Here is a 71,367-nt window from a genome sequence, read left to right on the forward strand (position 1 = left end):
AACAATACTGCACTTTTAGTAGCAGGTGTGTACTCTTATTCTGATAAGTCTATATGACACTATCTTGGTAACTCAAATGTTCAAATCCTGACAATTTACGAACCATTGACACCATAACTCCAGCCACATATGCATTCTTTACCAATTATGGGCTATACAATTCTTTTTGGTCTTCTTTTTACATGTTATGATGATTTGTTGTGCCGGGGTACTGATCCACGGGCACCTATGGGACCGGCGGACCGGGTCCCTTTCGGTTCGGCGGGGGTGGAGGTCGCGCAAAGAGCAAATCGAGGCGATGCACGCGAGCGATTTACCCAGGTTCGGGCCGCACGGATGCGTAAAACCCTACTCCTGCTTTGTGGTTTGTATTGATTTCTTGTTCGAGAGCATGGAGTGCTACAGTACACACCAGCAGCTAGCGAGGCCGAGCGTGAGTGTGTTTCGAACCCCCCTCTACGTTGCACACGGGCCTCCTTTTATATGCTCAAGGGGTCACCGACAGGAGGCAACGGAGGCAAAGGGTAAAAATGGAAAGGTGCTGTGGTAGGTACAGCTACCTGCTACAGTGTATCGTACCTAACCCTGACGGCAGGGGACAAGGGCTTTAAATGCCCGTTTGTGTTGCCTAAACAGTGTAAAAGGGACCGTCAAGGACGCCACCGCTCGCCACGATAGCAAACTTGTCAGCGCCGCTTGCCACCGCACGCCCCTGGCTGCACAACCTTCTGCCACGTGCGCCTGGAAGGGCCCCAGAGCGACACGTTGGTGGATGTGCTGGAGCGCGGGCCCAGAGAGGTGGTTTGCCGCGGCAAGCGTCTTGCCGTTGTCGTTGTCTTGTCGCGTCCGGGAGCTTGTCGCTCACCGGGCCTTGCCGGGACGCGTGGTGCGCCGCGGCAAGTTCCTTGAAATGCCTTGGGTGGCCTTCCCGGCAAGCTCCTCTTGCCGGGGTCTTGGGATGCTTTTGTTAGCCTTCCTGGCAAGCTCCTCTTGCCGGGGTCTTGTCTTCTTGGCCTGGACACTTTGTTCTTGAATGGCTCCAGAGGAACCACGGAGGATCTTGGCGGTCACCTGGCAAGCCTTGCCGCGGGATGCTGCGACTGCCCGTGCACAAGTTCGGGATACTAGGGTACCCCTACTCTAGTACACCGACAGGAGCCCCCGGGCCTGGGCCATACACGGTGCCGAGCGCTGTTGGGCCAGGCCCAAAACAGGGTACGGGCACGCGCGGCCTAGGTTACGCCGTATCTCACTCCGTATCTACCGCGCCCTCCCTGAACGGCACGCGTTGAATGCGGCGTCGTGGGAGAGATCGTGGGTGGTTTCTTTATTCAGAAATGCGGAACGTCCGCTCCCTCCCTCTTTATAAGCAGGGGAAATAGGGGCAGTTCGCCCACTTGCCCGTTGCCATTCCAATCTCAGAAATCTCCGCCGCTCCCTCGCCTTCCCAAAGCTGAGAGAGAGAGAGAGAGCAGCGCTCCGCCCCCCATCGCCACCAGCACCACCAGCGCCGTCAACCTCCTCCACTGCTTCCGCCATGGCTCCGAAAGCCGACAAGGGGAAGGCCGTGAAGTCGACCGAGGCGCAGCGGCTCGCGGCGCTACGAAAGGAGCGGTCCGTCTTCCCCCCCAAGCTTGGCGCAAAGGAGCTGAGGGAGAACTATTACCTGTTCTGGTCGGCGGAGACGCGCGCGCATCCGCGCACAAAGGTACTCCCCGCCGCCGCTTGGAAGAAGGCTCCGAATGGATACCCCTTTTTTGCTTTGTTCTTCTACTGCGGGCTCTGCCCGCCTTTCTCTGATTTCTTCTGCGACATCATAAACACCTACGGATTCCACCTCCTTGACTTCACCCCCAATGCTGTCCTGACAATGGCAGTTTTTGCACATCTCTGCGAAAACTTTGTCAGAGTCCTTCCCAACGTAGCCCTCTTCCGCCACTTCTTCATCCCCCGAGTAGAGAGATGAGAGGCTCTATCCGGCGGAATCGCCTGGATCTCAAGGGCCGGCAAGAAGGAAACCTATCTGGAGGGAGAATTCCGCAGCAAGTGGGAGGAGTGGAGAGCTGATTGGTGCTGGATTGACGAGGAGAGCCCGCAGCCATTCACCACCCGGCGCCGAACCCCAGTAACCCGCGGCAGCGATTGGAGTGACGTGGCCCCGGAGGACGACAAGCTGAAGATTGCTGTCACCAGGATCTTGCGCCTGAGGCTTGCCGGGCTTACTGTTGGCGCAGACTTCCTTCGCCGCCGCATCGCCCCCCTGCAGGAACGGGGGAGGCCCACTTGGGAGTTCAAGAACGCGGCAGATATCATGAGACTGCGGCCGGGCCTCAACTACAACTTCACAGTCCTGGAGCTCAACGCGATGCTGCAGGAACTGTTCAAGTATGACCCCCAACATCCCGAGGTGTTCAGGTTGCCGGGGGGCGTCGTGCCGTTGTGCAACAATTCCGCGCTCGACCGCATCCGTGCAATGATGCCGGAGTGCGACTTGCACGGGATTGTGCCAACTTGGCAGGAGCCTGCGGACGAGGTCGTGCAGCAGTTCTTCGACGACTTGGTGGAAGTGCCGATCCGCGCCGACGAGAAGGACGGCCTCACCCGCGATACCACGGATGCGGAGATGGCGCTCATCGCCACTAGGCTGGAGGAGGCAGCGGCAGCCGCAGCTGCAGGTGAATTTGGGTTCACTATGGAGGAAGCAGATGCAGCGGAGGCGGCAAGCCGTGCCGAGCGAGGGGAACCCGCCGGCAAGAAGGAGCTTGCCGGGCGTGGCGCCGAGCCGAGCGAGCCCGCCAAGGACACGAGCGGCTCATTGGAAATCAACTCCTCTTCCACCTCGTCTTCAGACAGCCCACCGCAAGCAGAGCCTCCATCCCCACCAAGAAGGCGTCTCCGCAAGGTCGGTGACGTGGCGGAGCGGCAAGCGGGTCAACAGTCGCCACGCCGCGTGACACGCTCCACCGCGGCAAACACCGTTGCCGCGGGAGCGCCTCATGCTGCGACGGCAACTGGAGCGGAGTCTAGCCGGACCACCGCTTTAGTTCCTGCCATTGCTCATGCCGCGCCGACAGCCGGAGCGGGGTCATCTCAGACCGACGCCACTGCTCCCGCCAAGCGGCCAAGGGAAGCTTCTTCTCCGCCTCCTCACGCCGGGCACGCGCCGGGCTTCGACTTCTCCACGTTAAGCTCCGACGAGGAAGAGGAAGAAGAGTAAGCTTCTCTTGCTGTACTTGTAGTTCTTCAATTCTTGCTGTTGGTCTTGTTTCTCACTTGCTTTTGTTCTGAACTTGTTCCTCTTTAGGACTCTGGCCCAGAGAGCGGCAAAGAGAGCCAAGGTCCCGGTGATCGTCATCGAGGACGAGCCTACTGCGACAGCAGGTGGCGCGCCCGAGACAACCTTGCAGGACCCGGCGACTTTTCTCCAGGGCAGCCCCCAGCGTAAGTGTTTGATTTGCTTTCCGCTGCGAGGCGCGCATGGGTACTTGTCTTTGCTGATATCTGCTTGTTGACTTGTGTAGGAGCCGAGCAGCCCCACCAGGAGCCAAGGGAGAATTCCCCGACAAGGGAGAACTCTCCGGCAAGGGAGGGCTTCCCGGTAAGGGAGAAGTCTCCGGCAAGGGAGGGTTCTCCGGCAAGGGACAGCACCAGCGGCCCCCCGACGGCGGAGACCACTACTGCAGAGCCTGGTGCAGGTACTCCTCTTGCTTCAAAACTTCCCTTGGGTTCTTCTTCTTTTGATCTTCTTGAGTTTTTGCTGGATTTTGCTTGACTCTTCTCCCCTTCCCGGCTGTCAGACCCATCTGCTGCGGAGCGGATGGAGACAGAGGTCGCCGCCGAGGACGTAGCCGGCGCGGGTGATCCCGCCGGCGCCGAGGCCGCCAAGGCTGGCGCCACGACGACTGGCGAGGGATCTGGCGATCGTACTGACGGCCCAGAGGCCGCAGGAGCGCCAGGCGCTACACCGACCGCCAACCCGTCCGCCGAAGCCGCAGCGCCAAGCACCGAGGAGCCCCTGCCGGGCGTTTACTTGAAGGCCGGCGAAGGCGTCTTCATCAACCTCCCCTGGGCGTCAAGCTCCAGGGTGCCGGTCGAGGGGGAGATCTTCGACGGAGAAGTGCTTGCCTCCGCGGGGTTGAAGCTGGTCGACGCGCCAAGCAGCAGCAGCAACGAGCCCGAAGAAGAGCGGCTGCTGCGGAAGTTGATGTCGCTCTACCGCGCGCGGCAAGCCAAGCTGGAATCCCGCGAGGCGCTTGTCGCGAAGGCGGGAGCAGACATTGAAAAACGCGCGGAAGAGCTCGGGGGTTTCCACCGGGAAGCAGTCCGATCCCTAGCGGAGGAGCGGGAGCAGCTCGCTGAAGCGCAGAAGGCCTTCCTCCTTGAGAAGGCCGAAGTCGAAGAGCGGCAGCGACTTGCCGCTGCGAATCTAGCCGCGGAGGAGGGCGAGCTGGCGCAGCGGAAGGTCAATCTCGACTCCCACGAGGAGGAGCTTGCCGCGCGTGAGGGAAAGCTCGGTGAAGCCCTCAAACAAGCAGAGGCCGCCGCCGCCGCCGCCGAGGCCGCCAAGGAGGAGTTGAAGACGAGGGTGGCGCAGCTAGAAGCCGATCTCGCCGAGAAGGGCAGAGAGCTCAGCGTCACCAAGGTCTCCAACGTGGATCTTGAGTTAAAGCTAACCACTTTGACCAAGACTCTGGACAGCGCCAAGAAGCGAGAGGCGGCCTTGAAGGAGGAAATCAAGGCCGACAAGGCGCTGCTGGAGAGTGCTGCCGCCGCCCAGAACGCCTTCAGGGAGACTGTGACGCACTGGACGGAGAGTCTGGTGAACGCCGCCACAGATATCGACAAGGAGCTGGCGCAGCTGGGGATGGAGGATCTTGGGTATCCCTCCGATGACAACCTCCAACCCAGCGCCAAGCTCGTCCTGTTCTTCAAGGGCGTGGCGACGGCCCTCCAGCGACTCCGGGAGAGGATCCTCAAGTAGCTGGCCGACGAATCACGCAAGATCTGCGCAGGAGCCCTCCAGAAGGTGTTGATGAAGGTGGCCTTCCGCAATCCGGGCCTCCGCCTCACCAATATCCTCAGAACCTTGCCGCCGGAGGCTGATCTAGAGGAGCTCAAGGCCCTTGTCGCACCCATTGTGGACAAGGTGAGCGGGATCAAGCGGGTCGAAGGCGATCGCGTAGATTAGGCCGCCCATTTCTTCTTCCCTTGTCGCTGTTTATCATGTCATGAAAACAATCAGTTAGAGCTACGACAAGCTATCTTTGTAATATAACTTGGTTCTATGGAATGATTGCAATGTTATTCCCTTTACTTGATTCCTTCCTTTGTATGTTTTTGCCCTACGCTTTTAGGGAACTTGCTGGTGCAGGCACCTGAGCCGCGAGCACTGAGTGCGGAACGTCGGCAGCCTGCTGGCGGTGCCGCTACCGGCAAGAAACCTTGTCGCAACTAGTTGCAGCTCACTTAAGTTGCCGAGCGGACTCGAAACAAAGTAAGGGCGCTAGCGGCTCACTTAAGTTGTTGAGCGGACTCGAAACAAAGTAAGGGCGCAACTAGCTACGAGTTGGTTCCTCCGCGCACAGGTTTTCCATACAAAGTGCGGTCGTTCAAGGGAGATAACTTAAAAATTCTAAAAAATTTGATTGCTCAAACTTTGGCAACTTAGCTTTTTCTGTTGTTTGCTTCCCGGCAAGGCGAAACTCTTGAATGGCGCCTGGTCCATACCATCGTCTTCTCCTTTCCTCCCCGGCAAACTTGTGGGCGAGGGGAACCTTGCTTTCAAAAGAAAGAAGAGACAATACAGATATGCGCCTTTACGGCTCGTTATTGCTTACCGGGGTTTAGGTGCTGCACAAAGTGTCAGATCATATATGCCAGAAAATAGAAAGCATAAAATCGACAAAATGTGCGGAGCACATGAGCTTTACTTATGCACGGGGTCTGCGCCCGGCTTTGTACAAAGGATTACATGCAACAGCGGCAAGACTCGTACAAAAGGTGGTTGCCGGAACAGGTTCCGACAACCGCGCCTTACGGGTAAAACTTACGAAGATGCTCAATGTTCCAGGAGTTGCTCACCGGAATGCCATCTTCGGTTTCAAGGCGGACAGCGCCAGGCCTAGTGACTCGTTTCACCCGGTAAGGGCCTTCCCACTTCGACGTCAACTTGTTGGAATTCTTGGCGGACTGAACTCGCCGAAGAACAAGGTCGCCTTCCTCGAGACTTCTGGCGTTAACTTTGCGGCTATGGTAGCGGCGCAAAGCTTGCTGGTAGCGAGCAGCTCGCACAGCAGCCTGAAGACGATCTTCCTCAAGGAGCAGCGCGTCATCTTGTCGCAGCTGCTCTTGCTCAAGCTCATCATAAGCGAGCACTCGAGGTGACCCGTATACGAGTTCCGTGGGGATAACTGCCTCTGCTCCATAGACTAGAGCGAAAGGTGTCTGTCCAGTGGCTCGATTTGGCGTCGTTCTGATCGACCAAAGAACCATCGGCAGCTCCTCGATCCAGTTTCTTCCGCACTTGTGCAGCCTGTCGAAAGTTCTGGTCTTGAGTCCGCGCAGCACTTCAGCATTTGCCCTCTCCGCTTAACCGTTGCTTCTCGGGTGAGCAACAGAAGCGAAGCAAACCTTGGCGCCAAGATCTTGAACGTATTGCATGAAGGTGCGGCTCGTAAATTGTGTACCGTTGTCGGTGATTATCCTGTTAGGGATCCCGAAGCGGCAAACAATCGACCTGAAGAACTTGACTGCTGACTGTGCTGTCACCTTCCTCACCGGTTCCACTTCCGGCCACTTTGTGAACTTGTCGATTGCAACGTACAAGTACTCAAAGCCCCCGGCAGCTCGGGGGAAGGGGCCCAGGATGTCGAGCCCCTAGACCGAAAATGGCCAGGATAAAGGGATCGTCTGGAGAGCTTGAGCTGGCTGGTGTATCTGCTTGGAATGGAACTGGCACGCTTCACACTTGGTTACTTGTGCAGTTGCATCCTGGAGGGCTGTTGGCCAGAAGAAACCTTACCGGAATGCTTTGCCGACAAGTGCTCTTGCGCCAATGTGGTGACCACATATGCCTCCATGTATCTCTGCCAACAGCTTTTGTCCATCTTCCCGGTGAATACACTTCAATTTCACGCCGTTGAGTCTTCTTCTGTACAGTGTCTTATCGACAAACTGGTACATACTTGACTGCCGGGCTACTCTTTCCGCTTCTTCTTGCTCTTCGGGAAGCTCTCCTGTCTGAAGGAAACGGACAATCTGCTGCGCCCATGCTGGAGCTTGTGGCTCGACAACAAGGACTAAAGGCAAATCTGCGGCTGCAGGAACGTCCGCTTCTACGGCAAGAACCCGCGGGTCTGCCGGAGCTTGACGTTCCCCGGCAAGCTTGCCGGAGCAAAACTTGCCGAGAGCTTCTGCTTCAACGGAACAAACTCTAGGGTTTGCCGGAGCAGACTGCTCCTCAGCGCTCTTGGTGTTGATCTTGGGGACTGCTGCGGGAACATCCGCTTCTACGGCAAAAACCTGCGGCTCTGCCGGAGCGTGACGTTCCGCGGCAAACTTGCCGGAGCAAAACTTGCCGGGAGCTTCTGCTTCAACGGAACAAACCCTAGGGCTTGCTAGAGCAGACTGCTCCGCAGCGCTCTTGGTGTTGATCTTGGGGACCTTCTTGGCGGCGGCTTCGGGAAGGTCTGCCGGCAAATAGTCACCAGAAACCAACTTCCTCTTCTTGCTCTGTCCTGTTGATGGTGTCACGGACGGTTGAGTCAGCTTGAGCACAAAGATCCCTGGTTCCACAGGTAACTTAAGTGCGGCGCACTTTGACAGGCCATCTGCAATGGCGTTCTGAGCTCTTGGAACATGCTCCATCTGCAGGCCGTCAAAGTGCTCTTCTAGCTTTCTCACTTCGTCGACGTAAGCTTCCATCAACGGACTCTGATAATTCTTGTTTACTTGGCGAACGACAAGCTGTGAGTCACCCCTGACAACGAGCTTCTTAATCCCAAGGTCTGCCGCGATCCGGAGACCGGCAAGCAAGCCTTCGTACTCTACAGTATTGTTTGTCGCTTGCTCCTTAGGAAAGTGCATCTGGACTACGTACTTGAGGTGCTCTCCGGTGGGTGCGACAAGCAGCACACCAGCGCCGGCGCCTTGCAGCGAAAAGGCACCATCAAAGTACATCAGCCACTCTTTGCTTGCTTCCTTGTCGGGGATGCTCGTTTCTGGAATTTCTTCATCTGGCATTGGCGTCCATTCTGCTATGAATTCTGCCAATGCTCTGCTCTAGATAGTTGAAGTGCTCTCAAACTTGAGGCCAAAGCTTGACAGTTCCAGTGCCCACTCAACAATCCTGCCTGTCGCTTCTGGATTCTGCAGTATCCTCTTCAGCGGAAAGCGAGTGACAATTGTGATCTCATGTGCTTGGAAGTAATGGCGCAGCTTTCTCGAGGCCATGAGAAGGCCGAAAAGCAATTTCTGCACGCCAGAGTACCTTGACCTAGCCCCCTGCAGAAGGGAACTGACAAAGTAAATTGGGCGCTGCACCATCTTCTTCTGTATCTCGTCATGCATCTGCGCAGATCCATATTTGTCGGGACCAGAGCTTGTCGGGGAAGCCTCCTGCTTGTCGCTGGATGCGCTTGTCGTGGTTGCTGGCTCATCATCTGCCTCCCTCTCTGCTACTAACACAGCACTAACCACTTGATTGGTTGCCGCTATGTACAACAGCAACTTCTCTTGTGGCTTAGGTGCGACAAGTATTGGAGGGGAGGACAGGTATCTCTTCAAGTCTTGCAGCGCAGCCTCCGCTTCCGGAGTCCATTTCATTGGACCTGCCTTTTTCAATAATTTGAAAAATGGCAGGGCGCGCTCAGCAGACCTAGAGATAAACCTGCTGAGAGCAGCCACGCAACCGGCAAGTCTTTGTACATCCTTGACGCGCTTGGGTGCTTCAATCTGCTCAATGGCCTTGATCTTGTCGGGATTGGCTTCAATTCCCCGCTGAGACACGAAGAACCCGAGAAGCTTGCCGGAGGGAACTCCAAACGCACACTTCTCTGGGTTGAGCTTGAGGCTGATCTTGCGCAGATTTGCAAAGGTCTCGTCTAAATCTTGTATCAGGGTTGCTCTGTCCTTGCTCTTGACCACTATATCATCCATGTATGCTTCCACATTTCTGTGTATTTGTGGCTCAAGAGCGACATGGACTACTCTTGCAAATGTTGAACCAGCATTTTTTAATCCGAAAGGCATCCGTATAAAGCAATACGTGCCACATGGAGTAATAAATGCGGTCTTCTCCTCATCTTCTTCTGCCATGAAGATCTGATGATATCCTGAATATGCGTCAAGAAATGAAAGCAAATCACATCCGGCTGTGGAGTCAACAATCTGGTCAATGCGCGGCAAAGGAAATGGGTCTTCGGGACAAGCTTTGTTAACATCGGTAAAATCGATACAAAGTCTCCATTTCCCGTTTGCCTTGCGCACGACTACAGGATTGGCCAGCCACGTGGGATGGAGCACTCCTCTGACAAGGCCTGCTGCTTCCAGCTTCTTGATCTCTTCTGCCATGAACTCTTGGCGCTCCACTGCCTGCTTCCTGACCTTCTGATTGACGGGCCGTGCATGAGGACAAACGGCAAGGTGGTGCTCAATTACTTTCCTGGGAACACCGAGGATGTCAGACGGTTGCCATGCGAACACGTCGACATTCGTCCGCAGGAAAGCAACGAGCGCGCTTTCCTATTTAGGGTCGAGAGTGGCACTGATGGTGAAGGTACCACCAGTGTCGTCCTCCTTGGCGGACACCTTTTTTGTCTCTGGCGGAGCTGCCATCGTCTTCTTGCACTTGCAGGTGGAGCTCGATGGTGCGTCCTCGATGGCAGCGCAGCACTCCGAAGAGGTGCGCTTGCCGGAGTGGGCATCAAAGCTCTTGCCGGACTTGGTCTTCTTCCCCCCGGGAGCTTCAGCGGCAAGTAACTTGTGATCTGCTGCGGCTGCTGCTTCCCGGTAGATCTTGTCGGCGCAGATAAGAGCATCCTTCTTGTCGCCAGGGACAGAGATGACGCTTATCGAGCCTGGCATCTTCAGCATATTATATGCGTAATGAGAGGCTACCATGAACTTGGCGAGCGCTGGACGGCCAAGTACCCCATTGTAAGGTAATGGAATATCGGCAACGTCAAATGTGACCCTCTCAGTCCTGAAGTTCAGCTTGCTGCCAAATGTTACTGGCAGCGTGACTTTCCCCTTCGGCTTGCTCCTTCCCGGGTTGATTCCTTGGAATGTGCCGGTCTCTTCGAGCTCGCTGTCAGGGATTTGGAATTTCTGGAGTACAGCGGAGGAGATCAGGTTCAAGCCGGCCCCGCCGTCAACTAGCATCTTGGTGACCTTGAGGTTGCGGATAGTTGGTGAAACCAACATCGGCAAACACCCGACCGCAGTTGTGCGATCAGGGTGGTCCTCAATGTCAAAGATAATAGGCGTGCTGGACCACTTCAGAAGTTTGCGCGATTCGATGGGTGGTTCTGCTGCATTGACTTCCCGCACCCACTGTTTGAGTTGGCGGTGCGAAGCATGCAGAGAAGCACCACCGTCAACGCACAAGACCTCTGTGGCTTTCTAAAACTCCTGCTCACTGGTCTCAACATCATCCATGTCTTCGTCGCCATCGTCGTCTTCATCGTTGTCGCGGCCGCGGGGAGGTCTATCTCCTTGCCGCTGCTTGGCCTTGCCGCGGCGTCCTCCCCGGCCGGCGCGTTTCTTGCCAGATTCTGCAGCGCCACCTTGGGCTCTCTCCTTGTCTCGCCGCTCGTACTCAGCCTTTTGCTGCTGGACGAGCTGCTCGACCTTCTTGCAGCTCTGGAGGTCATGACCCTTGGTGCGGTGAATCTTGCAATATTGTTTGTCGGATCCGTCCTGCTTGTCGGCGACCGCCACAGCCTGACAGTTGGTGCACGCGGCAACCTCCTTGCCGGAGCTATCAACTTTGGCCTTCTTGACGCCACCTTCATTGCCGGACTGCTCAACGACTAGCACCTCTTTGCCTTTCTTCTTCCTGTTGCGCCGCCGGTTTTTCTTTGCCGGGGCGGCATCCTCACTGTCAGATCCTTCTGCTCCTGCATTCTCTCTGGGGAGTCTCCTCCCTTCCTCAGCGCGTGCACATTTGTCGGCCAGGGCGTACAGCTCACTGACGTCTCTGATCCTGCACATCGCCATCTCCTCCCGCATCCTGCGGTTACGCACGTTCTGATGGAAGGCGCTGATGACCGCGGCGGGGTGGACGTCTGGGATGTTATACTGTACACGGCTGAACCTCTGAATGTACTTGCGCAGGGGCTCTCCTTCCTTCTGGGCGAGCAGATGAAGGTCGCTCTCTTGGCCATGGGGTTTGTGGCCGCCTGTAAAGGCACCGACAAACTGATGGCATAGATCAGCCCAGGAGGATATGGAGTTGTCTGGCAAGTGCATGAGCCAGGACCTGACATTCGGCTTGAGCACCAACGGGAAGTAGTTGGCAAGGATCTTGTCGTCTCGCCCCCCGGCAGCCTGCACCGCGATGGTGTAGATGCTGAGGAACTCCGACGGATGCGTCTTGCCGTCGTACTTCTCTGGTACATCTGGTTTGAAATTCTTCGTACTGGGCCACTGGACTTGCCGCAGCTCACGAGTGAACGCAGGGCAACCTACCGCGTACGGCAAGTCACCTGGTTCCCCTGGCGCATGCATGTCAACAGAGGGCCCAGCGCGTTGGCCTGATTGACGTCGCGCTTCTCTTCGGCGCTCGATGCGAGTACGAGTGTCTTCTTGTTGTCGTTCTTGGAGAACTTGGCGCTGATCGCGACGAGCTCGCGGATCTGACGACGTGGTGGAGTCGCTGTCGAGGTGGATCCGGCGAGTCGGCGATCTTGGCCTTCGGGGCGGAGAGTGCACAGTAGTTGCACCCCCACCAGTCTTGTTGTCTCCGGCTCGTGCCTGGCTGGCTTGCCGCGGCTGCGACGTGCTCGGCTGCCGTGGCATGTCGCCGTTGGCGAAGCCGATGAGACTCTGGATGGTGGCCCTTCAATCGTCGATCTTGTCCGCCGTTGGAGGGTAGTCTAGGAGCAGCTGAGCTCGCGCCAAAGCTTCTGCTGCAGTGGCGGGTGGCGGTGGCGAACGGTGCGAGGAGCGGGATATGCTCGGACTTCTAACCACGTTAGAAGGAGCAGTATCCCGTCCAGGTGACCGTGTCTCGCTCGTGCCAGCATGTTGACGTGCATGGTGGTCTTGAGCGCTCCGAGATCCACCAGCTCGATCTTGGTCTAGCAAACGCATGGTACTGTGAGTACCATGACGCTGCCGGTCCCGCGCCTCCTGAGACGGGCGCGGTGCATGTACGGACGCCGAGGTCTTGGAGTGCGCCCGGTCGTTGTGGGAGCCGGCTACGCCGCTGATGGGCAGCGCAGCCTTGTCCTTGGACCTGGCAGCACCGTGAGCTCCCTCGTCGACGCCCGTTCTTCCGCCGTCGCCCGCCCCACCAACCGTTTGCTCCGGCGTTGGTTGGCTCGGCGCGGACGGAGCAGCTGCTTCCGAAACCTTCTTCTTCGGTGGCATGTTGATGCAGATGATGAAGATCTAGCTCGCGAGAACGCCGGATCTGGTTCACACAACCTCTACGCCCCCTACCTGGCGCGCCAAAGATGCCGGGGTACTGATCCACGGGCACCTATGGGACCGGCGGACCGGGTCCCTTTCGGTTCGGCGGGGGTGGAGGTCGCGCAAAGAGCAAATCGAGGCGATGCACGCGAGCGATTTACCCAGGGTCGGGCCGCACGGATGCGTAAAACCCTACTCCTGCTTTGTGGTTTGTATTGATTTCTTGCTCGGGAGCGTGGAGTGCTACAGTACACACCAGCAGCTAGCGAGGCCGAGCGTGAGTGTGTTTCGAACCCCCCTCTACGTTGCACACGGGCCTCCTTTTATATGCTCAAGGGGTCACCGACAGGTGGCAACGGAGGCAAAGGGTAAAAATGGAAAGGTGTTGTGGTAGGTACAGCTACCTGCTACAGTGTATCGTGCCTAACCCTGACGGCAGGGGACAAGGGCTTTAAATGCCCATTTGTGTCGCCTAAACAGTGTAAAAGGGACCGTCAGGGACGCCACCGCTCGCCACGATGGCAAACTTGTCAGCGCCGCTTGACACCGCACGCCCCTGGCTGCACAGCCTTCCGCCACGTGCGCCTGGAAGGGCCCCAGAGCGACACGTTGGTGGATGTGCTGGAGCGCGGGCCCAGAGAGGTGGTTTGCCGCGGCAAGCGTCTTGCCGTTGTCGTTGTCTTGTCGCGTCCGGGAGCTTGTCGCTCACCGGGCCTTGCTGGGACGCGTGGTGCGCCGCGGCAAGTTCCTTGAAATGCCTTGGGTGGCCTTCCCGGCAAGCTCCTCTTGCCGGGGTCTTGGGATGCTTTTGTTAGCCTTCCCGGCAAGCTCCTCTTGCCGGGGTCTTGTCTTCTTGACCTGGACACTTTGTTCTTGAATGGCTCCAGAGGAACCACGGAGGATCTTGGCGGTCACCCGGCAAGCCTTGCCGCGGGATGCTGCGACTGCCCGTGCACAAGTTCGGGATACTAGGGTACCCCTACTCTAGTACACCGACATGTTGATATCACAGTTGTTCCTCGTTGTGCACCAATGATATCTAATTTGTTCCTTAAAAGGCCCATACATGTGTGCTGGTAATCCACATTGAAATTACCTGGTACCTTCTATATTGTGTTCCTGATAACTTTGTGTATCTTGTCTCAATTTTCAATACTTGTTTTTTTGCAACAATTTATCTTGTTTATCACTACTGTTCATGTCCTCATCGCTCTTTTTTTATTTAAGTAACACCGGAAGCTGGTCGTGTGCAAGTGTATGATGTTGAGATTGACGATGATGAGGTTCTCATGTGGTGGGAAGAATTTGAGCATGACAATCCAGCATTAAAAGGGAAATCTAATGTTCAAATAGGTGTTTTTTTCTGCTCCATGAACATTGCAACCCTTGCACAAACCCCTTTCTTTGTTTTTCAACTATGGACCACCACTTGATAATCAAAACATGTGGCAGTTGATAAGCTTTGACCCATCACTTGATAATTCCTTGCCCCATCTGCTGATAACTCATGTTTTTCATTGTTTTTTTTACTTTTTGTTTTAGTCATGTGCTTGTTACATTATACAGCTTAGTTATGTTTTTTCTGTTTTTACCAGACAACCCTCAAAGTCCAACATTTGTTACACCAGAGTTACCACCTCACACAGAGCATTTAGTACGCAATTCAACCCCCAAATCCTTTATTCGGAAAGTTAGGGTCACCCACCCGTCCAAATACCTGCTCCCGCCTTTTGCCACCCTCACACCGAGCGAGGAGGAAGAGTATGTTTACAATGAAGTTATCAAGCATACTACTGATTCCAACTCTAAGATTAAAGAGTATGTTTCCATCCTTTTTCTCATTTTTTTAACATAAATCATTACTTGTGTGCCATTTTTTGAAATGTATTTTTTTAAATCTTTTTTTTGTTTTTTGTAGTGTTAGGGTTATCGACATTGATGGTAGGTGGGTCCCCGTCGGTGAGCTTGCCAATTGTGTGAAGGGAGTTGGGCAACTATCAACCAGCACTGCCGAGTTACATGTTCGCATTCTCCAGTATAAGGAAACGCCAAACAGGCTCATCTTCCCTTGGCTGCTATCTGTGTATCTGTCGATAGGAGACTTCAAATCTAAGTGTGTATTGAAGTATTTTCGATGGAACAAGTCTTAGATTCTTAGTCACCAGGATCAGGTATATTATGTTTGCTGGATCTGGTAACTTTACAGTTAGTGTCTTTGTAACTTCTTGTTAATATCATGTAACTTATTGTTATCTGGGGATATTGTTTTGTTCTTCATGTCATGATAACCTCTTTCATGCACACTGGCAACTTTGACCTTTCTGCCCTGATAATTTCTTTTTCTAGTTGCCTCCCATGTGAATTTCATGACCATTTGTTATCTTGGTAATTTTGTTTCTTTTCCAACTCCTTCTATGCTTACTGCCTTTTAATTTTTTGCAGCTGCTATTCCCTGCTTTGCAAAAGTTGGGCCTCGGTCCAGATGACGGGCATTGGTATGTGTTGTCACTAATCTTAGGGCGAGGCGGTTTGAAGTTCTAGATTCATTGCGTGAACAAGATAGTCCTTCTCTTCTCGAGCATGCGACAAAATACATGAACGCTATAAAGAAGGCTTGGTTGATAAATTACAAGGACTCGCATAAGCAGATTCAGGACTATGAACTTGTGTACATTGATGTGTTCAAACAGGATAATGGGTTAGTTGTGTATTATTCACTCTCTTTTTAACACCCCACTATATGTTTCTCATCCCTGTTTATTGACCTGGTCGCAAACTCCAATTAAACTGATTTTGTGTTGTTTTTTATCACAAATGTTTCAGCATTGATTGCGGATTTTTTGCCTGCACGTACCTTGAGGTATGGGATGGCAAAAATGTTCCAGCCTTAACTCAGGAACAAATTCCAGCTCTCCGAAAAATTATGACATTCAGGTGGTTAGATCATTATCAAAACAAATGCAAACCGTGGCGTTATCATCTGTTCGGCAGCGGGTGATGAGGTGATATTTTTTTACTACTGTGTGATAACTTCTACCAAAATGTGTTGATAACTTTTTTATATGAATCTGTCATCGACAATGCCATGGAGCAAAGGGTGATGAGGTGATATTTTTTCACTACTGTGTGATAACTTCTACCAAAATGTGTTGATAACTTTTTTATATGAATCTGTCATCGACAATGCCATGGAGCAAAGTGTTGACATGCTGTTTTACTATAGTATACACAGTCTGAAGTCACTGACTATATGATAAATTCACTACTGTGATTATATTTTGTTAATAAGCAATTTTTAGAAGTGCAAGCAGGCCTAATTTTTTGTTCATAAGTAATACAATGCAGTGCTGGTAGCCTTCAAAAAACGTAGATATAAAAATATTGGATTTACAAATCCATGTCAATTTCATCATACATTGCTGGTAACTGGCATAATAGGGTACTGATAGCTTGCTTAAATTATAGATATACACTTTTTGCATTACAAAGCAATTATAAATCCATGATACAATGCTGATAACTGGAATGTTATTGGGGCTTGTAGCTTGCACATTATGGTCCATGAAAAAATTGTAGCCACCATCTTTCCTTTTAATAGCACCTTCTTCATTTTTATCTTGCTAGGGGAGATTTGCATGTGCGTTTGTCATGTTCCAGACTCCCGCACACACCACATTTCCTTTTTGGCTTGGGTTTTGCAATCTCAAAACCTGTCTGCTTTCTTTTTGACTTTGGCCGCCCCTTTGTTGTAGTCTTGGGAGGGTCTAGTATCAACTTTGTGTTTGAGGACGGAGCTGCATCAGGATGTGGGGGCTGGATGACAAAAGCATGATTGTTTTTGCTAGCATGTATCGTCACACACACACTTTCTTGCTGTGTGGCAGGGTTACCCTCTCGCTGCACATTAGTAGCACTTTCTTGTTGTGTGGCGGGGTTCTCCTGTCGCTGCACATTAGTGGCACTTGTTTGTTGTGTGGCTGGTTTCTCTGGATGTCTTGCATGGGGGCGTTTTGGTGCTGTGTGACGGGGTTGTCTTCATTCATCCACCCCACAGGTATCGAGCAGGGATCTGGCTGTCCTTGAAACGATCCTTTTGCTTCTTCCTTTTCCTTTCTTGCTTTTTAAAGTTGATTGTTCTTCAGGGTTTCAAGCTCCTCCTTGAAATTATACAGGTGTTTTCTTGCCAATCTGGTCCCGTCATCTGTTAGGCAAGCGTCTTTGGCCGATGCCTTAAATTCTTTAAGAATTGACGTGTATCGCATGACGCTTTTCCCCTCCTCTGGCATCGACTTCTTAACTGTTGGCTGTTCGAAATCAGGTTGAATAAGATCCTCCTCTGGATCCCAGGTCCACCTCTTTAGGATGTACTTTTCAGGTATCTTGTATACCCCAATTTGGTCCATAACTCGTAGTACGTGCGCGCACAGTAGACCGTCATGATCAAACTTGCAGCAACTACACGAGTATGTCTCTTCAACCATGTTTGCTTGCACCTGGTAGTCCCTGTCTGAGCTGACCTTGAAAGTACCATCATCCAATGCATCGCATCTGTATGCTGATTCCACCTTCATCTCCACCTGGAACTTGCAAAACAAGTTATGTGTGTACATCCCTCGCACCTGCATCTCCAGCGGGTTCATCGAGTACATTTCGGTTTCTTTGTACACTGTTTCCAATTGCTCTTTTGACACGCTAGCCATCACCTTATCCTGTATCGCAGTGTACTGTTGTGCGAATTCGACCAGTGAGTTGTTTGGGTTGACATACTTCTTGAGCACAGAGTTAAAACCCTCGCTTCTTGCCGTGGTCTGCAAGAATGGGAAAAAAATCGTGCATATAGTATACCGGGACCCAACACTTCTTGTTCTCCCACAACCATTGGAAATGCTCGTTGTCGGTCTGGCATACGCTTCCATCATCACCCACCACTTGTGTTCAAACTCCTCAACTGCATTCATAACATAAACATAGTAACATCAAGTATTTGAAGGATGGTAACATTGGTTCAAACATATTTGGTAACTAGGGAACACCACTGTTGTTGATAATTCTGTCACACACACCTGGTTACTTTAGTTCAAGCATCATGGTAAGTACTTTGCACACAGGATAAGTTTTTTTTCCAAAGCGATTACCACTCTGTGTGTGTAGTAGAAGCATCATTTTTAACTAGCAACAAAAAGATACTCATATCAATCAGCACTAGCTGGTGATTGAAAAGTTTTTGTTGTAAGTAGTGGGGTGAACAACTGAAATGTGTACATCAAACATGAACATGATAGGGGTAGTACAGAAAGCAATTAATGTAGGTAATTTTGCTATAATCCTCTGGTAACTTGTCACCTTGTTAGATGGTAACTGTTGTTATCATGCATCTAAACCCATTTTCTATGTGCCCATTTTTCTGTGTTTTAAGTTAGTGAGGGGTGGGAAGTAAAATACCAGCCAGGCTGTTGTCAACACAATCCTTGAATGCATTGTTTAGCGGCTCATTGTCAGCCATCAGCTTTCCAAGCTTCTCTTGTGCTTTTTTCATTATATGCCAGCGGCAATTCCTGTGTACTATCCTGATGAACACCTCATCAATAGCACTCCTCATTGCAAAATCTTGATCTGTTATTATGTTCTTTGGCGCAATTCCACCCATTGCATGCAAGAATGCATTAAACAGCCACACAAAGTTACCAGATAGTTCGTTTTGAACAAACCCACAACCAAATTGGATTGACTGCCCATGGTTATTAATGCCAATGAAGGGCGCACAGGGCATTTTGTACATGTTGTCATGTATGTTGTGTCAAATGAGATGACATCATTGTATCTAGCATATGCCCTGCGCGACGCACCATCTATCCAGAATAAATTTTCCACTATGTCCTCATCGTCAAGCTTTATTCTCCAATAGAAATCTGGATCTTGTGCCTTCATATCTTGGAAGTACGAGATTGTGCTCCCCACATCAGCATTGCGGTACTCCATCCGGAATTTAGCTCGCTGGTTTGCGATGTCCTTTGTTGTGTATGGTACATCTTTAGGATTCCGTAGAACCATTGCATTAGTTACATCTGTCTTGCTGTCTCTATGTTGCATCCGTGCAATATCTTCAAGAAGTCCTGCTCATCTTTTGGAATGTTCCTACGTGTTGATAGGAACTTTGTCAAGGACGGCTTTCTTATTAGAGGGTGGTTGTGGTCATCGTTGAAGCGTTTGACTCTCCACCACGCATCCGTGTGGGTGATGTAAAGGTGGGCCGGACATCCCGACCTCACAACCTTCCCTCTTTTCCTCTTCTTCACGATGCCTTTTGGGTCCTGCACATCCTCTGTCTCCTCCTTGTTTGTTTTTGGCTTGCCGTATTTCCCACAAACCAAGAGGACTTTGCTTGCAGTATTGTCTTTAATTGTTTTTCTATATTCCAGTCTCATTCCAAACCCATGTCTCAGTGCATATTGCATGTAGTGTTCATAAGCTTCCTCAAAAGTATCAAACTTCATCGTTTCATCAGGAGGTTTTGGTGTGGAGTATGCCTTGGTATTTTTGTCTCCTTGTTCAGCATTCTCTCCTCCTATTTCTGGACTCGCCGGCTCGCTGACTGAATGATCAAAGAAGCTTTCTCTCCCCCCTATGCTGCTAGTAGTCGGTTCTTTGCTTGTCTCTCGAACCACCGGGTTGCTTCTAGATGTAGCACCTGTAATGTGATTGAAAGCTGTTAATTTGTGTTATATTTTCTGCACGCCAAAACTAGTGGTATCTTGTACTCCAGTTGCTTGGTAAAGTTTGCATGCATTAAGATGTTTTTTGTAGCTATAAAGTGAAAGCATGTAATTCCGATTGCAATACAGATTGCATGATAATTCGTATGCAGTAAGTGTGGTAATTGTACCTAAATTCATGGTAACCTGTGCGCATCAAGCTACGTGATTGATGAACTGTTTCATGGTGAATGTGATAGTTGTAAATAACATAGGGTGGTAGTTGCAATTCAAGTACGATGGTAACAAGTTTGTGTACAAAAATGTGGTGGCATGGTAAATATTTTACCTTCATCTGTTTTGGCAGAACCAAAGCTTGCCGTGTGTGCATATTCACACTGTTGGTTTGTCCCCACACCACCCATAATGATATCCACATTATCTCTGTTGTCATGCGCCATTTTCTTGTGTTGCAGCACCTGCTAGCACATATGATTGCATCCTTTAATTTTCCACACTTACAAGCAATTTTGATTATTTTTTCACAACAACTATATTTTTTTCCTTTTACTGCACTCATTACTTCTTTTTATAACAGGTATCGTTTTGGCAGTAACCAGCATATGGGAGTATGACAGCAATAGTTTCTACCAACCTCATTTCATGAACATCATTTCTTATCAAAAAAGTCTGGTGGCAACAATGTAAATCAACACATGGTATTCTTGTAGTGTTTTTAGCACCTTTGGTTCTGAGTTTTCCTGGTAATTTGTAATGAATTAGCATGGTAACTTGTTCTGACATGGGTTTGTTCAATATAAAAAGGAAGAAAAGGATCTTTTTTTTATGTTGAATAAATCTTAAAGGATGCTGATTACTCAATGCACACATTATGGTAATCTATATTCATTCGAGATGGTATGTCAGTTTTAATGAGAAAATTCATACATGTATTTCTAACATGCTCCAAAAAAGATAGCTTGACAGATTGATGATGATAACCTATATGTGTTTATGTTGGTAACTTAATGATGAGGTAAATCAATGATGTAATCTGTAGGTAGGAACATGGACCAATTTTACCAACTTTTTGGTTGTAAAAGAGGAAAATTTAGTCAATCTTTTTGTTTGGTAACCTGACTGAATTTGAGTGGTAACTCAAATTACAACCGAGGAATTTGATTTTATTGGTATGAAATGCAAATGCAGCAGGTGTATAGAGGTTGAATCACTTACCTCCTTTCTTTTTTGCCTGATTATGACGAGATTGAGACGAACTGATGTAACCCCTGTGATGTTGTTGTGGTAAACCGGGGCCCTCCCTCAAATCCTTGTGTTTTGGTGATGTTTTTCGCGGTTTCCTTTTTTTGGTGGATTAGATCTGGGGCGGAGGTCGCCAGCGATGGAGGCGCGTCGGGGAGAGAGGAGAGAACTGATCGGGGCAGGTGGATGTTTCTTGCGATGGAGGTAAGAAACTAGGTTTTGGGGGGGGGGGTAAGTCACGTGCAGGAGGGGGGAGGTGGGCCAAAGGGGCTGTGTTAACAGTCTTGGGCCTTAATGCGTTGCGCGCGGTGGGCCTCGCGAGAGAATGCTGGGTCGTGGGTGGCGCTGCCGAAGTGGGTCACGCGCGGGGAGGGACGCAGGTTTTCGATCGTGCGGATTTGTCGCTAACCACCAGTCGACTGGTGGTTAGTTGCATCCATTTATTATTACAGTTCACATATTTTTTTTGGAAAAGGAGATTGAACCCCGGACCTCTACATTCAAGGATGCACATAATCATCTTTATTATATTACTATATAATTATCTGTGTTACAACAGGAGCATAAACATTCTAATAGATTGACATGTGACTGCAGATCTATTATTACTTTGATGCGCTAAAATCTTATCAAGTTTTTTTATGCAATCATCATGATTGACTTGCAAGAAACATATTTTGGTAACTCAATAAGACGTAGGACAATTAAGTTGCTTTTAGTGGAAAGTGTGGGAGAAAAAAAGTCATAAAAAGAAAGGGGCATATATAGAGAGGTTGGACGAAGGAAAGGGTGAAACGAGAACCATATGCTCTTTTGAAGTAAAATAAAATAGACATTTTTTTGAGTTGTTTGTATTGCTTACCACATGTGTCACGTGATAAAATAGACATCTAGTAGAGCCTAACAAAACAAATACATTGATCAATCCAAAGCCTCTTTGCTGGCGACCTCTATCGCTACAACTATAAACTTGATGATGTGGCATGACCTCGCACCAATATACACCATCTAAATCGGTGGTCTCGTCAAGTCGCCCCAGAGCGAGTGGATAACACCAACCGATCTAGCAAACACTCGCACACACACTGCATGTGCACGCTCTAGAATCCGCCATCACCATCTTTCGTCCTCCCATCTTTTGGAGGGCTCAACGCATTGACCTTATCAGGCCCAACTGTCGTCGACGTCAAATAGCGCCACCACCCCGCGTGCGTCCATCCACACACGTCCATCAACGAGACACCATTGCACCACGCCACCGAGACCCGCCGTCATTGTTGTGGTAGATGCAACGCCGCTCCACCTCTTGGCCCTTCCAGCTGGCACCGGCTCCAAAATAGTGTCCTTAGGAGGGCGAACGACACCAAAGGCGCCGACATCATCAAATCCAGAAGACCAAAATGTAGGGTTTCCATCGGAGCAACCCCAGTGTTGTGACACAGACTACAACGACGATGCCTCGACAAGAAAATGTCGTCAAAGATGCCACCATCGTCTGCCATGACCGAAGTCAACACGACTTTCACCAGAACTCGCGCCACCCCGACTCCACAACTGACTAGATTCGCGAGACTGCGTTGTGAAGATGCACGCAACCGCCTGTGACCTCCAGCCACCCCTCATTGACCCCTCCACTTGCCGCCAGCCAGCCAAGGGCCACACCACAACCGATCTGAACAGGGATCAGATGCACGACCGCCGCCACCATTCATCGCCTGAGAGCACGCCAGAGGCCGACCTCCACTGACCCTTTGGCCATGGAGGCGATCACCGCCACCGCCTGACCAGGGAACTCCGCCCTGGGCGCCGCGCTCGGTGGTTCAACGACCGCCACCCGCCTCCCCAGAGAGGATTCCCCGTTGATGGCCCAAGAGACCGTTGGGGATCAGATCCCCGCCGCCCCATCGCGGGCACCGCTCGCCCTTGTTCGACAGTGGCCTCCGGGAGAGGTGAGGAGAGAGCGAGAGATAGGGAGGAGGAGGGTTGCGGGAGCAGAAGGAGATCAGGACGGTGACAACAGTCGGTTAGGGTCGCGGGAAGAGGAGGGTTGCGGGAGCAAAAGGAGATCAGGACGGTGACAACGGTCGGTTAGGGTCGCGGGAGGAGGAGGGTTGCGGGAGGAACTCAGACTAAGTTGCCACAGTTCATAGATGACCACGCATTTTGCTAAATAATGGGCGCATAGATTGCCGTGTATAGCCATACAATAGCCACTGCAAGAATATATGCTATATACCCGTACTGGTGTGCACCTACGATTGATCTACTGAAAATGATTTCCCGAAGAGAAAATTGCACAAACCACCAATGGTGTTGATTTTGCACATAACACCTACCATACGACTTTGTTGCATAGAACATCATATATTGGTGCCTATTCACTGCAGATAGGTCTAATCTAGTGTGTAGATACATTGATGTGATTTCTGACATGTGGGTTCCATCGGTAAGTGCACGCGTGGTGCAGAAAACCACAGTAGTCGGTCAACTAATATGCCAATATCTCCAAAACCTTTGGTCCAACTGAGATGAATTTTCCTGGATTAGTATCGAGTACGTGTACGGTTTACTTTTTTAAAATGTTTTAGAAAATCATAAAATTTCAAACAAAAAATTGAATGAACGAACTAAAATTGTCAATATCTTCTAAACTTTTACTCCAATGAGTTCAGATTTTTCCCGATCAATGTCACATACATTTATGGTTTACTATACCTATAGGTTTTTTTTTCTAGAAAAGATGAATTTGAACCAAAATTTGAATTAAACAACTAAAACTCTCAATATCTTCCAAACTTCTACTCCCAATGAGTTGAGATTTCCCAGATCAACGTTGGATACATTTATGGTTTACTAGTTATAGTTTCTTTTCAAAATGTTGAATTTTGAACCAAAATTTTAATTAAACAACTAAAACTTTCAATATCTTCCAAACCTTTGGTCCGAATGAGCTAGATTTTTTCAAGAATAATACTGGGTATATGTTTGTGTTACTAGAATTTTATTTTGTAAGAAAATGTTGAATTTTGTGTTAGTTTTTTGAATAGGCCAATTAAAACTGCAATCGGAAGTCCTCGGTTTTGACCCATGTGCCCAGATTTCTTCGCCACACATGCACTTATGGGTGGGACCCACCCGTCAAAAATCACATCAATCTATCTAAACACCGGATTTGACCTATTTGCAACGAATGGCATCAACATGTGGTGTTTTGTGCAACAAAACGGTAAAGTAAGTATTATGTGCAAAATTGACACCAACTTTGATGGTTTGTGCAATTTCCTCGTTTTCCCAAAATACACGGTGCGGTCAAAACGTGGGCGCGCACGTGTTTTGCTAGACTTGATTAGGCCCAACTGTCATTTGGTTTTTGCTAGGCTTGATTGGGCCCAACTAAGTGCATACGACTAAAAATAGTAGTATACTATCTAGGCCCGACCCGTTTCCTGGCAGCCCATTTCTGGCCTTGAAAAATTTCCGCTTTGGATGCTGCTGCATTCGGCACGATCCATGGGCCCCCATCATCCAAGCCAGAAGACAAGACAGACCCCCGGTAAACACGGTGCCCCCGAGCGACAGAAAAATTACAGGAACGCGTATAGCAGCGTGCTTTGCTCAAAACAATAACAACAAGAAGAAGCATATACTACACCGCCCGTACATCGAACGGTGAGTAGATCTGCTTTTCATTTGCCATGATTCCACGGCACGCCTCTCTGTACTGCACAACGTAGTTTCTCTATTCCGACCGTCTCGAAATCTACACGGGAAGCACAAGGTCGGAGTTTAGGCATTGGTCCGAGTGAGCGGCTAACTGGCTTAAATATAAGTGTTTTTAGATATTTTAATACGGATCATATCCGGAGCAAAATAAGTGAATTTATACTTTAAAATATGCCTATGTACATCCGTATGTAGTTAATATCAAGGGTGTAAGTGGGTGTTTCGTTATACTCTAAAATATGTCTTATACTCTAAAATATGCCTATATACTTAGTGTAAGTGGGTGTTTGGTTAGGGACGAATACAAACCGGGCTCCGAATCAGGCAGGATATACTAGCAATACTAGTACACTGTATAAACTAGGTCACAACGTCTATGTGGTTCTTACTTTTTACTAGTACAGTACAGTATACCGTTGTTTCGCTCTTATACTACACTATACCAAGGATAGGAGAGAGGAGGAAGAGGTTAGCGCTCAAATCACATGATGAACCTGCAAAGCCATAGTGGAAACTGCCAAACCCACAGAGCCCGAGCCTGCCACCGACATTGTACGTAAACATATGCATGGCACTAGATTCCAAGAACCCGGCCTCTGGCCCCTTCTCTCAATCATGTGGCGTTGTCTGTCGGGTGGGGCCTCGGCTTTCAGAGGTGCGCTGGGCCCCACCGTCAGGGTCTGGGCCTCATAGCAGCACCCGACTTTCCGATTATAAGTTGGGCGTAAGCACGCGGGCGTAGGAGATGAACGGCGTGCATGACACGTCCCTCTCACGAGAGCGCGCTGTTCAAACGGTGGATCTCATCATTTACATTAGCGGCGGCCGGCATGCAGCTTTATATTATCACGGAATCGGTCTAAAAATAATCCATCGACCTGCAGCCGTCAGTGTTAACCGGCCCGTAACACGTCGCGTTCACATCACAGCCAGAAGTAGAACCACTGTTTTACTACGCCGGGCAAGGCAGGAATCTCACGGAGGAGTGAGTTCAGATTGACAGATCACTGTGAAGTGCTTAGGCCTCTAAAGGAATTTCATAGAAATTCTAGAGGATAGGATTCTTATAGAATTTTTTCCTTTAAAACCTTTTGGTTCATAAGAATGGATTTCTATTCCTACATAGGATTGGTTTTTATCCTCCACATTTCGTAGAAAAATAAAAAAGAGCCTAGACTCAATGAAAAAATTTCTTTGATGTCAACCAAATGATATCTTGTTTTCTATTCCTATTCATAGGATTTGAGATATATGCCATCTCATTTTTTACAAGATTCCTATTCCTACGATAATTCTATTCTATCCTATGAACCAAAAAAGGCCTAAACGGCCTATCCTATCCTATGAACCAAAAGAGGCCTAAACGGCGGATCTTCCTCCCGTGGGCGTGGGCCCTACCTGCATGTCGTACTCCGGCGTACACAACCGTAGCAGTGGCCGGCCGGCCCGGTGCCCCCACCGGCCCCATCCAACGATCTTTTCATCCCCGGCTCACCGGCGCAATTACTCGCGCACTACCACCGGCATCTGCTAATCACGCCTCCCCGTGCCGCGCTAAAAAGGCTTTATCCCATAGGCGCTACCGGACACAGCGAGCCAAAGGAAACACTGCCACAAAACCCGCGGCCGCGGGGTTCACGGGCGGGCACCCCCACGCCCTCATTCACACCAGAGTCTCCGCTCCACTCCACTCCCGCTGGGCTACCGTCTCACTCTCACCCACGGCCGTCTACCGCCGGGGCCATGGCGGAAGTAGCGGCGCACGCGCTGGCGGCAATGCGGGGGTGCGGCGAGGTGGACACGTCGTCCCAGTTCGAGTCCGTGCGCCAGGCCGTCGACCGCTTCGGCGGCGGCGCCGTCTCCCCGTGGCGCCAGCCGCCGTCGCCGCCGCCGCCGCCGCCGCCGCTCCAGCTCCGGCCGGAGGTCAGTCTCGCCCACCCACCCTCCCACCTCCCCGCCCGCATCTATTATCCCGCCTTTCTCTTTCGCGCAGGTGGTGGCGACGCTCTGCTGGTGGCCGTCACATCTGCTTTCCCTCTCAAAGCGCTTTCTCATTTCTGCGTTTTATAACCCTCGCTTTCCTCGCGTTCCCCGGGCCATCTGCTTCGAAATCTCGCCGCCGCAAATCGCAATCTCAAACATACCCGGTCTCCTCTTCGGTTGAGTGATTCGAGCGAGCGGCGGTTGTTGCGGGAGACCGTGACATGACGCCGTGGGGGCTCCGGGGATCCATTTCATAATGGCGTTTAGCACCAGCAGGTAGCCTGGCCGGCCCGACACTGCAAATTTTGCATCTAGTACTAAAGCTCGACTATTGGATCTTGAGGCTGATTGGTTACGGGCATCCGGTGGAATAGGTTGTCACTTTCCCTGTTGCGAAGTAAAATTACATTAATCCTGGAAGAAATTGAGGGATAGCTGAGCGGTGAGTAGCATTTCATGGTTGGTATGCTGCGGAGGAACTGCAAGATCATGCCAGTGATGCTAGCCTAGTGGTGTAATTGCTTGGGCATCACGAGGAGGATGCGTTGTGCACTGTAAGTATACATTAACAGAGCAAGTGAAGTACTACATTACTCTGCTAGTGTGTGTCCTTGACAGTCCTTCTATGTACATTTGTACGTGTTGGGCACTGATATTTCCCCAAAAATACCATGTATGGTGGATTGTATAGTGAGGACGCTTTGGTATGAAATTTGGCGACATTGTTTTTGGCTCGAAGTCTCGAACACTGTTCTCACAGCTAGTAAATGCTCCCTCCGTTCACAAATATAAGATGTTCTAACTTTTTTTGTGAATGGGATGTATATAGACATGTTTTAGTGTGTATGTTCACTCATTTCAGTCTGTATGTAGTCCATATTGAAATGTTCAAAACATCTTATACTCCCTCCGTATCAAAATATAAGACGTTCTTTGGTACAGAGGTAGTATTTGTGAATGGAGTAAACTAGTCACAAATACTAGCTTTGCAGCGGCTCATCCTGCCTTTTTGCTGCTTGATTGGTTATTGACTTCCTCACCATTTTAGAAAGAAGGCTCTTGAACTGCATATACACATCACGTGTTCTTTTATTTGATAACCAGGTCATATTTTGTTGAAGATATTGTTCATGTTCCTTATTCCATTGTCGATTTCAGCTTAGGAGTTGAAGTCATGTTCCTGCTATAAATCTTTATTGTCGAATAAATAAATTGATTTTGTTTTCTATGGTGCCATTTCTTCCAGGAGGTAGAACTCATGAAAGTTGAGGAACAAACCGTGAAGGTCGAGATGGGGCTCTTTGTTAAGGAAAGCGAAACATTCAAGGTGCTGAAAGAGTTGGAGTCAACAAAGCAGGTTATTGATGACTTGAAGTTGCAGATAGAGAAGGCAACATCAGAGTGTGGAAATGCAGCAACAGATCATGCTGATACCATGAAGATACATCCACCTCCTGATATAGAACGGAAAGTGGACGACCATGCCGAGCCACTGATCCAGAGCATAAATGCCATACAGTCTCCACTAGCCACACTGATGAAGCTGAATCAGGCAAAAGCATTCCTGAACATGGACACTGTCAAGATGTTCAAGTGCCAGATAGAGGAGGAGAAAGCATCCCTCGAGAGAACCCGTGAGAGGGTGCAGTTGAATATAGAGAAAGCTTCAGCATTGGAAGCAGAGTTGAGCAAAACTGCCGCGCAGCTACAAGCAGCAAAAGACCCGAAACCTGTGCTGGAACCTTATGACATATGGCTGCAGATGAAGCAGTTGAATGCCGAAAAAGACAAGCACAGGAAGATGGTCGAGGACTCGAAGCTCGAGATTGGTGAATTGACTTCCACAATTGAGCACACAAGATCTAAGGCGAAGACTCTTCAGTTCAGGATCGTCATGGCCGATAAATTGAAGGAAGCCTCAAGGCGGGGAGAAGCTTTCGCCCTCGCGGCGATGGGAAAAAGAAGCAACGTGGAGGACCCGGAGAGCGCTACATCCGACGTCACACTTTCTGTTGAAGAACACTCCAAGCTCCTGCGCGAGGCGGAAGAATCAGAGGTTGCCTCTAGGAACAGAATAGACGCGGCAATGCAGGAGCTGGATCAGGCAAACCAGGGCAAGGTAGAACTTCTGGAAAGAGTGGACGAGGCAATGGCCGCCGTCGAGTCCAGCAGGAAGGTTCTGGAGGAGGCCCTGAAGAGGGAGGAGTCCGCAAACAAAGCTAAGCTCGCAGCCGAAGATGCTCTCCGGAGGCTGCGGTCCGACCAAATAATTCTGAACTGGCGACCGACCGGTAACAGTAACAGCAGAAATAATTCTGTGAAGTTCAAGACCTCGGCAACGCCAGCAACACCCCGAAAGGTGGGCACGGGGATCTACGACGTGAACGGCCTGAGCCTGGTGGCCACCACGCCGAAGAGCACCAAGGCCATGTCCATCGGGCAGATCCTGAGCATGAAGCTCGACTGTGAGTTTGAGACTGCCACTGGGAAGACTACTGGTAAGACGGCGAGTTCAGCGAAGAAGAAGAAGGTGTCTCTGGGGCAGATGCTCAGCCAGAAGTACGAGATGTACTCGCCGATGAGGATAGATCATGATGGTGCGTCCCGCAAGCAGTTCCAGCCCAGGCGGCGCAGGCTGGGGTTCGTGGTGTACGCGCTGCTCCTGGCCAGGCAGAAGCACAGGAAGAGGCAGCAAGCCCGGGCATCCTCCTGCACCAAGGTCGTGTAGCATAGTGTAGTTAGTATCTTTCCAGACCGTAGTACTTTACTAAGCTGTGTTTTTACAACCGGAATAAATGGTGCTCCTGGTTCAGCCCACAATTTACAACCGGAGTACTAGTAGTAGTACATGTGTAATTAGTTGGTATATGCTATATGATCAAGGTGGATGTTTAGCAGCTGTTCCTGGTTCCCAAAATTTTGGTGTGATAACCTGTAAATTTTCTCTACCGGGACTCACTGAGGGCATTTGGCATTTCTAACCGATCCCAATAACCGGTTAGAGGAGTAAAACCCGGTTAGTACAGAATAAATTATCCTCAGCCACACCGCCGCCGCCCCTATATTTACTCCACCGTCGATGGCCGAGTAAAAAAAAAAATCCACTTCGCCTCCTCTTCCTCTTCTCCTCCCCATCCCCCGCCGCTGGCGACTCCTCCCAACCCCCGGGTCTTACTCCTCCCAACCCCCGGGTCTTTCTCCATCGCCAGCGCCCCTCACCGTCGATCCACAGCGTGGATCCGTGCCGCCACGCTCGTGGTTCGTCTTCAAGCGGCGCGTCCTCAAGCAGCCGTCGCCCCTTTGATGCGGCCACCGCCCGCCGCATCGCCGACTTCCCCGAGCTCCTTCCGCCGCGGGAACCGTAGAGGAAATACCTCGGTGTCTGCCAGCGAGCGTGGGGGACTTGGGTTGCGGAGATCACCGACTGCGAGACCCACACCAAAAAGTGGACCGGGTCATTCTACACGGCGGAGCTCGTCGCGCTCGATACGACCGGTGGCAAGTTCGGCTCCATGGCGCGGCGGCGCGGCTCGACTTCCCGTTTGGGACGGTGCCGGTCCACCTCGTCTCGTCGGCGTCGGGTGTGGTGACCTCGGCGATGGCTCGGGAGGACCAGGAGGCGAGAAAGAACGTCGCGTCAGAGGCCGCCGATGAGGAATACATGGCAGACCTTCGCTGCTAGTACCCCGAGCTCGTGGAGGCGGAGTGGGCCATCTTCGCGGAGCAGGTTGTCAACGGCGAGGTCATCGTCATATCTGACGACGAGGAGCAAGGCAGCGGCGACGACGATGGCACGGAGAAGGAGTTCGACGCCTAGGAGTGGCGGCGCATCTTCCCCGACTTCGGCGACGACAACATTGGCCTGAACCCAATGGGCGGTGGCATGTCGAGGCAAGACTGGCCTCTACAATGGCAAGGATGATGATGATGAGTAGTCTAGATTAGGGTTTAGTGTAGTTTAAGTTTGAATTTATGTTTGAAGTTCGGTTGTCAAGACAATGTGTTCGACTAGGTTAAACTTATGTTTAAATTTATTCAAATTTCGGTCAAAACTAGGTTGAACTATGCATATTTGATTTTTACTCTGTTATATAGAGGATCGGTTAGGTCCGGCTAAATCTTACTGTTAAGAGTTTCCTCGGCCGGATCCTCGGTAGGATCAGTTAGAAATGGCCAGTACTTACCCAGGTTTATTTGTGGTTTGAAGCGTGGATGCGCCGCCGTGTTGCGTCCTCTTCCCTGCGTCGGTGGCGAGCCCTGGATCCCTCGCCGGTAATGGCCGTGGCGGCCTCGTTCCGAGTCGACGCCCTGGCCTCGCCTCTCCGGTACGTCGCTCAATCCTGGGAGTCTCGCAATACAACTCGCTCAATCCCGGCGCCGGCGTTGACAAATCTGGCCGGTTGGAGCTTGGCAGAGTTGGGGGGGATCGCCACTCTTCCAGGCCGTGGTGTTCTGGGCCGAATGTGGCAAACGGCTGTCGATGGGTCGCACCCGCAGCAAAATAGCAGCGGCCCAGATCCACGTGGCCCAAGTCCTGGCGAGCGAGAGAGGATCCGCCCAGTAGGGCAGTTACATTTCCGGCCCATGAATCGATCCGTGGGGCCCACACGTGGTCCAGTCGGTGGCCGCTGCAGAGCGCGCGAAAACGCACCCTTCCCGCCAACATCTCCCGCCTCCTCCCGCCTAAAACGCGCCCCCCTTTCGTCCCCAAATCCAAACCCACCCCCAGACCCCGCCGCCACATTCCCCACTCGCATCTCTCCCCCTCTCCCTCCCGCTCCCCCCTCCCACCCCCGAAGCACCGGCGGCGGCGGCGGCGGCGGCAGCCATGGACGTCAACGAGGAGGCCATGGCGGCCAACAAGCGCGCTTTCCTCGACTTCCTCGACCAAGACGTAAGCGCGCATCTCCCCTCCGCCCCTTGCCCCCTCCTCCCCCGGCCGCTCGCCCGGCTCCTGTATGACGTTTTGTCTCTCCGTCGCCTCCGCAGGTCGGGAAGGGAGTGTACATGCAGGCCGTGCGCGACATGGTGCAGAGCAAGCGCCACCGGCTCACCATCGGCATGGACGACCTCCGCAACCACAACCTCGACCTCGCCCGCAGGTCAGTCCTCTCCGCCTCCCTTTCTCCCCTATCACGCACCGCCGATTTGCCTGGTCGATTCGGTGGTTACCCCCTTTTGTTGCATCTGTAGGGTGATACGGAGCCCCGGGGAGTTCATGCAGCCGGCGTCGGACGCCGTGACGGAGGTGGCCAGGAACCTGGATCCCAAGTTCCTCAAGGAAGGGGAGCGCGTGCTCGTGGGCTTCACCGGCCCGTTCGGCTTCCACAGGGTCACGCCCAGGGACCTCATGTCCTCCTTCATCGGCACCATGGTCTGCGTCGAGGGCATCGTCACCAAATGTAATTGAATCCCTTTCTCCCCACCATAATCTTGTTTTATGCCGTTCGGTTTATGTGATTCATGATGTTAATCTTGTATTAGTATTACACTGGCCAGAAGTTATCTGAAAAGTTCCCGTCGTATACTAGTATTTCTCTTTCTCGCGGAGAATAGATCTAGTGTTGAAATCGTGGAACAGCCAAATAAATCAAAAAGAGATAAACTGTCGCCAGTATTTGGTTTAAGGCAGTACGGATATACCACCAAAACGAGAATATTAATCCTTCTAAGACACTCACCTTTTGGCACTATCATAGTGTCAAAAAATGTCTTATATTTTGATACAGAGGGAGTAGTTTTGCACTTGTGGTGTTAGTGCAGCCAATTTAGCTCTTGATACTGTGTGTAGCTAACTAGGTATGTCCTTGTCCTGGGCCAGCATCTGCATAATTCATGAGCATTTTATTTTTATGAAGATGCCATAATTTTTTTAGTGCCTTTTACTCCCTGAGGCTAATGTTCTTTTAATGTCTAAAAAAATTTCAGGCTCACTGGTGAGGCCGAAGGTTGTTAAGAGTGTGCACTACTGCCCTGCCACTGCGGCTTTTATGTCTCGTGAATACAGGGACATTACATCTTTTGTAGGCTTACCTACTGGTTCAGTTTATCCAACAAGGGTATGCTTTTATGTTCTATTTCCATTTATTATGATTCAAGGAAGCCTCTTCCATGTTATGCTTGCAATGCTAAAATCTGAATTGCTTAGGATGAAAATGGCAATTTGTTGGTCACCGAGTATGGGATGTGTCAATACAAGGATCACCAGACATTGTCCATGCAAGAGGTTCCTGAAAATGCTGCCCCTGGACAGCTCCCAAGAACCGTGGATGTTATTGTAGAAGATGATCTTGTAGATTGTTGCAAGCCAGGTGACCGTGTCTCAATTGTTGGTCTATACAAGGCTCTTCCAGGGAAAAGCAAGGGCAGTGTTAGTGGTGTCTTCAGGTTAGTCTATCTACTGCCTTCACAGAAGTCAAATTTAAAATATCTAGTTGGTGTGATCTGATGTGGTTTTGTATTTCTATACCTACAGGACTGTCCTTATTGCTAATAATGTTTCACTTCTGAACAAAGAGGCAAATGCGCCTGTCTATACTCGGGAAGATCTGAAGCGAATGAAAGAAATATCAAGGAGAAATGATACATTTGACTTGCTGGGGAATTCACTTGCTCCATCAATTTATGGCCATATCTGGATAAAGAAGGCAGTTGTACTCTTAATGCTTGGTGGTGTTGAGAAGAATTTGAAAAATGGAACTCACTTGAGAGGGTTAGTGTTTATACACCAGATAATTGCTGCTGCTATATGTTTTCATTGGTTGTAATGCTCATCATGTATCTTTCATATGCAGAGATATTAACATGATGATGGTGGGAGATCCTTCTGTTGCCAAGTCCCAGCTTCTGAGAGCTGTTATGAACATAGCCCCATTGGCTATATCAACAACTGGAAGGGGTTCATCTGGTGTTGGTTTGACTGCTGCTGTCACTTCTGACCAAGAGACTGGTAAGTTGCTGCAGTTGTCCATACACTTGTGTTTGGTTTTTGTACAAGTGCTAACCAAATGCCTGTGTCCAGGGGAAAGAAGGCTTGAGGCTGGTGCCATGGTTCTTGCTGATCGTGGCGTTGTCTGCATTGATGAATTTGATAAGATGAATGATCAAGACCGAGTTGCTATACATGAAGTTATGGAACAGCAAACTGTGACCATTGCCAAGGCAGGAATACATGCATCGCTAAATGCAAGATGTAGTGTAATTGCTGCAGCAAATCCAATATATGGATCTGTAAGTTCTTGCAGTTTCTTTTCTGTGCTGTTAATGGCATTCTACTGGTAAAATTTATGTTTCTGATGATAATTTCTGGTGGCATAACAGTATGATCGTTCAATAACACCAACAAAGAACATTGGGCTTCCAGATTCACTGCTCTCTCGTTTTGATTTGCTTTTTATTGTTCTGGATCAAATGGATGCTGAGATTGATCGCCAGATTTCAGAACATGTTGCACGGATGCATAGATACTGTGCTGATGATGGAGGTAATTTTGTGGTTTACACGGCAATGAGATTTATTTCAGGGGATTCCATTTCTTTCCAAATGCTTAATTGAATAAAATAAACTGTTAACTGCAGGAGCAAGGTCTTTTGATAAAGCAGGATATGCTGAAGAAGAAGATGGTGATGCCAATGCAGCCATATTTGTTAAATATGATAGAATGCTCCATGGGCAGGATAGAAGGCGGGGCAAGAAGGCCAAACAGGACAGGCTGACTATCAAATTCCTGAAGAAATATATACATTATGCGAAGAACCTTATTCAGCCTAGGCTCACTGATGAGGTAACTTTGCATATGAGATGAGATATTCTTCTAGTCTATCAGCTCCATTTGTTTTACTAATGTGTATAACTAGTAGTAGTACCCACTGCCTCCATCATTGAGTACAATCTCTGATTACAATTATGCTGTGTAGAATACTACTTTCTGTTTTTGGCATTGTCGGTAGCCTTTAACATTGCATGTGAACAATTTTTTCATGTGTTAACATAATACACCCATCATTCCATAAGATAAGGAATGCAAGTTTATGGTATTTATGAAAGCGTAAGGATTTAGCATGTAAGAATGGGTATTGTTCTATTTATCCTGCAAAACACTTTGAGTGTCGGTTTTTCACTTATTTCTTAAGCATTTTATAAGTTAAATTTTAGTCAATGTCCTGCATTGGAAACTGTTAAGTCAACTGTGCCTTATATTTTGAAATCTGGAGAGTCGCCTGCCATAGGATATAAGGAAAACAATAATGTGTGTAGAAAAATGATTCATTAGCTATAGAATCTAAACGTTTTGTGCTCTTCCAGGCATCTGACCACATTGCAACTACATATGCTGAGCTCAGAGATGGTAGTGCAAATGCAAAGGTGAGCATGGGTCCTTTCTTGTTTATGGTATGTGTTTATAGTTGTCAGTGCCTCATACTTATGTTTTTATAGGCTGGTGGAGGTACCCTTCCAATTACTGCGAGGACACTGGAAACAATAATTCGTCTATCTACTGCCCATGCAAAGATGAAACTGAGACATGAGGTATTTTGCTCCATACAGATCCAATTACCAAAGCAAGTTACCTGCAACAACTATCTAGACAAGCAAGTGCTTGTGATGCTTGTTTATAAAATTATGCTACCGTTCTATTTTTGGAAATAGCTTCATTCATTATTTTGAAGGATAGCAGGCACAGGATATTTTTCCTTGAAAAAGTATAATGACATCACATGTATCTTGTTGCAGGTTCTTAAAACTGATGTCGAGGCTGCACTGCAAGTTCTGAATTTTGCAATATTCCATAAGGAATTGACTGACATGGAAGACCGTGAGCAGAGGGAGACTGAAAAACAACAAACTGAACAAGATGCAGGTGCAGGTGGTGATAATGTAGATGGGCCTGGAGGTGCAAGCGGTGGCAATGCAGACGTGCATGGAAGGTGAGTTTACAGCTTTATGCAGTGTCAAGTGTTCTACTCCCTCCATCCCAAAATAAGTGTCTCAACTTTAGTACAAAAGTTGAGACTTATTAATTAAGAACTAAGTCATCCTTTTTAACATTGAAATGGCCCCTCTTGGTTGGTCTTTCCCAGAAAATAGCCTGTCTCTATTTAACTGTTGTCCTGAGAATGAGTTATTTTGTTAGAGAATTTAACTCCATCCATCCCCTTTATGTTAAATGGAGATAAGAAATGCTGCCTATTAGGATTTTTTTTCGTTGACATGCAATCCAATCAGAACATAGAAGATAGAACATGAACTCCACTTTACAGAGCTATAGTTTTCACTGAAGTACTCTACTTTTTGATAAAGAGAGCTTTATTGAATACTCAGAAGCAGTAAACAATCATGGCTAACCATTGTCTTCACACAAATTGGTATGCCAAAACACTGCACTTCCCACATATAACACATTTAGCTAGGCGTGCAAGCTCATGAAAACAATTTACTGTTTTGCTGCAAATTGAAAAGATCACAAATAATTGTTTGCAATCTTAAATACTATATCCTCATGTGTTTTTTCTGTACTCTTCCTCTTCCCAGCTCTGACGACCCAATGGATGTGGATGGAGGCTCAGGCAATGCATCAAATGATCAGGATGTTTCTTCACAGAGGTCACTGCTTTGCCTGAAATTTACAAAATTTGAACCTTGTTTGATTCTGTGGCTGAATTGTTTTGTTTCCCTTGTGAATTTGTAATGTGCAGAATGGAAGCATTTGAGGCGATTCTTGGACAGCATGTGCTGGCAAACCATGTTGATCAAATGTCCATTGATGAAGTTGAGCAAACAGTCAACAGAGATGCAGCTGTTGCTTACACTAGGGGCCAAGTAGAGTTCATCCTGGAGGTATGGTTTCATTCAGGGTTTTCTTCAGTGAGATACCTATACACTTTGCTTCTTTAGATCTGGTATATTAAAATTCATTTCTCTGCGTTTTTCAGAGGATGCAAGATGCAAACAGGATAATGATAAGGGATGGCGTTGTTCGCATCATCTAATCACAACATGGATTGGCGTTGGACAAGCTGATTGTGGCATGCGTTGTCCTGATCTGTTCTCCGCCTTCTCTGAATTCCTGGAGAGGCTTTGCTGAAACTCTGCATGTGTGGCCGAGCTGTCTGTTGATGTACTTTGTATCTTGATTTTTATCAGTGAGGTTTAAATTGATGGCACTATTTATTCATGTAATGTACTGTCTGACCTAGTGCTATTTAGTCTCTGATTATGTCTGGTCTGCATGGTTAAATGCATTTGAACTAGTTGCACTGGGCATATATGACAGCCATTGTCACAAGAAATGGCTTGATCTGTTGGTGCCCAAATTTGCCCTACCAATAGTGCTATAATACTTTGGCTTTCGCTTGCTTGTTTGCCAAAATCTTGTTGCCTGTGTAATCTTGCCAGCGCCTCACAATCCTTGCACAGATCTTGCCATTTTATTACTGAAAAAGGCTTTCCTTGAATTTGAAAAGGAGGGCCAAGTGGATATTAAAATTTCTATGGTTTTTTTTGAAAGTGACACTAAAGGAAAAAATTCTACATTTTTCTCTTCTCCATTTCTTTGAATGAAATACATGAATAGTAGCATCATATGAAACTTTACAATTCTTGTCCTGGTACAAACGCATGCACCCACAACACACATAGGCAACACAATCCCTAGCACTGCAAGAGCGGCCGGGGTGACAGCCTTGAACATGCCATCGCGAACAATTGAAGCCGCATATGATACGAGGGAAAAGGACCTGCCTTTTTCGCACCCCCCGGTGTCGAGACCCAATAGGCCGGCTGAAACTGGCCTCCATCGACCCGTCCTGCGGCACCGGGCGCGAAATGAGCATGGTCTTGCTGTCGGGTGCGAGATGAGCTCGGTCCTGCTACCAGACACGAGGCAAGGTCAGTCCTGCTGCTAGATGCGAGACGAGTGATGGACCGCAGCCGGGAGATGGCCGACCCTTCGACGAAAGTAGCGCACAGGCGATGAGGAAAAGGGTCGAAGGCCGACATGAACCGCCGCGCCTACAAACGAGCCGATGCTGGAAGAAGCCAACCGCCGCCACAGCTGATCTGCCACCACCACAGCACCAATGCCTCCACGCCCTGGCTAGATCCGTTCGGAGCAACGCCACTCTGCACCGGAGCAGCGAGAACACCAGCAGCATCACCACCACCACATCAGGGCCGCCGGCCAGCCCTGCCATCGCCTACCATCACCATCCACTGGATTTGGGCAGGGATGCCCAAGATCCGTTGCCCCCGCCAACCACCACCATCCAGGACAGAGCAGGAGGCCAGATCCGCCGCCAGCCGACCCCTAGGTACTGGAGCCCCTAGACGCGCTGGAGGGAGGGAAGGAGGCGGCGCCGGCAGCCACAGGATGCCGGTAGGAGGGAGAGGGCCGGAGCAGGGCCGACCCGACGCCACCAAGAAAAGGGGGCGATGCCACCAGCTACGCACGGGAGGGAGCCGCCCCGCCGCCGCCAACGCCACGCGGCCTTAGGCCGGCGACGCCCCCGGCGCGGTGAGGGAGGGGGGCGGAGAGGCAACGCTAGGGTTTCCTCCTGGGGACGCCCTCGGGAGCGCCTCGGGAAGGGAGGGGGAAGCGTTTTCTTCCTCGTCTTTTTTGTTTCGGGTTCTTCCCTTTCAACAAGCCTTCTTGCCATTTTATTTCCTCTAGCCAATTTTGTTTGGCTGGTTAATGGTTCATGAAAAATGGTAGGGCATGAGTCAAAGGCCAACATCTTACTGTTTCCTCCTGGTTGCCACAGAGCATGCTAACAAACGCTGATAGTTTCTTAAGTATCAGTTCACAAATCGCAACAGTCATATATTATCAGAAGGAGATGTATTTCTCAAATAATAAAACAACCCAATAGGAGAATCCTACAGAACTTAAATGCAACCATCATTATACCCCAAAATTACAATTCACTGTTTTCTGCAGCGATAACAATCTGAAGAGGCACCATTTCTGTATATTCAAAAACAATTTTACAGAAATGGGGAAAAGCCGAGCCTTCATTTCCAACAATGGTAGACATCTACGTGAGAACTGCAAGCACATTTACTAATCTAATAGGCAAATATGGTTCTGGGTCTCACCATGAAATATGTGTGTGTTCGATAGTGATTTCAGTTAGATTATTGTGGCGGTGGGGCATTTGCAGCTAAATGTTCTAACCGCTGTGGTGGGAGCGGCGGCGGCCACTGTCGATCCTGAGGTTGCTGTGCCTGCTGCGGTGGTGGCCACTGTGGATCCTGAGGTAGCTGTGCCTGCTGCTGAACATCGCCATGCCATGACCAAACAATGTCCTTGAGTGACGGCCTAATGTCTTCTTTCAACAGTTTCTGGTACTCCATAGTGTCACCATTGGTCTTCTTCAACTCGACTAAGAGAAAAGACGACGCGAGCTCATAGATTTCTGCTTCAAACTCAAGAGTACCCTTCTTTCCTTCCCTCGGCGCGGCCAATTTCATCGCTCCATTGTCTTTCTTTGTAACTTTAAGCTTCATGCGTCGGGCAAGTTCCTCCAGCTTCACAAATACAGCTGCTGGCGGCTCATTGGAAGCAAATCGTGCCTCCCTTTGGCTATATCTTTCATCGAACAAACCAGATAGATCGAACCCAGGAGTGAGGGAAATGATATTAAATGCATTCATGCTTGCCGGTCCATCAGAACTCTTGCGACATGGAAGGCCAGACGCAGCAGCTTCGCTCGCATAAGTCTTGTCTTTTCTCAGTGGTGTTCTCTCAACCGGCTTCCTATACCAAGGACTTCTCTTTATCCTTGCGATGGACATTCTAGTATTAGGATCTGGATCAAGGATCCCACTAAGGAGCTCCTTCAGCTCAGTGGAAAAATAACGAGGGCATCTGTATTCAGCCTTAGCAATCTTTCTATACAACTCCATAAGGTTTCTTTCATGGAAAGGAAGATAACCGGCAACAAGAACAAACAGAATCACTCCACAAGACCATACATCTGCCTTTGCACCGTTGTAGCCTTTCCTGCTGAGCACTTCCGGAGCAACATAAGCCGGAGTTCCACATGCGGTGTGGAGCAGACCATCTCGCCACTTTGACTTGGTTAGCGCACTTAAACCAAAATCAGAGACCCTAAGGGTCCCATACTCATCCACTAGTAGATTTTCAGGCTTCAAGTCACGATGGTAAACACCTCTACTGTGGCAATAATCTATAGCAGAGATCAACTGGTGAAAATATGTCCTTGCCCCCTCCTCACTAAGCTTCCCCTTGGCTAATTTGTTGAAAAGCTCACCGCCTTTAGCGTACTCCAGAACGAAGTAAATCTTGCTCCTGGTAGCCATTACCTCAAAAAGCTGCAGAACATTCGGATGCCTTACAATTCTCATTATCGAGATCTCCCTCTTTATCTGATCCACCAGGCCAACCTTCAAGATCTTGTCCTTATCGAGTATTTTTATGGCAACAGACTGACCATTTGCTAGATTGCGAGCATAGTATACCTTTGCAAAGGTGCCTTGTCCTAATTGCCTCCCGATTTCATAACGCTGGGTCAAAACACTCCTCTCTTCCATTATATAAGCACAAAGCCTGAATCTTTATGATGGTCTATCTACAGACTGGTTCAGACTTCAGAGAGGAATGTTAGAGAAGACCGAGTCCTTCTCTCCATCAGGCTTCGGAAATCGGAACACAGAGGAGTGGAATGAAACCAGTCTGCAACCCACCACTCTCATCAGAACCGAGCAAATGAACCTGGGACGACGCAGTGGTGACTTTGTCACTAGACAATTGCCTCTTCCAACACGAGCTCAAGTGAATCACTCACCAGCCTGACAAATTCTACCTGCGAAAAATAATAAACTAGATTAGAATACACGTGCAAGTGTATGACACATACATCAGGGAATGAAGGTGGCATTTTTACAGCATCTATTTATTTGTGATGAATCGAACATCCAACCCACATTTCCATAAGAACAACGCAGAAATATATTATCTAGGGATCCCATATGTCTACCAGGGCAAATTCTGAGATCTGAAATGGTAAAATTGGGACATTAAACAGCATGACCAATATTCCACAAAACTGGGTGTCCTCTGCAAGATTTACTACAAGTGTAATAATTCCAACATTGTGCAATCGGATTACCGAACAGGAGCGTTAAACTCCTAGAATTGAGGCGACAAACTAAAGAAAGCAAAATTGCTCGCAGATTCCAATCAGATCGAGCGAAACCAAGAACCGCACCCCAATTCAGGGGCCAGGCTATTAACCTCACCTGATCTGAAGACGAATGGAATTCCCAAGTCCCACAAACGGATGGATTCGATTGGATTATACCGCGACGCAGACGGAGGTTGGCACCTTCGGGACATTCGTGATTCCTATTGCGGCATTGCACGGCAGCTCGCTGGCGGCGAGGAGGCTGGCTGGGCTTCTCCGGCTCCCTTCCTCCTACGTGTGGTGGAGCGGTCGACACGGTGCGTTAGGCAGGCGGTGGGCGGCGATGTGGGGACCGAAGTTATTTTTTCCTGTTTTTGCCCTTGGTTCTTGCGAGTTTCTGTGGGACGGACGGTCAGCGGGCTCACCTGCACTGGCCAAACGGCGATAACATTATCTATTTTTTTAGGGAATAACATTACTTTTTTTTTTCTTGCGGGCATAACATTACCTATTATGTCGTTATAAAGAACATCTAATAATACAGTGTTTTTTAAAATATACTTCCTCCGTTCCTAAATACTTGTCTTTTTAGACATTTCAAATGACTACTACATACGGATGTATGTAGACATATTTTAGAGTGTAGATTCACTCATTTTGCTCCGTATGTAGTCACTTGTTGAAATGCCTAGAAAGACAAGTATTTAGGAACGGAGGGAGTATATACTACTCCTACTTTTGTACACTGATACCTGGATTATATTTTTATGCAAGAATAACAAAGATCAAGGATTCCACAGCAAATCTGACGCCAAATTTTTAACCATGACAAACAGAATATTTTTTATGGCAAATTATGTTCTCCGAGGATGGAAAATTTAGTTGGCAAGTATAGCAAGCCCGTCACAGTTCATTTTTGTCTGAAAATTGCCGTGCTTTCAAACTAAATTTGTCATAATCACCCAAATATACATTGCCATAAAAAATGTTAGATTTGCCATGCCTAAAAATTTGACGTCAAGATTTTTAGTATTTCCGAAGATCATATATTAAAGTTGACCAACCCTTACAACTCCATTTGTACAAAATTAACAAATTACACACCGGCCATTGGGGAAACTCCTCTCCAACTCGCTATGGGCGCATCATGAGGGAAGCTCGATGCCACCTCCGAACCATTGAAACACTGTCAGAGCCAAGGAAACTTTGTTGATGCAGTGACCGAGAAGTCCAGTTATAGTTAGAAGATACCGACGACAACGGTCTGGAAAATAGATTGTCACCTTGAAGAAGGCGACAACGAAGGGGATGGGATGAGCAACCTAGATACAACCAGATAAACCTAGGGTGACATAACCTCACAAGCCTTCCCGTGGATGCCGAAACTGGTCTAAAGTCGTAAGTCACGACAGGAACTAGAGTACGAGATACGAAGCGACGGTATCTACTCCGTCTAAATACACCTTCGACGATCACCTGCATAACAATAGAAACAACTAGATCCAGCACTCCAGAAGAGATTTCCCGACCTCCTCTACGGCGCTGATGAGCTGGCAAAAAGCCATTGAAACCTTACTTATTAAAACAAAGGAGTAGTATTCAAGCAAGCATATCAGATTTCATACATATCATGCATTGCCACCTTTTTTAGAAAAGTGGGAAAGACCCTCAGCCTCGTAATCGAGTAGTATCAAGTTGCCGCCTAGGATCACTCGTGAAGAGGTTGCGTAAAATCAACAAAAACATCGACAATATTCGTTTTAGAATAGCTTTATAACTCAAAACTAATGGCTTGTTTCCCGCAAAAAATCTAATGGGCCCTTTAATTCAAAGGAATTTTGGAGGAATATAATCTGTAGGATTTTTCCCTAAATTGTTTGTTTGATTCATATGATTGAATCATGTGAGCATTTTTCCTAATTAAGGATTCTTTTGCACTACATTTCATAGTAAATTTAGAATCCACTCCAACCTTTTGGAAATAATTCTTCATTTTTTCTATGATACAATAAAATATATGAGAATCTTGCAGGATTCAAACGGCATTACATTATAATCCTATGTTTTTCCATCCGCCAAAAAATCCTATATTTTTCTATTCATATGTTTTTAGAATCCCGCGAATCAAAGAAACCATTTTAGTAGAGCTCATTCGGCCAGCTAGTCTAGAATTATTCTCATGATATGTAAACGGAAGTGTTATTTGCTTATTCTGGGAAACTAAGGTCTCCTTTGGTTCATAGGATATGAATATTGTAGGAATAGAAACTTCATAGGAAGTGAGATGACATGCATCTCAATTCCTATAAACACGTCTGAAACACGTCTCCAACAGATCAATAATTTATGAAGTATTCATGCTATATTTAAATAAGTTCAAAATAGTTTTGTTGCACCTTTATATTATTTTTATGGACTAACATATTAATCCAGTGCTCAGTACCGATTGTTGCTTTCTGCTTATTTTTGGTTTTTACAGAAAAACCATACCTTCATGGTAGATAGGCCATTTTGTGAAGGTTTTTTTCAAACTTGTTTTACTACAAGTCTATGATTTTTCCCAGTGACTAGTTCACACAAAAGGGCTCCATGCACAAGGATTTCATTTTTTGAGGCTTTTTCATTTTCTTTGATTTTTTCAAAATGTGGTCAAACTTGCAAGGTTGACGAATCCTAGCAGATGATTGGGAATTTCAATTTTGGTAGTGCCCAGTGCCTACACCACCAATTCACAAGCTAAACATGATTTTTTTTTCATTTTTCAGGACTGAGATACATGACACTTGTAATTCAAATCTGACCAATTTCTGATAAATCTCTAGAAATTCAGTAAATGGATGAAAGATAGAAATAAAATTAGATAATTCATGAAACTTGGGCAGTGTGCATCCAATGTGGTCTAGTTTGGATGAAAAATGGCTAGACCCAATTTCATAACTTATTTCTGGCACTTACTTCACAGAAAAAACACTTGAAAATGGAAAAATAAGTTTCTCTTCCAAAAAAAATATAATTGCCATGCAAACATTGTCCGCCATGGTAACAACCATGGGTGTGCCAAATTTGGACATGTAATTATGAACTATGCCATGGATGTGGCCATGACCATGGGCATATGCCTTAAAATCCATACAAGTTCATAGTAGATAGGCCATTTTGTGAAGTTTTTTTCAAACTTTTTTCACTGCAAGTATATGATTTTTTTTACCAGTAACTAGTTCACACCAAAGGGCTCCATGCACAAAGATTTCATTTTTTGAGGCTTTTCCATTTTTCTTTGATTTTTTATATTATGGTCAAACGTGCAATGTTGACCAATCATGGCAGATGGTTGGGAATTTCAACTTTGGTTGTGCCTAGTTCCTACACCACCAATTCAAAAGGTAAAAATGATTTTTTTTCCAATTTTCAGGACCAAGATACATGCCACCGTGAGTTCAAATTTGACCAAGTTCCCATAAATCTCTAGAAATTCAGTAAATGGATGACATATAGAAATAAAACAAGATAATTCATGAAATTGGGCAGTGTGCATCCAATGTGGTCTAATTAGAATGAAAAATGGCAAGACCCAATTTTATAACTTATTTCAGGCACTTACTTCACAAAAAAGTCATTTCGAGCACTAGAAAAATGGAAAAGTAAGTTTTTATTCCAAAAAATATATTTGCTATGCAAACATTGTCCACCATGATAACACCCATGGGTGGGCCAAGTTTGGCCATGTCATTATGAACTATGCCATGAATGTGGCCATGACCACGGGCATATGCCTTGAAATCCATACAAATTCATAGTAGATAGGCTATTTTTTCAAAGTTTTTCTTTCAAACTTGTTTTATTGCAAGCCTACGATTTTTCCTAGTAACTAGTTCACACAAAAGGGCTCCATGCACATGTATTTCATTTTTTGAGTTTTTTCATTTTCTTTGTTTTTTTTCAAAATGTGGTCAAACTTACAAGGTTGACCAATCCTAGAAGAAGGTTGGGAATTTCAAATTTTGTTGTGCCCTGTGCTTACACCAAAATTCAAAAGCTAAACATCATTGTTTTCCATTTTTCAGGACCAAGATACATGATACCTGTAGTTCAAATCTGACCAAGTTCTGATAAATCTCTAGAAATTCAGGAAATGGATGAAATGTAGAAATAAAACTAGATAATTCATGAAACCTGGCCAGTGTGCTGTTGGAAATATGCCCTAGAGGCAATAATAAATTGGTTATTATTATATTTCATTGTTCATGATAACCGTTTATTATCCATGCTAGAATTGTATTGATAGGAAACTCAGATACATGTGTGGATACATAGACAACACCATGTCCCTAGTAAGCCTCTAGTTGACTAGCTCGTTGATCAATAAGATGGTTACAGTTTCCTGACCATGGACATTGGATGTTGTTGATAACGGGATCACATCATTAGGAGAATGATGTGATGGACAAGACCCAATCCTAAGCCTAGCACAAAGATCGTGTAGTTCGTATGCTAAAGCTTTTCTAATGTCAAGTATCATTTCCTTAGACCATGAGATTGTGCAACTCCCGGATACCGTAGGAGTGCTTTGGGTGTGCCAAACGTCACAACGTAACTGGGTGGCTATAAAGGTTCACTACAGGTATCTCCGAAAGTGTCTGTTGGGTTGGCACGAATCGAGACTGGGATTTGTCACTCCGTGTAACGGAGAGGTATCTCTGGGCCCACTCGATATGACATCATCATAATGTGCACAATGTGACCAAGGAGTTGATCACGGGATGATGTGTTACGGAACGAGTAAAGATACTTGCCGGTAACGAGATTGAATAAGGTATCGGGATACCGACGATCAAATCTCGGGCAAGTACAATACCGCTGGACAAAGGGAATTGAATACGGGATTGATTGAATCCTCGACATCGTGGTTCATCCGATGAGATCATCATGGAACATGTGGGAGCCAACATGGGTATCCAGATCCCGCTGTTGGTTATTGGCCGGAGAGTTGTCTCGGCCATGTCTGCATGGTTCTCGAACCCGTAGGGTCTACACACTTAAGGTTCAATGACGCTAGGGTTATTAGGAAGACTTGTATGTGATTACGGAATGTTGTTAGGAGTCCCGGATGAGATCCCAGACGTCACGAGGAGTTCCAGAATGGTCCAGAGGTAAAGATTTATATATGGAAAGTCGTTGTTCGGGTTCCGGGAAAAGTTCGGTTTTTTTCGGTATTGTACCGGGAAGCTTCCTGAAGGTTTCGGAGGATTCCGGAGGGGTTCGGAGGTCCGGAAAATGTTCCACCACGTCCAATACAGCAGCATGGGCTGTAGGGGGGCGCCCTAACCTTAATGGGCCAAGGGCACCAGCCCCCCAAGGCCCATGCGCATGGGAGAGGGGAAACCCTAAGGGGGAGGGCCTACACTTGACTTGGGAGGCACTCCTCCCCCCCTTGGCCGCCGCCCCCAACCCTAGATGGGATCTAGGGGGGCCGCCCCCCTCTCTCCCCACCTATAAATAGTGGAGGGGTGGGAGGGCGGCCACATGCTTGAACCTGGCGCAGCCCCTCCCCTCCAATACCTCTCCTCCTCCGCGTGAGCTTGGCGAAGCCCTGCCGGAGAACTGCCACTCCATCACCACCACGCCGTCGTGCTGCTGTTGGACTCTCTTCCTCAACCTCTCCCTCCTCCTTGCTGGATCAAGGCGTGGGAGACGTCTCCGTTCCGTACGTGTGTTGAACGCGGAGGTGCCGTCCGTTCGGCGCTAAGATCATCGGTGATTTGGATCACGACGAGTACGACTCCATCAACCCCGTTCACTTGAACGCTTCCGCTAAGCGATCTACAAGGGTATGCAGATGCACTCTCCTTCCCCTTGTTGCTAGATTACTCCATAGATTGATCTTGGTGATGCGTAGAAAATCTTAAATTTCTGCTACGATCCCCAACAGTGGCATCATGAGCTAGGTCTATGCGTAGTTTCTATGCACGAGTAGAACACAAAGCAGTTGTGGGCGTCAATATTGTCAATTTACTTGTTGTTACTAGTCTTATCTTGATTCGGCGGCATCGTGGGATGAAGCGGCCCGGACCGACCTTACACGTACTCTTACGTGAGACTGGTTCCACCGACTGACATGAACTAGTTGCATAAGGTGGCTAGCGGGTGTCTGTCTCTCCCACTTTAGTCGGATTGGATTCGATGAAAAGGGTCCTTATGAAGGGTAAATAGAAATTGGCATATCACGTTGTGGTTTTGGCGTAGGTAAGAAACGTTCTTGCTAGAAACCTATAGCAGCCACGTAAAAAACTTGCAACAACAATTAGAGGACGTCTAACTTGTTTTTGCAGCATATGCCTTGTGATGTGATATGGCCAAAAGGATGTGATGAATGATATATGTGATGTATGAGATTGATCATGTTCTTGTAATAGGAATCACGACTTGCATGTCGATGAGTATGACAATCGGCAGGAGCCATAGGAGTTGTCTTAATTTATTTATGACCTGCGTGTCAACATAAACGTCATGTAATTACTTTACTTTATTGCTAAAGCATTAGCCATAGTAGTAGAAGTAATAGATGACGAGACAACTTCAAGAAGACACGATGATCGAGATCATGATGATGGAGATCATGGTGTCATGCCGGTGACAATGATGATCATGGAGCCCCGAAGATGGAGATCAAAAGGAGCAAAATGATATTGGCCATATCATGTCACTATTTGATTGCATGTGATGCTTATCATGTTTTACATCTTATTTGCTTAGAACGACGGTAGCTTAAATAAGATGATCCCTCTCTAAAATTTCAAGAAAAGTGTTCCCCCTAACTGTGCACCGTTGCGAAGGTTCGTTGTTTCGAAGCACCACGTGATGATCGGGTGTGATAGATTCTAACGTTCGAATACAACGGGTGTTGACGAGCCTAGCATGTACAGACATGGCCTTGGGACACATGCGAAACACTTAGGTTGACTTGACGAGCCTAGCATGTACAGACATGGCCTCGGAACACGGAAGACCGAAAGGTCGAACATGAGTCGTATAGAAGATACGATCAACATGAGATGTTCACCGTTGATGACTAGTCCGTCTCACGTGATGATCGGACATGGCCTAGTCGATTCGGATCATGTTTCACTTAGATGACTAGAGGGATGTCTATCTGAGTGGGAGTTCATTAAATTAATTTGATTAGATGAACTCAATTATCATGAACATAGTCTAAATTGTCTTCGCAAATATGTTGTAGATAAATAGCTCACGTTGTAGCTCCCTGTTTCAATACGTTCCTAGAGAAATATTAAGTTGAAAGATATTGTAAGCAATGATGCGGACTAAGTCCGTAGTCCGAGGAGTGTCCTCACTGCTACACAAAAGGCTTACATCTTTGATGCACCGCTCGATGTGCAAACCCCTACAACGTCGTTTGTGGATGTTGTGAACACCTGACAGACACATCCTGATGACTACTTGATAGTTTAGTGCACCATACTTTACGGCTTAGAATCGGGATTCCAATGACGTTTTGAACGACATAGAACATATGAGATGTTCCAAGAGCTGAAATTGGGATTTCAGGCTCATTCCCGTGTTGAGAGGTGTGAGACCTCTGACAAGTTCTTTTGCCAACAAGATGGAGGAGAATAGCTCAGCTAGTGAGCATGTGCTCAGAATGTCTGGGTGCTACAATCACTTAAATCAAGTGGGAGTTAAACTTCCAGATAAGATAGTGATTGATAGAGTTCTCTAGCCACTATCACTAAGCTACTAGATCTTCGTGATGAACTATGACATGCAAGGGATGGAGTTGATCTCGGAGCTGTTTGCGGTGCTTAAGACCGCAAAAGGTAGAAATCAAGAAGGAGCATCAAGTGTTGATGGTTTGACAAAGACCACTGGTTTCAAGAAGGGCAAGGGCTAGAAGGGAAACTTCATGGATGGCAAACCAGTTGCCGCTCCAGTGAAGGAACCCAAGGTTGAACTCAAACCCGAGACTAAATGCTTCTATTGTAATGGGAACGGTCACTGGTAGCAGAATTACCCAAAATACATGGTAGATAAGAAGGCTGGCAACTTCAACAAAGTATATACGTGTTATTAATGTGTACCTCACTAGTGCTCCTGGTAGCACCTGGGTATTGGATACCGGTTCAGTTGCTATTATTGGTGACTTGAAGCAAAAGCTACGGACTAAACGGAGACTGGCTAAGGGAGAGGTGACGATGTGTGTTGGAAGTTTTTCCAAAGTTGATGAGATCACCATCGCATGCTCCATCTGCCTTCGGGATTAGTATTGAACCTAGATAAATGTTATCAGGTGTCTACATTGAGCATGAATATGATTAGATCATGTTCATTGCAATATGGTTATTCATTTAAGTTAGAGAATACTAGTTATTCTGTTTACATGAATAATACCTTTCATGGTCATGCACCCTATGTGAATGGTTCATTGAATCTCGGTCGTGGTAATACACATGTTCACGTCAAAAGATGTAGAGTTAATAATGATAGTACCACTTTCTCGTGGCACTGCCGCTTAGGTCATATTGGCGTAAGATGCATGAAGAAACTCCATGTCGATGGATGTTTGGAGTCACTTGATTTTGAATCACTTGACACATGCGAGCCATGCCTCATGGGCAGGATGACTAAGACCCCGTTTTCAGGTACAATGAAACGGGCAAGTGACTTGTTGGAAATCATGCATACCGATCCGTGTGATCCAATGAGAATTGAAGTGTGCGGTGGATATCGCTATTTTCTCATCTTCACTGACGATTTGAGTAGATATAGGTATATTTGCTTAATGAAGCACAAGTCTGAAACGTTTGAAAAGTTCAAGCGATTTCAGAGTGAAGTTAAGAACCATCATAACAAGAAGATCAAATTCCTACGATCTGATCGATGAGAATTTCTGAGTTATGAGTTTGGCAATCACTTAAGACATTGTGGAATTGTTTCACAGTTGAAGCCACCTGGAACACCACAGGGTAATGGTGTGTCCGGACGTCGTAATCGAACCTTATGAGATATGGTGCGATCTATGATGTCTCTTACCGATCTACCGTTTTCATTTTGAGGTTATGCGTTAGAGACAGCTGCATTCACTTTAGATAGGACACCATCTAAGTTCGTTGAGATGACGTTGTGTAAACATTGGTTTGGCAAGAAACCAAAGTTTTCGTTTCTTAATGTTTGGGCTGCGATGCTTAAGGCTTCAGCCGGATAAGCTCGAACCCAAAAGCGGACAAACACATCTTCATAGAATACCCAAAGGTGACAGTTGGGTATACCTTCTATCTCAGATCCGAGGGCAAATTGTTTGTCGCTAAGAACGGGTCCTTTCTCGAGAAGGAGTTTCTCTCGAAAGAATTGAGTGGGAGGAAGATAGAACTTGATGAGGTTGTCGAACCTTTACTTCAACCAGTGAGTGATGCAACACAAAAATATGTTTTCTGTGGCGCCTACGTCTGTTGAAGAGGAAGTTAATGATAGTGATCATGAAGCTTCGGATCAAGTTGCTATCGAACCTCGTAGGTCGACAAGGATATGTACTACTCCTGAGTGGTACGGTAATCCTGTCTTAGATATCATGTTGTTAGACAACAATGAACCTACGAGCTATGGAGAAGCGATGGTGGGCCCGTATTCCGACAAATGGTTAGAAGCCATGAAATCCGAGATAGGATCCATATATCAGAACAAAGTATGGACTTTGGTGGACTTGCCCGATGATCGGCAAGCCATTGAGATAAATGGATCTTTAAGAAGAAGACGAACGTGGGCGGTGATGTTACCGTCTATGAAGCTCGACTTGTGGGAAAGAGTCTTTTCACAAGTTCAAGGAGTTGACTACGATGAGAATTTCTCACCCGTAGCGATGCTTAAGTCTGTCGGAATCATGTTAGCATTAGCTGTATTTTTCGATTATGAAATCTGACAGATGGATGTCAAAACAAGTTTTCTTACCAGTTTTCGTAAGGAAAAGTTGTATGTGATACAATCAAAGGTTTTCTCGATCCTAAGGATGCTAAAAGGTATGCTGGCTCCAGCGATCCTTCTATGGACTAGAGCAAGCATCTCGGAGTCAGAATATGTGCTTTGATGGAGTGATCAAAGATTTTAGGTTTATACAATGTTTGTTAGAAACTTGTATTTACAAGAAAGTGAGTGGGAGCACTACAACATTTCTGATAAGTATATGTGGATGACATATTGTTGATCCGGAATAATGTAGAATTTCTGGAAAGCATAAACGGTCGTTTGAAGGGTGTTTTTCAAAGGAAGACCTGGATAAAGCTGCTTACAAATTGAGCATCAAGATCTATAAAGATAGATCAAAAACGCCTGATGATACTTTCAAAGAACGCACACCTTGACATGTTTTTGAGGGAGTTCAAAATAGATCAGTCAAAGAAGGGGTTCTTACCTGAGTTGTAAGGTGTGAAGTTGAGTAAGACTCGAAGATTGACCACGGCAGAAGAAAGAGGAAGGACGAAGGTCGTCCCCTATGCTTTTATCATAGGCTCTATACAGTATGCCATGCTGAGTACCGCACCAGATGTGTGCCTTGCCACATGTCTGGCAAGAGGGTACAAAGGTGATCTAGGAGTGGATCACCAGATAGCAGTCAAAATTATCCTTAGAGGAATAAGGAAATGTTTCTCGGTTATGGAGGTGATAAAGAGTTCGACATAAAGAGTTACGTCGATGCAAGCTTAACACCTATCCGGATAGCTCTGAGTAGAGATACCGGATACATATAATGGAGCAATAATTTGGAATAGCTCCAAGTGGAACGTGGTAGTAGCATCTACGATATAAAGTTTTGCGAAATACATAGGGATCTGAATATGGCAAGACCCATTGACTACAACCTCTCTCACAAGCATAACATGATCAAACCCAGAACTCTTTGAGTGTTTATCACATAGTGATGTGAACTAGATCATTGAGTCTAGTAGACTCTTGGATGTTGGTCACATGGCGATGTGACCTGTGAGTGTTAATCACATGGCGATGCGAACTAGATTATTGACTCTAGTGCAAGTGGGAGACTTTTGGAAATATGCCCTAGAGGCAATAATAAATTGGTTATTATTATATTTCATTGTTCATGATAACCGTTTATTATCCATGCTAGAATTGTATTGATAGGAAACTCAGATACATGTGTGGATACATAGACAGCACCGTGTCCCTAGTAAGCCTCTAGTTGACTAGCTCGTTGATCAATAAGATGGTTACGGTTTCCTGACCATGGACATTGGATGTCGTTGATAATGGGATCACATCATTAGGAGAATTATGTGATGGACAAGACCCAATCCTAAGCCTAGCACAAAGATCGTGTAGTTCGTATGCTAAAGCTTTTCTAATGTCAAGTATCATTTCCTTAGACCATGAGATTGTGCTACTCCCGGATACCGTAGGAGTGCTTTGGGTGTGCCAAACGTCACAACGTAACTGGGTGGCTATAAAGGTTCACTACAGGTATCTCCGAAAGTGTCTGTTGGGTTGGCACGAATCGAGACTGGGATTTGTCACTCCGTGTAACGGAGAGGTATCTCTTGGCCCACTCGGTAGGACATCATCATAATGTGCACAATGTGACCAAGGAGTTGATCACGGGATGATGTGTTACGGAACGAGTAAAGAGACTTGCCGGTAACGAGATTGAACAAGGTATCGGGATACCGACGATCGAATCTCGGGCAAGTACAATACTGCTGGACAAAGGGAATTGAATACGGGATTGATTGAATCCTCGACATCGTGGTTCATCCGATGAGATCATCGTGGAACATGTGGGAGCCAACATGGGTATCCATATCCCGCTGTTGGTTATTGGCCGGAGAGTTGTCTCGGTCATGTCTGCATGGTTCCCGAACCCGTAGGGTCTACACACTTAAGGTTCGATGACGCTAGGGTTATTAGGAAGACTTGTATGTGATTATCGAATGTTTTTCGGAGTCCCGGATGAGATCCCAGACGTCACGAGGAGTTCCAGAATGGTCCGGAGGTAAAGATTTATATATGGAAAGTTGTTGTTCGGGTTCCGGGAAAAGTTCGATTTTTTCCGGTATTGTACCGGGAAGCTTCCGGAGGGGTCCGGAGGTCCGGAAAATGTTCCACCACGTCCAATACAGCAGCATGGGCTGTAGGGGGGCTCCCTAACCTTAATGGGCCAAGGGCACCAGCCCCCCCCCCCCAAGGCCCATGCGCATGGGAGAGGGGAAACCCTAAGGGGGAGGGCCTCCACTTGACTTGGGAGGCACTCCTCCCCCCCTTGGCCGCCGCCCCCAACCCTAGATGGGATCTAGGGGGGCCGCCCCCCTCTCTCCCCACCTATAAATAGTGGAGGGGTGGGAGGGCGGCCACATGCTTGAACCTGGCGCAGCCCCTCCCCTCCAATACCTCTCCTCCTCCGCGTGAGCTTGGCGAAGCCCTGCCGGAGAACTGCCACTCCATCACCACCACGCCGTCGTGCTGCTGTTGGACTCTCTTCCTCAACCTCTCCCTCGTCCTTGCTGGATCAAGGAGTGGGAGACGTCTCCGTTCCGTACGTGTGTTGAACGCGGAGGTGCCGTCCGTTCGGCGCTAGGATCATCGGTGATTTGGATCACAACGAGTACGACTCCATCAACCCCGTTCACTTGAACGCTTCCGCTAAGCGATCTACAAGGGTATGTAGATGCACTCTCCTTCCCCTCGTTGCTAGATTACTCCATAGATTGATCTTGGTGATGCATAGAAAATTTTAAATTTCTGCTATGATCCCCAACATGTGCATCCAATGTGGTCTACTTTGGATGAAAAATGTCAAGACCCAATTTTATAACTTATTTCAGACACTAACTTCACAAAAAAGACATCTCTAACATTTGAAAAATGGAAAAAATAGGTTTTTATTCCAAAAATATATAATTGCTATGCAAAAGTTGATTTTCCATCGTGGTAACACCCACGGGTGTGCCAAATTTGGACATGTTATTATGAACTATGCCATGGAAGTGGCCATGACCATGGGCGCCTTGAAATCCATACAAGTTCATGGTAGATATGCCATTTTGTGATTTTTTCAAACTTGTTTTATTGCAAGTCTATGAATTTTCCTAGTAACTAGTTCACACAAAAGGGCTCCATGCAGAAGGATTTCATTTTTTGAGGCTTTTTTCATTGTCTTTGTTTTTTTAAATATGGTCAAACTTGCAGGGTTGACGAATCCTAGCAGATGGTTGGGAATTTCAACTTTGGTTGTGCTTAGTGCCTACACCACAAATTCACAAGCTAAAACATGTTTTTTCTTTCAATTTTCAAGACTAAAATACATGACACCTATAGTTTAAATTTGACCAAGTTTTGATAAATCTCTAGAAATTCAGTAAATGTATGAAATTTAGAAATAAAACTAGATAATTCATGAAACTTGGGCAGTGTGCATCCAATGTGGTCTAATTTGGATGAAAAATGCCAAGATCCAATTTTATAACTTATTTCTGCACTTACTTCACAGAAAAAGACATTTCTAGCACTTGAAAAAAGGAAAAATAATTTTTTATTCCAAAAAATATACAATTTCTATGCAAACATTGTCCGCCATGGTAGCACCGATGGGTGTGCCAAATTTGTACATGTTATTATGAACTATGCCATGGATGTGGCCATTGATACGTCTCCAACGTATCTACTTTTCCTAATGCTTTTCGTCTTGTTTTGGACTCTAATTTGCATGATTGAATGAAACTAACCCCGGACTGACACTGCTTTCAGCAGAACTACCATGGTGTTGTTTTTGTGCAGAAATAAAAGTTCTCGGAATGGAACAAAACTTTGCGAGGAATTTCTAAGCCAAGACCTACCGGAGAGGGGCACCTGGGTGGGCACAACCCACCAGGGCGCGCCCCCTCTCCTGGCACGCCCAGGTGGGTTGTCCCCACTTGGTGGCCCCATAGACCCTGATTTCGACGCTATAAAATCCTATTTTTCCAGAAAAAAATCAGAGAGAAATAATTATCGCGATCCACGAGACAAAGCCGCTGTCACCCCCTGTTCTTCATCGGGAGGCTAGATCTGGAGTCCGTTTGGGGCTCCGGAGAGGGGGATCTTCGTTCTTCATCATCACCAACCCTTCTCCATCTCCAATTCCATGATGCTCCCCACCAGGAGTGAGTAATTCCTTCGTAGGCTCGCTGGTCGGTGAGGAGTTGGATGAGATTCATCGTGTAATCGAGTTAGCTTTGTTAGGGCCTGGTCCCTAGTATCCACTATGTTCTGAGATTGATGTTGCTATGACTTTGCCATGCTTAATGCTTGTCACTTTGGGCCCGGGTGCCATGATTTCATATCTGAACCATTTATGTTATCACCATTATATCCATGTTCTAGATCAGATCTTGCAAGTTATAGTCACCTACTACGTGTTATGACCCGGCAACCCCGGAGTGACAATATTCGGGACCACTCCCGGTGATGATCATAGTTTGAGGAGTTCATGTATTGACCGTGTGTTAATGCTTTGTTCCAGTTCTCTATTAAAAGGAGGCCTTAATATCCCTTAGTTTCCAATTGGACCCCGTTGCCACAGGAGGGTAGGACAAAAGATGTCATGCAAGTTCTTTCCATAAGCACGTATGACTATTTACGGAATACATGCCTACATTATATTTAATAAACTGGAGCTAGTGCCGTATCGCCCTAGGTTATGAATGTCTCATGATGAATATCATCCAACGGATTACCGATCTAGTGCCTACGAATTTCTCTTATATTGTTTCTGCTAAGTTACTACTTCTATCGTTACTACTGCACTTGCTACCAATCTACTTCTATCACTGTTATCGTTACTATTACTGTTGTCACTATTATCAAAACTATCATAGTACTTTGCTACTGATCACTTTGCTGCAGATAATTAATGTCTAGGTGTGGTTGAATTGACAACTCAGCTGCTAATACTTGCAAATATTCTTTGGCTCCCCTTGTGCCGAATCCATAAATTTGGGTTGAATACTCTACCCTCGAAAACTATTGCGATCCCATATACTTGTGGGTTATCAAGACCTTTTTCTGGCATCGTTGCCGGGGAGCATAGCTATATTTGTTGAGTCACTTGGGATTATTACCAATTTATCACTATGAAGAACCTGAAGGATGCTAAGACTAAGATTTTTCCCTCTAAGATGAGGGGAGGTAAGGAACTGCCATCTAGCTCTGCTTTAGATTCACCTTCTGTTATAAGTAAACTCGCAACACCACCACATGCTATTAATCCTGATATGCCGCAAGTTATTGATGATGCTACTTCAGCTATGAATGATGCTTATGATGATACTAGTACCTTGCATGATGATGATGATGTGCCACTAGGTAATTTTCTTGATGAACAGATTGCTAGAGTAAGACAACATGATATTGTTGAAACTGATAATGAGCTTGAAACTGAAAATCTCGAAACACCTACTAGAACTAGCTCTCCTAGATATGAATTGCCAAAAGTACCGGAAGGTTATGTTATGAATGAGGAGACAACCAGAGATATTCTTGCTTGTAAGGATAGAGACGATCTAGAGAAATTATTATGCAAGTATAAAGAAAAATCTCTGAATGGTAGAATGGAATATGATCCTAAGCTTGCTACTTCACCTATCTTTATTGATGATAAGGATTATGAATTCTCTATCGACCCATAGTTAATTACTTTGGTTGAATCTGATCCCTTCCATGGTTATGAAACTGAAACTGTTGTGGCACATCTTACTAAGTTAAATGACATAGCCACCCTCTTTGCTCATGATGAGAAAACTCGCTATTACTATATCCTCCAATTATTTCCGTTCTCATTAAAGGGTGATGCTAAAGCTTGACACAATGCTCTTACTCCTGGTTGTGTGCATAGTCCCCAGGATATGATTTATTACTTCTTTGAAAATATTTCCCTGCTCATAAGAAACAAGCTGCCTTACAGGAAATATTTAACTTTGTGCAAATTAAAGAATAGAGTCTCCCACAAGCTTGGGGGAGGCTTTGCCAATTGCTTAATGCTTTGCCTGATCATCCTCTTAAGAAAAATGAAATACTTGATATCTTCTATAACGGACTAAGCGATGCTTCTAGGGAATTCCTAGATAGTTGTGCTGGTTGTGTTTTTAGGGAACGGACTATTGGGAAAGCTGAAGAATTATTGAGTAACATATTGAAAAATTATGATGATTGGACTCTTCCTGAACCACCTACTAAACCCACTCCGAAGAAGAGGGGTATCTTATATCTCAGTCATGAAGATATGCAAGAGGCAAAGAAATCTATGAAGGAAAAATGTATTAAAGCTGAGGATGTCAAAAATTTACCTCCTATTGAAGAAATACATGGGCTTAATACACCACCACCTAAGGTGGCAGAGGTAAATTCTCTAATGAAATTCAATGATAATGATAATCATAACATGCACCCTAGCCAATGCCTTTATGAGTTTGATAATTACATTAGAAAAAAAGATCATTTCAATGCAAATGTTATGAAACAATTAAAATACAATTCGGATATGATTGCTCGCTTGAGCGACTTGTTATTTAGAATCTCAAATGATGTTAGAGGTGTGGGAAAGCATGCTTCTATTGTTCAAACTCAGTTAGAACAAGTTGCTAAATCTCAAAGAGAGTTGCTAGATGAAATGAACAATAACATACATGACTTTGTTGTTAGAGTAGCAACCAAAGGAGGTAAAATGACTCAGGAACCACTTTATCCTGAGGGACACCCAAAAATAATTGAACAAGACTCTTAAAGAGCTAATACTGAAGCACGTAGTCCTTCTAAAAAGAAAAAGAAGAAGAAAAATGATAGGACTATGCTTGCCTCTAGTGAACCTGAAGTAGAAAAACCTCCTCGTAATGATAATGAAGTCTCTATCTCTGATGTTGAAACACAACCTGGTAGTGAGCACTCACCTTCTAATAATGAAAAAGATAATGATGAGGTTCATGAAGACACTAAACCGAATAATAAAGAACCAAAGAATGGTGTTGAGATAGAACCATCAGTTGATCTTGATAACCCACAACCCAAGAATACACGATATGATAAAAGAGACTTTATTGCTAGAAAACATGGTAAAGAAAGAGAACCGTGGGTTCAAAAACCAATGCCCTTTCCTCCTAAGTCAACTAAAAAGAAAGATGATGAAGAATTTGAACGCTTTGATGAAATGCCGAGGCCAGTCTTTTTTGCGTACTCGCTTGACTGGTATCTTAAAAATGCCTCCTTATGCAAAGTATATGAAAGACATCATCACCAATAAGAGGAAAATACCGGAAGCTGAAATCTCCACCATGCTTGCTAATTATACTTTTAAAGATGGAGTACCTAAAAACTTGGAGATCTAGGAATACCAACTATACCTTGCTCCATAAAAAGAAATTATGTGAAAACTGCTTTGTGTGATTTGGGAGCTGGTGTTAGTGTTATGCCTTTTTCTTTATATAAAAGACTTGATTTGAATAAACTCACACCTACTAAAATATGTTTGCAAATGGCTGATAAATCAACTGCCATACATATCGGTATTTGTGAGGATGTGCCCGTTGTTGTTGCTAATGTTACTATTTTGTCTGACTTTGTTATACTTGAGATGCCCGAGGACGACAACATGTCAATTATCCTTGGTAGACCCTTCTTGAATACTGCAGGGGCTGTTATTGATTGCAATAAAAGCAAGCTCACTTTTTATATCAACGGTAATGAGCATACGGTGCACTTTCCAAAGAAACAATTCCAAGTGAATGGTACTAATGTTATTGAAAAATATCTGACAATCACTATTGGAAGTTTTCAAATACCTCTAGCTATTGTCAAAAAGAAATATGAAATGCTTATTGTTGGGGAGATGCATATCCCCATTGAGGTAACTTAGTGATTTACGAAAGTTCTTCGGTTTCGTGCTAATCAAAAGTGGTTGTTAATAAGACTTGATCAACCTTATTAATGGATCATTTCTGAGAGGTATGAAGTTGATGAATTTAGTGAGCACTACCTTTTGTCCCTACCTTTCGTTTTTTGTTTTATTATTAAATAAAATAAATGCCATGTGTTGCCTGTTTTCTGAATTTCCTGTGGAATAAAAAATGACCTAAAAATAAAAGTTCTCAGAATGCTCTAAATATTTAATACGTTTTTCCTGATTATTTAAGAATTTTTGGTGCAAATAACATCAGAGAGAGGTGCACCAGGTGGGCACAACCCACCTGGGTGCGGCAGGACCCCCAGGAGCGCCCTGGTGGGTTGTGGTCCCCATGTGGCCCCCCTCACTTATCTCTTCATACCACTTCATCACCTACCTCCACAAAAAATCACCATTGCTCTCTCTCTCTCATGTTCTTGCTCTCAAACCCGCGGATTTCGATCTCTTTGCTCGAAGCTCCATTTTCGAAACTGTTTTGGGGGATTGTTGCTTGGTATGTGACTCCTCCGTTTGTGCAATTAGTTTTTGTTTTAGTGGTTTATATTTTAAATAATTAGCTACTCTTGGTGCTGCTATAGATGAGCTTGCATGTTGAATTCTTAGAGTTCTAAGTAGTTTGAATGCTTGCTATGGCCTCTATGTATCCCTATGAGTAGTTGCTACCAATATTGTAAAGTTTTGTTGAGAAAATTTTGTGGACTAAAAATTTCAGAATTTTTGTTCATAGGAAAAACATGAGTATCTTTAGGGAGTTTGCTTCCAAGAAGAACTCCAAGGGAGTGATTGGGGAGTCATCTGATAGTGATCTCCACACCCGGAGATTGGTGGAGCTATGACCGTGCGAATGGTCGCATACCCCGTTCATGGAAGGGGTCGGAATCCTTCAAGAGTTTGCACAATATGCTGCTAATGCCGGCCTCACCGACTTCATCACAGCTGAATGCGAACAGTATCATCTCCTCAAAAATTCCTTTGTGCAAATTTTTAATTTTCTTCCTAGGAATAATCCCCCTGAGGTGCATTTTAATCTATATGCCGAACCCCATCAGATACCGCTTACTGGATTTGGTGAAATATGCTTGCTTCCTTCTGATGGTAGTTTGGTAGAGCCTAGGCCCGCAGAGTTTGAAATCTTTTATCATACTCTAATAGTAGGTGATGAGAGGGGGGTGTCGAGTATCACCGCCGCTGGCTTGCATTTTCCCGCTGTTCATTATTTTACTCTTTTCATTGTAAAATTCTTGCTTGCTAGAGAGAAGGTGGGTGCACTCAGTTCCCCAAACCTTGCTGTTTTACGTCGTGCACTAGAGGGCGAAAACACTTATAGCTTGGGAGCTACTGTGGCACATGGCCTCCACATTAATAAGTCCAAGGGTAAAATACATGGAGGTATTTACACCACTCGTTTGGCGGCCCGCTTTAATGTTCAAATACGCCTGCATGATTATCCTTTGCCCAAGGATTACCTAGAATGCACGGCCATGGATTACCACCAGTTTACTATTGTCGGTTATCCTAACATTCCTATTTCGTATAACCTGGGTTTTAGTGTGAGAACTCATGATATTATTCTATTGTATGCACCTGCTTTGTTTGATCCTATTGCCAGGTGTGGGTACAGGATTATGCCTGCGGATATCATCGCCTACCGGAACAACCATGCTGCAGTAGAGGAGGAGCCTCAACAGTGGTATCCACAGGTGCCCGCTCCTCAACAATTCGACATGGGACCCCATGGATTCTCCGACTACTGACTGATTACCAAGTTAGGCCAGAAGCCTAAGCTTGGGGGAGTACGTGTTTCTCACTGACATTACATTCATTTTCACACATTTCATTCCATTTGTCGGTGTTCACACTTTTTCATTGTATTATCCATGCTTAAATTATTTTCTCGTTTTCTTCTTGTGTGTTTGAATTTTTTTGAGAAAATACAAAAATATTTCCTGCTTCTTTTTGTTTTTTCTTTCTAGAATAGTTAGCTGTAGCACTAAAAAGAAAACCCCAAAAAGATTTCCTTGTTCTTCTTTTGCTTGTTGGGAGCTTTCTTGTGTAAATAGTTTTTCTCGTTTTTTTGCTTTTCCCGTTTTATTTGCTTGTTCAAGAAAACCAAAAATTCAAAAAAATATTTCAGTGTGTTTCTCTGAATTTCTTTTTTTGTTGAGTCATATCGAGGAGAAGACCACGCTGAAAATGTTGAGTGGCTCTCATATGCATAATTGTTGATCTAACAAAGAGCCCATATTACCTTGTCTTCTCCTGCTGAATAAAATGTTTGCAGATTCCAGCTTAGTCCACGACACTCTTGCAATATTATTATTTTCACATCGTTCGGTCGTGCAAGTGAAAGGAAATAATGACGACATTTGATGAACTGGCCGTGGCAGAGAGAAACGGGTATGAACTCGACTTGTTCTGTTTTTGTAAATATGTTTAACCCTGTATCCATGATTCAGCTCATTATGATTAAACATGTTTGCAATGACAATTAGAGATTATAGTTTCTCATGCCATGCATAAGTAGCTAGGAGTGGATAATGATTTATCTTGGATGTCAACATTGCATTAAAATGATTGTGATGTAGTATGATGATATGGTATCCTCCTCCGAATGTTCGAGTGGCTTGACTTGGCACATGTTCATGCATGTAGTTAAATCAAAACCAACATAGCCTCTATGATATTTATGTTCATGGTGTTCATATCCTACTCATGCTAGTGTCCAATGTTACTTATGCATAATGCATGTTCATGACCATTGTTGCTCTCTAGATGGCCGCTTCTCAATCTATTTGCTAGCCTTCGCCTGTACTAAGTGGGAACTCCGCTTGTACATCCAAAACCTGAAACCCAAGTTATTCCAGATGAGTCCACCATACCTACCTATATGCGGTATTACCCTGCCGTCCTGAATAAATTCGCATGTGCCATCTCTAAAAAACTTCAAATAAATATCCTTTTTGTGTGCCTGGATTGTTCATGGAACGACAAGAGGTAGTCGGTATCTTCCATGCTAAGCGGGTTATTCTCAGGATGAGTGTTTATTCACTCACCATCGCACGAGAAAAGGGCGGTAATAGGGATGCCTAGTCCCAAACTGCAAAAGAATTGATCTTTCAAATAATCAAACAAAAACTCCTACGGAGTCAAAACCTTTACTTTATCGCTTGGGAATCGCCACAAGCGTGTTTAGCATGGAAGATATTGATAAATGATAGTCGTGAAGTAAACAAGAAGGGTGCATTTCTCAAAATATCATTTACCTCTGTTTTAAAACTTGATCTCCGGCAGCTCTGCAAATCACCGCTTCCCTCTGCGAAGGGACTATCTATTTACTTTTATGTTGTGTCATCACCTTCTAAAATAAGCGCTAGAACCTGAGAGCACTGTTGTCATGTTGATGCATTGCGTGTAGCTAATGTTGGGTGCATCATGACTTGTAGGATCGAAAGTATGTATAGAGGGGGAGGGGTGATTAGACTAGTTGACCAAATAAAAATCTAGCCTTTTCCCAATTTTAAGTCTTGGCAGATTTTAGCAACTTAGCACAAGTCAAGCAATCAACCTACACATGCAAGTCTAAGAGTATAGCAGCGAAATGTAAAACATTGCACATGAAGGTAAAGGGAGGACTTTGGAGGGAGCAAACACAATGTAGACATGGAGATTTTTGGCATGGTTCCGATAGGTGGTGCTATCATACAACCACGTTAATGGAGACTTCAACCCACAAAGGGTAACGGTTGCGCGAGTCCACGGAGGGCTCCACCCACGAAGGGTCCACAAAGAAGCAACCTTGTATATCCCACCATGGCCATCGCCCATGAAGGACTTGCCTCACTAGGGCAGATCTTCACGAAGTAGGCGATCTCCTTGCCCGTACAAACTCCTTGGTTCAACTCCACAATCTTGACGGAGGCTCCCAAGTGACACCTAACCAATCTAGGAGACACCACTCTCCAAAAGGTAATAGATGGTGTGATGATGATGAACTCCTTGCTCTTATGCTTCAAATGATAGTCTCCCCAACACTCAACTCTCTCTCATGGATTTGGATTTGGTGGAAAGATGATTTGAGTGGAAAGCAACTTTGGGAAGGCTAGAGATCAAGATTCATATGGTTGGAATGGAATATCTTGGTCTCAACACATAAGTAGGTGGTTATCTCTCAGAAAATGTATACTGGAAGTGTAGGCACGTTCTGATGGATCTCTTCATGAATGAAGAGTGGGTGGAGGGGTATATATAGCCTCCACACAAAATCTAACTGTTACACACAATTTACCAAACTCGGTGGGACCGAATCAGAAAACTCGGTCAGACCGATTCAGTTCAAAATGTGATCGTTAGGCTTTTCGATGGGACTGACATGTCAACTCGGTGAAACCAATTTCATTAGGGTTAGGGCATAACGTAATCTCGGTGAGACTGATTACACAAACTCGGTAGGACTGACTTTGGCAATAAGCTAATCAGAGAGTTGGTCAGGCAAACTTGGTGGGACCGATTCGCTCGTTTCGGTGAGACCGAGTTGTTACGAAAGGGAAACAGAGAGTTTGCATTGCGAACTCGGTGGGACCGATCGCTCATCTCAGTTGGACCAAAACGTTACGAAGGGAAACAGAGAGTTTGCAATCCCATCTCGGTGAGACCGAGATCCCTATCGGTGAGACCAAAGTGACTAGGGTTTCTGGCAGTGGCTATGTCAAGTGAACTCGGTGGCGCTGTATAGAACATTTCGATGGGGCCGAGTTTGACTTTTGGTTTGGGACATATGTGGATATGAGAAAGTGGTTTAGGGTTTTTGGAGCATATCACTAAGCATTTTGAGCAAGCAAGCCATTAAGCAACACCTCATCCCCTTCTAATAGTATTGGCTTTTCCTATGGACTCAATGTGATCTTGGATCACTAAAATGAAAATGTAGAGTCTTGAGCTTGAGCCAATATGTGTCCTTAGCATTTTGAGGGGTTCACATTCCTAATCCATGCCATGCCAATCATTGAACTTTCTAAAACGATCATCTTGAAATAGCATTAGTTCAATGAGATATATGTTGTTAGTAATTACCAAAACCACCCAGGGATAGTTGCACTTTCAATCTCCCCCCTTTTTGGTAATTGATGACAACATATAGATCAAAGCTTCGACAAATGATAATAAGATCTAAAGTACATCGCCGCTTTGAGAAGTATGTGATGAGCAGGAGCTCCCCCTAAATTTGTGCATTATTTAAAATTTGCTTTTGAATGCAAATGCACAATCGATTAGGATCATGGGTTACTCTTCCATGTCACATACATCTTGGTGGAGCGCTCAAAATGATAGAAATTAAAACTTGCACTCATCACCAAGCAAAGTGAATGATCATATAGGGATATAAGAGATAATATTATCCAAGAAAACATTAAAGTATGATATGATAAAACACATGATCATACAAGTATCACACATAGACATAAAGTATCAAATGAGCACACACAAAAGTTCGACCAAAATAGCAAGAGAGACAAAAACAGCAACACTCTCTCTCGAAGCCTAGCTATGATCTATACATTTATCCCCCTTTGGAAACAAGTTACCAAGAAGTTCAAAAATGCATAGTGCTATGCGTCTCTCAGGCTTGGTCTTCGGGAGGTGGTGTAGAGAGAACTCCAAGGACGAAGGCATCGGTAAATGTTGTTGGAGCTGGTGGAGTAGGTGCTGGAGCTGGCACTGAAGCTGTTGCTGCTGGTGCAGAAGTAGTCGCTCTTGTATCTGGCACTGGCACTACAGCTGACCTCTGACCTCTTGGCACTCACTGAAAAGCATCTATGGTAGCCTTTACTTTCTCCTCCTCTGCTTCCTCCTGGAGCTGCTCAACAACTGTCTGTATCTCAGTTACTTTCAGATCAAGATCATAAAACTTGGTCTCAATAATCCTCTCCAAGCTCTCCTAATTCTGAGTCAGGGTGGTCAAGCCCTTCTCAATCCTCAGAGTTGCCTGAATCAGATAAGCTAGCTGATCTTGTTTGCTTTTTAAGAACACCTGAGATGCCTCCTCAACACTTGGCATCTTTGCAGCCTTTTCTGCCTTTGCCTTTGCTCTCTTCTCTTGAGCTTGCACTGATGAAGGATCATCCTCATTCATCACAACTGTGTTATCCTCAAATTCTGGGTGCAGAGGTAAATGATCCTTGTCCAACAAGTAGGTGCATGTGCCCATCTTCGAGTTGATGAGCACCTGAATGTGTGGAGCATACCCACAAGATCTTTTCTGATCTGCAGCAGTCCTCTTGATTCTCTCAAGAATTAGACTCATGGCATTGTATTTTTGAGGGACATCAAATATCTACAGCAGGTTGATTGAGTGGCCTTTGATCATCTTGTGATCTCCAGATTTGGGTAACAGAGTATGCCTCAAGATTGCGTTGATTGTAGGCAGACCAGACAACAAATAATGCACATATCCAAACTTGTGTGTCTCCAAAGCTTTGTCTGGGATCTCCTTGTACATGTTTGCCATAGAGTTGTGGTCTTTCTTCTTGGCATACACATCCAAATCATCCTCATGCTCTTCTGGAGCATTGATCAATTTGGCCCACTCATCAACAGTTGACTGGTACCTGATAACCCACAAGTATAGGGGATCGCAACAGTTTTCGAGGGTAGAGTATTCAACCCAAATTTATTGATTCGACACAAGGGGAGCCAAAGAATACTCTCAAGTATTAGCAGCTGAGTTGTCAATTCAACCACACCTGGAAACTTAATATCTGCAGCAAAGTGTTTAGTAGCAAAGTAATATGATAGTAGTGATAACGGTAGCAAAAGGTAATGATAGAAAACGTAATGTTTTTGGTATTTTGTAGTGATGATAGCAATAGCAACGGAAAAGTAAATAAGCGAGGAACAATATATGGAAAGCTCGTAGGCAATGGATCAGTGATGGAGAATTATGCCGGATGCGGTTCATCATGTAAGAGTCATAACCTAGGGTGACACGGAACTAGCTCCAGTTCATCAATGTAATGTAGGCATGTATTCCGAATATAGTCATACATGCTTATGGAAAAGAACTTGCATGACATATTTTGTCCTACCCTCCCGTGGCAGCGGGGTCCTTACGGAAACTAAGGGATATTAAGGCCTCCTTTTAATAGAGTACCGGAACAAAGCATTAACACATAGTGAATACATGAACTCCTCAAACTACGGTCATCACCGGTAAGTATCCCGATTATTGTCACTTCGGGGTTAACGGATTATAACACATAATAGGTGACTATAGACTTGCAAGATAGGATCAAGAACTCTCATATATTGATGAAAACATAATAGGTTCAAATCTGAAATCATGGCACTCGGGCCCTAGTGACAAGCATTAAGCATAGCAAAGTCATAGCAACATCAATCTCAGAACATAGTGGATACTAGGGACCAAACCCTAACAAAATTAACTCGATTATATGATAGATCCCATCCAACCCATCACCGTCCAGCAAGCCTACGATAGGATTACTCACGCACGACGGTGAGCATCATGAAATTGGTGATGGAGGATGGTTGATGATGACGATGGCGACGGATTCCCCTCTCCGGAGCCCCGAACGGACTCTAGATCAGCCCTTCCGAGAGGTTTTAGGGCTTGGCGGTGGCTCCGTATCGTAAAACACGATGGATCCTTCTGTCTGATTTTTCTCTCCCTGAAACACAATATATAGAGTTGGAGTTGGAGTCGGAGGAGCTCCAGGGGGCCCACGAGGTAGGGGGGCGTGCCCCCACCCTCGTGGATAGGTGGTGGGCCCCCTGGCCTTCATCTTTTGCAGGTATTTTTTATATTTTCCAAAAAGTTGCTCTGTGAAGTTTCAGGTCATTCCGAGAACTTTTGTTTCTACACATAAATAACATCATGGTAATTCTGCTGAAAACAGCGTCAGTCCGGGTTAGTTCCATTCAAATCATGCAAGTTAGAGTCCAAAACAAGGGCAAAAGTGTTTGGAAAAGTAGATACGCCGGAAACATATCGGTACTTTGTACCTTCAGACATCTAAACAATTCTACCATCTGGATAGAAATGAGCTGTAGAATAGAACTGCATAATGAGCTCATCATTCCATTTGGTAAGCTTCTGTCCCATAAACTCATCAACTCCACAAGCTTTGAAGCTTTCATGTACTCCTGGAAAATAGTCTTCATTCTCATCAATGAATTCCCAATCAACCCATTTCATATCATAGACTATAGGCTTCTTGTCAAGCAAAATGGTTTCATAAAAGTCTTGTTGTTCTTTGGTGTGGAACCTATAGTCCACTGCAGTCTTCCTCCTCACAGCATATGGATCAGACTGTCTCCAAAGTCTCAGTCTTTCATCCTTCCTGATGTTCATATCCTCAGGCACTGGGTGAGTGTCATTGTGTTCTAGAATCTTTGGTTTCAGTTTCCTCAGCACTTGGGCTTCAGCATCTTCTTCTTCAACTTCAGGCACTGGGGCCTTGTTCTTCTCTTCAGCTGGGATGTTCCTGGTGCTTCTCTTGGGCTTAGAAGGCTTCTGAGCTTGAGCAGTAGCCTTCGGGGCAGTCTTGGGCTTTGAAGTGGCAGCCCCTGACTTGATAGCATCCCCCATAAGCTTCTGGGACTTGGGTGCTGGTGCAGCATCCTCTTCCTCTTCATCTTCTTCTGGGTCTCTCATTATAGAGGATCTATCAATGACTCTGGCAGTGGTCTTTTTGACACTCTCTTTCCTTTTCTTTCCCTCTCCAGCGGCCTCTTCAGTTGGTTTAGAAGTTTCAGCAGTTGAGGCCCTGACCTTTAAGGTTGGCACTGTCGTGGATTTGTCACGTCAGATGTCCTCATGTGGGGACTTAGTCGTGGAGCCATCGCACTAGGTTAGCTTAAAGGGGTTAAACGAGACAAAGGACACATAAGTTTATACTGGTTCGGCCCCTTGCGATGAAGGTAAAGTCCTAATCCAGTTTGAGGTGGTATTTCTTATGTCTCGATTGCCAGGGAGCGAATAGCTTGACCTAGCTTTCGATCTGTTGTATCTTTCCCTAAACCGCCGCTGGGTCGTCCCTTTATATACACAGGTTGACGCCCTGCGGCTTACAGAGTCCCGGTCGGCTCATAACAACGTGTCCGGCTCGGTGACCAAATATACACGCCTTACAATACAAGTCATACATACATGGCGGTTTACACTCATGGGCTTCTAGCCGCCTATGGGCCCTAGGCCTTTAAACGAGTCTTCATAGTGAACTGCCATCTTGAACAGCTTTATGGGCTTCATCTTGATAAACCGCCATGGCTTAACCCGGCCACTCCTGGGCGGGTTAACCCAACAGTTATCTCCCCAACATTAGGCCCCAGGTTGATTTGAACTTGTTCATGTCAATCTTCGGTACTTAGAAAAAAATCCTTCTTCATCTTTTTGCGAGATATTGTAACCCGCCATAATGTCATCTCCTGAGATTGCGGTAATCCTCCATGACGTCACCTGTTATTAATACTAGGTGATACCCCGCGCGTTGCTGCGGGACCTCTTCGCTGGAATTGAAGTAATGTAATGATTTGAATAAAAACCTAAATGTGCTAAAAATCCAAAATAAACAATGTAATAGAAAAGAGAGTAGGCTCTCCGTTGGTAGTAGATTGGGTCTTGTGGATGCATGGATAGACTATAGATATCAACATTTGAGCCCACTAGATTACTGATGCTTGCTTACCAAGAGATTACATCGATTATCTAAGTGTGTCAATATTATTTATGTGAATTGCACTGAAAGAGTGTATCATAACGTCAAAGCATGACACGGTGCCTTGATACTAAGAAATACTTGTTCAAGTTTTTCTCTCTTTGAATGATGAGAGTAGACTTTCAGTTCACATTGATTAAGAAGAACCACCTGTCCAGTACCATAGCCTTTCACAGTACAGATTCAAGCACAATGAACTTAATCTGAATCAATGAATTAAATATGCACCAACAATGGTGACTAAAATAGCTGTCTAGAATTAAACGTGCTCACACACATAACCTCTATGGAAATCAAAATCTTAACAGGGTGAATGACTATAAATTTCTAAAGATATTAGACAAAAGAGAAAAGGAAATTACATCTATTCGATGCTTGCATACGTCCATTGTTTTCCATCAAGTACAATGGCTCTTCTTTTTTCCAGGGTACAGTGCAGTAGATTTTGGAATGGAAACTGCTAGATTAGGCACTGGTTGCGAACATAACTCCTATAATATATTTCACAAAACCGACAAATATATATCTCACCGACTGGAAAATATCAATTCTTATCTAATCTGCAAAGGAATACTCAGCATCGTTACTAATTGCAGGTAAACGCACCAAATATTCGCTGGGCATACAACCAGAGATCATGATATAGCGATATAACTATTGTAGATAAAAAGATATTGAACTGTGCAGCCATTAGCTTGCTCCATCTAGCCCCATAGAACATAATATGCTCTCTTAAAAAATGTAGTGAACATACCTCATACTTTGGTCAACTTTATTTGCAACTAATGCCTGTGTACAAACAACTACATGTGCCATAAACATTCATATGGTCAAACAATTAGGATATCAGTATCATGCCCAAGCCACTACAACAATAAAAATTACGAAGAGAAGATGTGGGGAACAAACATGGTGATTTAGTTTGGCTGGATCTGTAACAATTGCTTCCCTACAAACCACACCTGAAGAGCATCCAGTTCCATGCAAGTCTAGTTACCTGAACAACAGATCAAGATGACTGAGAGGGATGGGTCATGCATAATTCCAAACATCATTCCAAAATCTCTATCATTCACTATGCCGTCTGAAGGAAGATGATGAGCATCAGTCTTCAAATTGTGGCAACAATTTAAATCAATCTTGTCTGATGTCATAGTCAATTATGTGTGGACAGAAAAAAAATTGATCACTTCCTCCTAGTAAACAAAAAGACCTTCGATGCAAACAATTGAATCTGCTACATATAACAATTGAACTGGTAGGCAGTAATAATCTATGAATTGATCCAAAGGAATCCAACGATGATACCTCTTTGTTGAGGATGGGATAGCCATAGATAACACAGCAGGGCTTCATGGTCAGTCTCCCCGCGTACAACAAGCTCCTTATGGCCGACCTCGGCGGCCAGGTTTCATGGGTGGAGCTTCTTCTAGTGACTTCTTGTAGGGTGAGATAATGCATGGTGATAGATGGTGTCGTTTCATTGCATTAGTGGCTGCATTTAGGGCCGGGATATCTCCCCCTTATACTGATGGCGAGAAGAAGAGAAAGCGGCAGAGATAACTCGTAGCAAGTGAGGTAATGGGAGCGGATGAATTAATGATGCCGATTCATTGCATTAGTGGCTGCACTTTTGGCCGGAGGATCTCATCGGTCATGGCCGCTGCGAACAAAAGAGAAAGCAGCGGAAATTACTCCCCTAGCAGAGAAGATGAACCTAATTTATATGGGCTATCAAATAAGCCAGCTATATATAGGCCTGCGTTTATTACATGGGCTACCACCATGGGCTATCACCAACGAACAATGCCCTGACTCGCTTGCCTTCACTGCGGGAGGATTAGCGATGATGTAGTCGTGCAATCAACGACGGGGGGATTAGCAATGATGTGGCCTCACAAGAAGCCAGGAAAATCAGGTAGTGGGGGCAGCTATTTAGATATAGAAGATTATATACGACCCAAGTCTTAATAAATATTTTCTTTTAACGAACCTCCAAAAATCGAGGCGCTCACGCCGTCACATATCCATTTTCTTGTCTCCTCGATTCCCGCGCTTGCCACTTATCCTTTCAGCCTTATAAATAGGGCCATAGGTCCTCTTTTCACTCTCCCCCCTTTGCCTTCTCGCATTCATCTTCTTCCTCGCAACGTTCCAGCGCGCCCGATCTCCGGCTCCGTCGACCTTCGTCCACTGCTTCAACTCCACCCGCTGCATTGATACATCTCCAATGTATCTACTTTTCCAAACACTTTTGCCCTTGTTTTGGACTCTAACTTGCATGATTTGAATAGAACTAACCCGGACTGACACTGTTTTCAGCAGAATTGCCATGGTGTTATTTTTGTGCAGAAATAAAAGTTCTTAGAATGACCTAAAACTTAACGAAGAATATTTTTGGAATATATAAAAAATACTGGCGAAAGAATCAAGACTAGGGGGCCCACACCCTGTCCACGAGGGTGGGGGGCGCGCCTACCCCCTGGGCGCGCTCCCTGCCTCATGGGCCCCTGAAGCTCCACCGACCTCAACTCCAACTCTATATATTCACGTTCAAGGAGAAAAAAACCAAAGAGAAGAATTCATCGCGTTTTACGATACGGAGCCACCGCCAAACCCTAATCTCTCTCGGGAGGGTTGATTTAGAGTCCATTCGGGGCTCCGGAGAGGGGAATCCGTCGCCATCGTCATCATCAACCTTCCTCCATCACCAATTTATGATGCTCACCGCCGTGCATGAGTAATTCCATCGTAGGCTTGCTGGACGGTGATGGGTTGGATGAGATTTATCATGTAATCGAGTTAGTTTTGTTAGGGTTTGATCCCTAGTATCCATTATGTTCTGAGATTGATGTTGCTATGACTTTGCTATGCTTAATGCTTGTCACTAGGGCCCGAGTGCCATGATTTCAGATCTGAACCTATTATGTTTTCATGAATATATGTGAGTTCTTGATCCTATCTTGCAAGTCTATAGTCACCTATTATGTGTTATGATCTGTTAACCCCGAAGTGACAATAATCGGGATACTTACCGGTGATGACCGTAGATTGAGGAGTTCATGTATTCACTAAGTGTTAATGCTTTGTTCCGGTACTCTATTAAAAGGAGGCCTTAATATCCCTTAGTTTCCAATAGGACCCCGCTGCTACGGGAGGGTAGGACAAAATATGTCATGCAAGTTCTTTTCCATAAGCATGTATGACTATATTCGGAAGACATGCCTACATTACATTGATGAACT

The 71,367-nt window shown here is 46.2% G+C and overlaps 3 protein-coding genes across 5 annotated transcripts; 2 read left to right on the forward strand and 1 right to left on the reverse strand.

Annotated features, from left to right (window-relative positions):
* The first annotated feature begins 25,884 nt into the window (after nucleotides 1–25,884).
* On the forward strand, nucleotides 25,885–29,193 carry LOC125521484 (WEB family protein At2g38370-like). 2 transcript variants are annotated; one of them, XM_087526523.1, is made up of 3 exons: nucleotides 26,274–26,570; nucleotides 26,669–26,848; nucleotides 27,541–29,193. In XM_087526523.1, the coding sequence occupies exon 3, from the start codon at nucleotides 27,553–27,555 to the stop codon at nucleotides 29,020–29,022; it is 1,470 nt and encodes a 489-aa protein (XP_087382649.1). In that variant the 5' UTR covers nucleotides 26,274–26,570; nucleotides 26,669–26,848; nucleotides 27,541–27,552; the 3' UTR covers nucleotides 29,023–29,193. The 2 variants fall into 2 exon arrangements, with proteins under 2 accessions (XP_048542493.2, XP_087382649.1); XM_048686536.2 differs by lacking the exons at nucleotides 26,274–26,570; nucleotides 26,669–26,848 and adding an exon at nucleotides 25,885–26,234.
* A 1,814-nt stretch (nucleotides 29,194–31,007) lies between these two features.
* Nucleotides 31,008–36,510, forward strand: MCM3 (Minichromosome maintenance (MCM2/3/5) family protein). Its single transcript, XM_048688274.2, has 16 exons — nucleotides 31,008–31,188; nucleotides 31,284–31,396; nucleotides 31,488–31,696; nucleotides 32,223–32,353; nucleotides 32,443–32,681; nucleotides 32,770–33,006; nucleotides 33,089–33,243; nucleotides 33,316–33,524; nucleotides 33,615–33,777; nucleotides 33,872–34,077; nucleotides 34,599–34,658; nucleotides 34,731–34,823; nucleotides 35,028–35,221; nucleotides 35,826–35,897; nucleotides 35,990–36,131; nucleotides 36,227–36,510. The coding sequence occupies exons 1-16, from the start codon at nucleotides 31,123–31,125 to the stop codon at nucleotides 36,281–36,283; spliced, it is 2,346 nt and encodes a 781-aa protein (XP_048544231.2). The 5' UTR covers nucleotides 31,008–31,122; the 3' UTR covers nucleotides 36,284–36,510.
* A 1,605-nt stretch (nucleotides 36,511–38,115) lies between these two features.
* On the reverse strand, nucleotides 38,116–40,858 carry LOC125521500 (CBL-interacting protein kinase 28-like). Of its 2 annotated transcripts, XM_048686561.2 has the most exons (3): nucleotides 40,292–40,544; nucleotides 40,093–40,117; nucleotides 38,116–39,844 (listed from the first exon to the last, which is right to left on the reverse strand). In XM_048686561.2, exons 1-3 carry the CDS (start codon nucleotides 40,340–40,342, stop codon nucleotides 38,427–38,429), a joined length of 1,494 nt encoding a protein of 497 aa, XP_048542518.2. In that variant the 5' UTR covers nucleotides 40,343–40,544; the 3' UTR covers nucleotides 38,116–38,426. The 2 variants fall into 2 exon arrangements, with proteins under 2 accessions (XP_048542518.2, XP_048542512.2); XM_048686555.2 differs by lacking the exon at nucleotides 40,292–40,544 and adding an exon at nucleotides 40,554–40,858 and having other exon boundaries at nucleotides 38,116–40,117.
* Nucleotides 40,859–71,367: the final 30,509 nt, after the last annotated feature.

The sequence above is a fragment of the Triticum urartu genome, chromosome 1A (genome assembly GCF_056163025.1).
Source record: "Triticum urartu cultivar PI428250 chromosome 1A, HENAU_Tu73, whole genome shotgun sequence".
Taxonomy (NCBI): domain Eukaryota; kingdom Viridiplantae; phylum Streptophyta; class Magnoliopsida; order Poales; family Poaceae; genus Triticum; species Triticum urartu.

Bases quoted from the DNA above. Each gene is read 5' to 3' on its own strand.
- LOC125521484 (XM_048686536.2), top strand. From the start codon at position 26,055: ATGGCGGAAGTAGCGGCGCACGCGCTGGCGGCAATGCGGGGGTGCGGC. The intron at 26,235-27,540 runs GTCAGTCTCGCC...CATTTCTTCCAG, and splicing joins CGCTCCAGCTCCGGCCGGAG to GAGGTAGAACTCATGAAAGT.
- MCM3 (XM_048688274.2), top strand. From the start codon at position 31,123: ATGGACGTCAACGAGGAGGCCATGGCGGCCAACAAGCGCGCTTTCCTC. The intron at 32,682-32,769 runs GTTAGTCTATCT...CTATACCTACAG, and splicing joins AGTGTTAGTGGTGTCTTCAG to GACTGTCCTTATTGCTAATA. The intron at 34,078-34,598 runs GTAACTTTGCAT...GTGCTCTTCCAG, and splicing joins AGCCTAGGCTCACTGATGAG to GCATCTGACCACATTGCAAC.
- LOC125521500 (XM_048686561.2), bottom strand. From the start codon at position 40,342: ATGCTGTTTAATGTCCCAATTTTACCATTTCAGATCTCAGAATTTGCC. The intron at 40,118-40,291 runs GTAGACATATGG...TATTTTTCGCAG, and splicing joins AGATCTCAGAATTTGCCCTG to GTAGAATTTGTCAGGCTGGT. The intron at 39,845-40,092 runs ATTCACTTGAGC...GTGCTTATATAA, and splicing joins ATTTGTCAGGCTGGTGAGTG to TGGAAGAGAGGAGTGTTTTG.